The following is a 71,964-nucleotide window of genomic DNA, read 5'->3' on the forward strand; positions in this document are numbered from 1 at the left end:
ATGGAGGGATGGATGGATGGAAAATCTACCTGTCTAACTCGTTTACAGATATCCTTTACACAGTGTTAGTGTAAATTTCCCCCTTCTCCGTTTGGTTAGGTCTCTGTGTTATAACAATGTGCTATCTGTAGCTTTTATAGTTTTCAGGTAAGTGGAGATCAACACAAGATTTGTATGAGCTACTTAGAGCTATAATTAGTAATGTCTGATTAAAGACAATTTGTATAGATAGAAAAAACTATTTCTAGAATAGTCCAAAGCTGACTGCCAGTGTCTTCTGACACCAGTGACCCAGAGTTAGGCAAAACCGTACAGGTTAAAGGCACAGTCCTCCATAAGACTACCCTCACTTAAGACTCCAGCCACAAATTTGGAGGCTCGCAGGGCCACCCTCACTTCTGACCCTCAATTCAAGTGCTCCCACTATACTCTCAAGTTTAGGATTTGCTAGAACGACTCACAGAACTCACTGGAAGCTCTATACCTACAATTACAATTTTATTATAGCAAAAGGATACATCTCAGAACTAGTCAAAGGGAGAAACACATATGGTGAGGTCTGCGAGGGTCCCACATGGGAAGCTTTCATGTCCCCAGGGATGCACCACCCTCCTGGCACATCCATGTACACAAAATACTGTCCATCAGGGAAGCTCCCCCAAGCCTCCATGTCCAGAGTACTTATTGAGGCTTCATTGCATAGGCATGATTGAATCATTACCCACATAACTGAACTCAACCTGCAGTTCCTCTTCCCTCTCCAAAGATTAGGCTGATATCCAGATCCTCAAAGCTCCAAATCTCTAATCACGTGGTTGATCTTTCTGGTGTGGCCAGCTCCCACCCTATTCATCTCATTAACATAAACTGTCCTCAGGTGTGGTCCCAGGGGCTCACCATGAATGATAAAGAAACCCCAATCACTTGGAAAATTTCAAGGGTTTTAGAGACTGCCTTTTTTCAATGCCTCGCATGCATGCAAAAGTTGAACAATAAATAAGGAAGACCAAAGAAGAATTGATACGTTTGAACTATGGTGTTGGTGGAGAACATGGAATATACCATGGACTGCCAGCAGAATGAACACATCTGTCTTGGAGGAAGTACAGCCAGAATGCTCCTTAGAAGAGATGATGGCAAGACTTCGTCTTACATATTTTAGACATGTTATCAGGAGTGAACAGTCCCTGGAGAAGGACATCATGCTTGGTAAAGCAGCAGGTCAGCAAAAAAGAGGAAGACCCTCAACAAAACGGATTGACACAGTGGCTGCAACAATGGACTCAAGCACAAAAATGATTGTGGAGATAGCACAGGACCAGGCAGTGTTTCGTTCTGTTGTACATAGGGCCGCTATGAGTTGAAACCAACCTCACCTAACAACAACAGAGACTATCTTCCTGGAACCAGGGACAAAGTGCAGTCAAATTCTTTATTAGACACTGACCTAAAAAAACTTTCGGGAAATACATTCCAAGAAATTGTTTCTCTTAAATCGAGCAAAATCTGTCCTGTGCAGGAAGTAAACAATAAAATAATCATTTCTACATCCCTGAAGTTTAACTCTTGTTCTTAATTAAGTGCCATCAAGTTGGCTCCTATGTACAACAGAACGAAACACTGCCTGGTCCTGTGCTATCTTCAAGATCATTGTTATGTTTGAGCCCATTGTTGCAGTCACTGTGTCAGTCCATCCTGTTGAGGGTCTTCCTCTTTTTAATTGATCCCCTACTTTACCAAGCATGATATCATTCTCCAGGGACTGATCCCTCCAGATAACATGTCCAAAGTAAGTGAGACAAAGTCTTGCCATCCTTGCTTCTAAGGAACATTTTAGCCGTACTTCTTCCAAGTGAGATGTGTTCATTCTTTTGGCAGTCCATGGTACATTCAATATCCTTCTCCTAATTCAAAGGCGTCAATTCTTCAGTCTTCCTTATTCGTTGCCCAGCTTTCATATGCATACGAGGTGATTGAAAATACTATAGCTTGAGTCAGGCTAACCTTAGTCTTTAAAGTGAAGGAACCGATACTATCTGTACCCTCCATAAGGGGCAAAAAGGACCAACAAAAAAACCCAGGGAAGTAACCCTTGTTGAATGTTTAACATGGATCAAGCACTGTGTCAGATGCTTTTTATGTGTCCAATTCTACGTAATTCTTGAAAGTTCCTATTAAATCAGAATTATCCATCCCATTTTGCAGGTGAGGAAACAGACTCAGAGATGACTTCTGAGTTAACGAGTAGCTTGTCAAAACCACACATCGACTGCATGGCAGAGCTGATTCAAGCTCAGAGTCCCTAAAGAAGATAATAAAGATTAAAATTCTGTACTTTAATTCCTAAAAGTGATATTAAAAAAAAAAAAAAAACAGTTGCCATGAAGTCAGACTCCTGGGGACCCTATATGTGTCAGGGTAGAACAGTGCTCCATAGGGCTTTCAATGGCTGATTGTTTGGAAGTAGATCACTAGGTGTTTCTTTTGAGGCACCTCGGGGTGGACTCCAGCCTCCAACCTTTTGCAGATCCTATTACCCATTGCACCACACAGGAATTCCAAAGGTTACATAACAAGATAAAATTCAGTACCACTTCCTCCTTTCCCCTAACAAATTTGTAATATAAATGAAAATACATAGATATCCACTCAGCAGTTTAAGAACGACCATGCAGGGTAGCCTGCTTATTTTTAAGAGCTATTGGATTGTTGTGGAGGACAGCAGCCCAGTACCACCCTACTGATGATAGCATCTTAGTTATGAATGAACAAGCAACCCTTTCTGGAAACCCTTGGCATGTGCAAATGTGTTAGGATACTTGGCACATGTCTCCAGGCTTTTGTTTCCTCATTTGATACAAAGGAACCCTTTCTCCCCTTCCCAGGTTTGCATTGATAAGACATGCATGGGTGGAAGGCAAAGGAATTACCTCAGTGGTAATACCTCTGCGGGAGGTCAAGGCTGGGCTGATGCTGTCCTCAATAAAAGTCATTGTAATTATGGCCCAAAGTATGGCTGGAAATTTTTTATTTGTTTGATTTCATATTTTGTTGATAGACAGCAGGAGTCCCAACAGTGGTTTTGTGCTAAACCTCAGGAAGAATGAAAGCCCAGGACTTCCCCTCTGGCACCAGATTCCATTTCAACTTGGGGAAAGAGTAAAATCTGCCCAAAGGTAGTGGTTTAGGAACTTCCTGTTGGTTCAGATTTCAAACAGAGCTTGTACTTAATCCTCACCCTGGCACCCAGAGTACAGAGTGAGCAGGGGTGAGTCCAGGAAACCCAGGGGCCAGGCACTTTCCTAAGAACCGAACCAGCAGTCGTCTGGCTTCCAGTAAGTACTGTTTAGCGTGGCCGGTTTGGGTTCTCAAGGTGGTGGCGATCTTTTGCTTAATTGAGCAAAACTGTGTTAGGGGAGCTTTCTTCATGAGCTTTTTAGGCAGTAGAGCAAGGGGAAATGGGACTCTTGGACACACACTCATCAAATTCCAAATGACATTACAATAAACAGGTTAGGCGATGACCGTGGGTGGATTCTTTTGAATGAAATCAAAGAGCTACATCTGAAAGGAGCTTTTTTTTTTTTTTTTTTTTTGGCGGGGGTAGGGGAGAGCAATGACAAGAAAGGCAAGCAGAACTATGAAAAGATTTCATTCTTCTTTCTTAGATAGGAGGAAGAGCAAAGTGTTTAAGACACCGACTCTCAAGTCAGACTGCCTGGGTTAGAATTCTGGGTCTGCTGCTTTTTAATTATGTGATGAGAGGCAAACTACTTAATCTCTGTGTGAACAGTTTCCTCATCAGTAAAATGGGTATTGTATCGCTGTAGAAATGGTATAAGCTTTATAGTATTGTTACTGATGATCAAGGAAGATTATATATGTATATGAAATTACATTAAATATATGTATATGAAATCTATCTTATATGGATACTTGGAATGTATTAGTATTCAATAAATGTCAGCCTCTATCAAACAATCATAGAATGTCTGCTCTGGAAAAGACCTTACAACTAGCATTTATTGAGCTCTTATTATATACTGAGTGCTGTTTGCCAGATTATCTCCATTGATGCTCATGGCAATCCTATGAGGTTGGTAATACTATCACCTCCATTTTACAGACAAAGAGATGGAGGTATAGGAGAGGTATTATATAATGTGTCCAAGATCAAGTAGTTCATAATGATGGAATTCTTATTGTTGTTAGGTGAGGTTGAGTTAGTTCTGACTCACATAAGATGGAGATGAAATTTAAACCCAGATTCCAGAATTTAAACCGTGACAATTTATTGTCTCATTTGTCATCTTGTTTTATGGTGAGATGGCAAAACTGGGAAGAGGAAGCCCTACACATGTCTTCGGGGTCTTTCACAGACACTGGAAGGACAGAGATGTCCCCCAAAGTACACTCTGCAATCCTCACCTTGCAGAGAGCACAATGTTGTTGTGAGCATCCGTGAGCACCAGTGTGGTGGTGTGGGACTCTACCAGGGGACCAAGCGCAAGTTCAGTGGGCAAGTCCCTCTTCCTGTCTCAAATATAGCATTTCATTTGTAAAATGAACTATCTCATAGACACAGAAGTACCGCATAGATTCAAGGCATGAAAGACATGATGTATGTGAACTCATTTTATAAGTTGTAAATTTTTTATAAATTATATTATTATATAAATGATTATATAACAATAAGTAAATAAGTAATTGAAGCCCTGGTGGCACAGTGATTAAGCGCTCGGCTACTAACCAAAAGATCAACAGCTTGAATCTACCAAGTGCTTCTGGGAAACCCTATGGGCCAGCTCTATCCTGTCCAATAGGGTCACTATGGGTCAGGATTGACTCAACAGCAACGGGTTTGATTTTTTGTTTTATAAATAATTAGTATTTTATCAAGAAAAAATGATTTTTGGCTTCTCAACAAAAAGCAGCCAAAAATAACTTGCAGTAAACACGCTGACCTTAAAATCTATCATCCATGGTTAATCCCTCCTGTACAGCCCTCCAACATGATCCTTGAGTGCCATTACTCACTAGGCTAAATGCCACATGGGAGGGGTAGCCAAGTCCCACAATGGATGGTTGGAGGTGAGGGTGATGGGCTGAAAACCCCTTGTTCCAATTCTGCTTCAGGCAATGAAATCTCTGAAATTGGAAAGAAACTCATGGATTTGATACAATATCATAGGGATAATTTTGTTAAACTTGTCTACAGTAGGTAGGTTATTTTCCTCTTCCTTGTACAGAATTGCTCTCCTAGTGAACAAAGAGCTTCAGCCTCAGTGGCCTGGCACCCAGGCATTATGGCTTATTGCTTAAAGCTGAGTGTGCCCATTACTCTCATTCAGAGCTAAGGACATTAGTTCTTCAACATATGTCTTAAGACCTCCTGGAAAGGTTACAATTTGTTCACATAATCACTATTGCATAAAGGGATACCTCACCAGAGAAAACCTTTCTTAAGTCAGGGAAGGTGTGATTTCAGGGTCCAGGAAAGCTCCCGCTGGTCTTGCAGTAGCTCCTGTGCGCTTCTCACAAGCCACAAAAGTATACTGTGAGATCTTGTGGTGGTCTTAATGTTAAGATTTTGATCTCTGTTAAAAAATATATATGAAGAAACAGTACACTGCTGTGAATCATTTACATCCTAGGGGCAATGAATGAGTTTATGCTGAAGAAAGGGAGAACACAGGAGGGGGGAATCCCACCATGCAGATTGGGTTGGTAAAGGGCCCTTTGTCTCCTCTCCATTTTACCTGTTCAATGCTTCCTTCTATTTCGAGAGTCTTACTAAAGGATCCCTAGTGGGACAATGATTAAGTCTAGAAAAGATTACAGCCTAGGAAACCCTATAGGGCAGTTCTACTTTGTCTTAAAGAGCTGCTATAAGTCAGCCAACTTGCTCTTAGGTCCAGTATTGGTCCTGGGATACCCAGCTGACTTGCCCAGGAGAGACCTTCACCTCTCAGGTTCAGCTCCAGCCTGTCAGCCTCAGCCCCCAGACTTGGGCAGCCTTGGGTGACTGCCCTCATCCTTGCTCTGAAGATTCCCACTAGAGAAAGAGTGTTCCTGGGATGGAGAAGGGCTTATCTTGTGCTTCCTCTTGGCCAGAAAGATTTTCTAAGCTGATTGGATCCCTGTCCTTATCTGTCCTCCTCAGTGTCACCATCCCCCAGGGGCTCTCTTGTCACAGCCACTTAGAAGCAAGGACAGAGAAAGTCCCTCGAAGACTACACCTCCAATCACTTTTGCAATACTTCCACGTAACTGCCCATTTGGTGACCAGAAGCTGCGTGGACCTGTCTCGTTACCGTATCTACCATCAGGCCAGGAAAAAAAATATTAAAGAAAGAATGGAAAAAGGGAGGCTGGTAATCCTTCTCACCAACATTCCTGAGCACCATCCCAGTATTCAATTATTCAGTGGCTTATCAGTGAATCGGTCTTTGGGGGAGTAACTAACATTTAACCTTTTTTTTCAACAGGTGAGAACAGCCAGCCATAATGGAATCCAAACCTCAGAAGAGTCCAGGTACCCAAGGGGCATAATCTCAGAAAAACCTTTTTATCAAAAATGACAATTTCCATATAGTCAACCAGAGCACAGAAGATGGTTTAATGGGGTTAATGGTGGCATTCAGGCTAATGATTCCTGGTCTGAAGAATGTAGCAGAGGCTATTGGGTTCAGTTGATTATTTTATAAGGACTTGCCTGTTTAGAAATTTAACATTTTCTGATTTTAATGGGTCATATGTTTCATTTGTTGCTTAGAGGCAGTGCTAATAACAAACTATGGCCCAGGAGAGGCTGGGGAATGTTTCCTTCACTTTATATGAAATTCTTACTTGGAAAAACTGCTAAATTGTTGTCAGGGTTTATTATGAAGGTGGTTGTTGTTGTTGTTGTGTACTGCCAATTTCGACTCATAGTGACCCTACATGAAAGAGTAGAATTACTCCATAGGGTTTCCTAGGCTGTGATCTTTACAGGAGCTGATCACCAGGCCTTTACTCCCATGGAGTCTGGAGGATTCAAACCACTGACCTTTTGTTTAGCAGCCAAGTGCTTAATCATTGTGCCACAAGGGCTCCTTATTGTGAGGATAGTTCAAGGAATATTTTCCAAATGCTCTGCTTATGTCCACATAGCTCATAGTAGGTGAGTGGTTAGAAGGGTCAGAGTTTAGGATGAAGCAATTCACAAGTCAAATTATCTGATTCAACTAGAAAATATTTACAAAGCATCTCTTATGTGTAAGTTGCTGTGCTACACATATTACAGAGAATACACAGATAAGTATGTAAGAGTCATTGTCCCCAAGGAGTTCATAATCTCACTGGGGAGTGAAAATAAATACACACAGCTAGCTGTGTTGGGAAATTAAGATAAACACATACAATCAGGTTGTCATAGGAATCATGAAATAAGTGCAAAATGCTGTAAAGTCTGGAGAAGAAAAAGCATACAAGTAGTTGTGGGAATCCAGAGAGGCTGTACGGAGAAGGCATTTGAGCTAGGACCTAAAGGATGTATAGTTTTTTGACAGAGACAGGAAAAGAGACAACATCTCATCAGAAGGAATGGCATGAACAAAAGCAATGAGGTGGTCTAGAGGCAAAGTGTGTCAGAAAAGAATTGTGGATATAAGGTAGGATAGGGGAGAATAGAAAATGAAGCTATAAAAAGGCTGCTCCATGTGAAGATCAAAGACTACAGCCTTCGAGTAGAGATAACATCTCAACAAAACCTCAACAGAAAACAAAAATCCTCACAACTGGACCAGTAAGCAACACCACGATAAACGGTGAAAAGATTGAAGTTGTCAAGGATTTCATTTTGCTTGGATTCACGGAATCAGTGCCCACAGAAGCAGCAGTCAGGAAATCAAATGACACATTGCATTGGACAAATCTGCTGCAAAAAATCTCTTTGAAGTGTTAAAAAGCAAAGATGTCACTTTAAGGACTAAGGTGTGTCTGACCCAAGACTTGATGTTTTCAATCACCTCATATGCATGTAAAAGCTGGACGATGAATAAGGCAGACTGAAGAACTGATGCCTTTGAATTAAGGTGTTGGTGAAGAATATTGAACATTCCACAGACTGCCAGAAGAATGAACAAATCTGTCTTGGAAGAAGTACAGCCAGGATGCTCCTTAGAAGCAAGGATGGTGAGACTTCATCTCACATATTTTGGACATGTTATCAGGAGAGTAGACAGTCAGCAAAAAAGAAGAAGAGCCTCAACGAGATGGATTGACACAACAACGGGCTCAAACATGGTAATGATTGTGAGGTTGGCGCAGGAAGGGGCAGTGTTTCCTTCTGCTGTACATAGGGTCGCTATGAGTCTGAATCGACTTGATGGCATCCAACAACAACAATATTGTGTCATGCCTTGAACTCCATATGACAGGTTACTCTTGAAGCATTTTGAGCACAGAAGTGGCATGGCCAGATTTTCTTTTCAGATTGGACAGATTTTTAAAATAGCTTTACTGTTGTATAATTCACATACAAAAACTAAAATCAAACCCATTGCCATGAGTCGATGTAGACAGAAACCCTACTGGACAGAGTAGAGCTGCCCCATAGGGTTTCCAAGGAGCACTTGGTGGATTTGAACTACCAGACTTTTAGTTAGCAGCCATAGCTCTTAACCACTATGCCACCAGTACATACAGTAAACTGCATATATTTAAAGTGTACAATTCAGTAAGTGTTGACATATGAATACACCTGGGAAACCATCACCACAAGCAAGATAGTGAACATATCCTTCACTCCCAAAAGTTTTCTTGAGCCCCTTTGCAATTCCTCCCTCCAGCACCCAGGCCCACACCCCACTGTCACTATAAACTGGTTTGCATTTACTAGGGTTTTACATAAACAGAATCATACAGTATGCACTCTTTTTCCTGGCTTCTTTCATTCAGCATAATTACTTTGGCGTTCATCCACATTGTTATGTGTATCAATAGTTTGTTCCTTTTATTGCTGAGTAGTATTACATTTTATAGATGTATTACAATTTGTTGATCCATTTACCTGTTGATGAAAGTCTGATTTCATCCAGTCTTTGGCTATTACAAATAAAGCTGCTATGAACATTCTTGTATAAATCTTCACATGGTCATATATTCCTTTACCTAAGAGTGGAATGTCTTCTTACGAGACTACCAAACTGTTTTCTAAAGTAGTTGTACCATTTTACATTCCTACCAGCTGGGCATGAAAGTTCTAGTTCTTCCTCATTTCTTGTCAACACTTACTGTGGTCAGTCTTTTTAATTTTAGTCATACTAATAGGTATGTAGTAGTATCATATTATGGTTTTATCTTGCATTTCCCTAATCACTAATGATGTTGAGAGCATTTTTTCATGTGCTTCCTTGCTATCTGTATATCTTCTTTAGCGAATAGTATGTTCATATCTTTGGCCCATTTCTTAAATCGGGCTTTTTACTTTCTTATTTTTGAGTTTTGAGTGTTCTTTATTCTGAATAACTCATTGCCTTCGAGTCAGTTTCGACTTATAGCAACCTTATAGGAGAGAGTAGAACTGCCACGTTGTGTTACCAAGGCTGTAAATCTTTATGGAAGCCAACCGCTATACCATTCTCCCATGGAGCAGCTAGTGGTTTTGAACCATGGAACTTTTAGTTAGCAGCTGAGTGCTTAACCACTGTGCAACCACGGCTCTATTTTATTCTGGATAAACCTGAAAACCAAACCCATTGCTGTCAAGTTGATTCCAACTCATAGCGACCTTATAGCACAGAGTAGAACTGTCCTGTCTTAGTTATCTCATGCTCCTATAATAGAAATACCACAAAGTGGATGTTTTTAACAAACAGAAATTTACTCTCTCACAATCTAGGAGGCTAGAAGTCCAAATTCAGAGTGCCAGCTCCAGGGGAAGACTTTCTCTCTCTGTCAGCTCTGAGGAAAGGTCCTTGTCATCAATCTTCCCCTGGTCTAGAAGTTTGTCAGTGCAGGGACCTGAGGTTCAAAGGACACACTCTGCTCCTAGCTCTTCTTTCTTGGTAGTAGGAGGTTCCTCTCCTCTCTGTTTGATTCCCTCTTTTATATTTCAAAAGAGATCGACTCAAAATACAACCCAATCCTGTAGACTCTGTCCTGCCTCATTAACATAACTGTCCCTAATCTTGCCTCATTAGCATCATCCGTCACGGTCAGTTGCTGTGGAGTCGATTCCAAGTCATAGATGGGGTGATGATTTCCATCACATAGGATAATCACATCGTATCACAAAATGGTGGACAACCACTCTATACTGGGAATTATGGCCCATCCAACTTAATACATGTACATAATATGCCCCCTAGGGTTTCCAAGGCTATAATCTTTACAGAAGCATATTGCCACAGCTTTCTCCCACAGGGTGACTGGTGAGTTCGAACTGCCAACCTTTCAGGGAGCAGCTGACTGCTTAACCACTGCACCACCAGGGCTCCTTATTCTAGTTACAAGTCCTTTTTAGATATATGATTGGCAATATTTATTTCCCGGTATATGGCTTGTCTTTTCATTCTCTTAACAATGTGTTTTGAAGATGAGCATTTTTAAATTTTTGATGAAGTCCAGTTTATCAAGTTGTTCTTTTACAGATTGTGCTTTTGTTGTTGTATCCATCTTTACCTAACTCAAGGTCACTGATTTTTCTTTTAGAAATTTTATAGTCTTAGGTTTTACTAGGCCTATGGTCCATTTTTGGAGCCCTGATGGCATAGTGGTTGAGAGTTCAGCTGATAACCAAAAGGTCGGCAGTTCGAACCCACCAGCCACTCTGTGGAAACCTTATGGAGCAGTTCTACTCTGTCCTATAGAGTCACTATGAGTCAGAATTGACTCGATGGCAGTGGGTTTGGGTTTTATGGTCCATTTCGAGTTAATTTTTGTATATAGTGTGAGGGGTGGATCCAAGTTCTTTTTTTTTTTTTCCATATGAATATCGAATTGTCCAAGCACCACTTGTGGAACTGGATCTTCTTTCTCCATTGCATTGCCTTTGCTCCTTTGTCAAAAAGCTGTTGCCCATACATGCATGGATTTATTTACAGACTCTAATTGTTCCAAGGAAACCCTGGTGGCGTAGTGGTTAAGTGCTATGGCTGATAACCAAAGGGTTGGCAGTTTGAATCCGCCAGGCGCTCCTTGGAAACCCTATGGGGCAGTTCTACTCTGTCCTATAGCTGTGAGTCGGAATCGACTCGACTGCACTGGGTTTGGTTTGGTTTTTATTTGTTCCATTGATCTGTTTATTTTTATGTCAATATTTTGTTGTTTTGATTCCTACAGCTTTATAATAACTCTTAAATCAGATTCTATTGGCCCTTCAAATTTGTTCTTAAAGAGTTGTTTTGGCTATTCTAGGCACTTTCCATTTTCATATGAGTTTTAGAATTAGCCTATTTCTTAAAAAAAAAAAAAAAAGGCTTCTGAGGTTTTGATTGAAATTTTAGGATTGTATGGATCTATAGATGAATTTGGAAGAATTACCATTTTAACAGTATTGAGTCTTCCAATCCATGAACAAGGTATATCTCTCCATTTATTTAGCCTAAAACCTAAATAATTAATTTCTCTCATTTTGTAATTTTTAGTGCACATGTCCTTCATATCTTTTGTTGGATTTACCCCCAAGTATTTCATAATTTTGATGCTACTGTAGATGGTATCGTTTTGAAATTTTTCTTTCTGGTTGTTTGTTGCTAGTATATAAAAATACAATTGAGTATTGTATATTGGTCATGCCTCCTGCAACATTCCTAAATTTATGCCCTGGTGGCGCAGTGGTTAAGTGCTGGGCTGCTAACCAAAAGGTCAGCAGTTTGAACCCACTACCAGCTCCATAGGAGAAAGATGTGGCAATCTGCTTCCATAAAGATTTACAGCCTTGGAAACCCTATGGGGCAGTTCTTTTCTGTCCTACAGGGTCACTATGAGTCAGAATTGACTTGATGGCAATGATAACAGGTAGAAGCTGTTTTGTAGTTCCTTTGGATTTTCTACATAGGTGATCATGCCATCTGTGAATAAAGACTGTTATACTTCTTTTTTTCTAATTTAGACTTACCATGGATTGAATTATGTTCCCCCAAAATATGTGTTGTAAATCTTAAACTGTATGCTTGTGGTTATATGCATTTGAGAATGAGTTGCCTTTGTTATGTTAAAAAGGCGAGATTAATGTAGGGTGTATCTTGAGTCAATCTCTTTTGAGATATAAAAGAGGTTAAACAAGTCAGCAGAGCAGAGATGGGGGAAGAGAGATGCCGGACACACAGAGGTCTCCAAGGAACCAGGAAGCAGAAACTGAAGAGACAAGGACCTTCTTCCAGAACTGACAAAAAGAGAAAAACTTTTCTTAGAGCCAGGACTCTGAATTCAGACTCCTAGCTTCCTAAACTGTGAGAAAATGCATTTCTGTTGGTTAAATTCATCCTCTTGTAGTCTTTCTGTTATAGCAGTACCAGATAAATAAAACAGGGACTCTTTTTATTTCTTTTTCTTGCCTGATTACACTGGCTGGAACCTTCGGTACATTGTTAAAGAGAAGAGGTGAGAACAGACATTTCTGTCTTGTTCCTGATCTTGGGGGAAAGCAATCAATCTCTCATTAAGTAAGGAGTTAGCTATAGGCTTTTCACAGATGTTCTTTATCAGGGTGCGGAAGTTGCTTTCTATTCCTAGTTTGCTGAGAGTTTTTATCAGGAAAAGTAATGCTATAGAATGAGTTGGCAAGTATTCCCTTCTTTTCAATTTCTTTTGTGTACAATTGGTATCATTTTGTCCTTAAATGCTTCGTAGAACTTAACAGTGAAGCCACCTGGGCCTGAAGTTTTCTTGTGTGAAGATTTTTAACTACAATTTCTATTTCTCTAATAGATAGAAGGCTATTCAGGCTCTGTCTTCTTTGTTAGCTTCTGTGTTAGTTTGTGTCTTTCAAGGAATTTTTCCATTTCATCTAAGTTGTCAAATTTATTGTAATAAAGTTGCTCATAATATTTCTCACTTTTTTAAATTGTGCTTCAGGTGAAACATTACAGAGCAAATTAGTTTCTCTTTCAATAATTTATACACAAATTGTTTTGTGATATTGGCTGCTATCCCCACAATGTGTCCACATTCTCCCCTTCCACACTCCAATTCTCCGTTTCCATTCATCCATTTTTCCTGTCCCTTCCTCCTGTCTCGTCATTGCTTTTGAGCAGGTGTTGCCCTTTTAGTCTCGTATACATGACTGAATATTCCTCACATATTTTTTTATGTTATTGTTTGTTTTATAGACTTGTCTAATCTTTGGCTGAAAAGTGAATTTCAGTTCTGAGTTAATAGGTTTAATAGAGTGTCCAGGGGCCGTAGTCTTGGGGTTTTTTCTAGTCTCTGTCAGACCAGTCTTTTTTTTTTTTTACTGTGAATTTGAATTTTGTTCTACATTTTTCTCCCACTCTGTCTGGCACTCTTTGTTGTGATCCCTGTCAGAGCAGTTGGTGGTGGTAGCCAGGCATCATCTAGTTCTTCTGGGCTCAGGCTGGTAGAAGCTCTGGTACTTATAATCCATTAGTCCTTTGGACTAACATTTCCCTTGCATCTTTGATTTTCTTCATTCTCCTTTCCTCTGGATGGGATGGGACCAGTAGATGTATCTTAGATGGCCACTCACAAGCTTTTAAGACCCCAGACACTACTCACCAAAGTTGGATGTAGAACATATTCTTTATGAACTTTGTTATGCCAATTGACTTAGATGACCCACAGGACCATGGTCCCCAGTCCACCATCCCAGTAACTCAGTCCCTCATGGTGTTTGTATGTGTTTGTGAAACGTCTATGACTGCCTTGGTCAAGTTGTGCTGACCTCCTCTATACTGTACACTGTCTTTCCCTTCATGAAAGTTAACACTTATCTGCTATCTAGTTAATGATTTCCCCTCCTCATAACCATCAAAGATTGTTTCTATGTGTAAACCTTTTCTTGAATTTTTATAATAGTGGTCTCATACAATATTTGTCCTTTTGTTATTGACTTACTTCACTCAGCATAATGCCCACCAGATTCATCCATGTTGTGAGATATTTCACAGATTCATCATTGTTCTTTATCGTAGCATAGCATTCCATTGTGTGTACGTACCATAATTTGTTCATTCATCTGTTGATGGGCACTTAGGTTGTTTCCATCTTTTTTATTGTAAATAATGCTGCAATGAACATGGGTGCGTACATGTCTATTCATGTGACGGTTCTTATTTGTCTAGGATATATTCCTAGGAGTCGGATTGCTAGATAGTATGGTATTTCTATTTCTAGCTTTTTAAGGAGGCACCATATTGTTTTCCATAGTGGTTGTACCATTTTACATTCCACCAGCAGTGCATAAGAGTTCCAATCTCCCTGCAACCTCTCCAACACCTCTCATTTTCTTCTTTTTTGATTAGTGCCATTAATGTCAGGGTGAGATGGTATCTCAATGTAGTTTTGATTTGCATTTCTCTAACGGCTAATTGGTAACCCTGGTGGCGTAGTGGTTAAGTGCTACTGCTGCTAACCGAAAGGTCAGCAGTTCGAATCCACCAGGCGCTCCTTAGAAACTCTACCGGGCAGTTCTACTCTGTCCTATAGGGTCGCTATGACTCGGAATCGACTCGACGGTAGTGGGTTTGGTTTTGGTAATGGCTAATTGGAGCCCTGGTGGTGCCAGTGGTTAAGCGTTCGACTGCTATCCAAAAGGTTGGCAGTTCAAATCTACCAGCCGCTCCTCGGAAACCCTATGGGGCAGTTCTACTCTGACCTAGAGGGTCGCTATGAGTTGGAATCAACTCAACGGCTACAGTTTGGTTTTTGGTTTTCATTAATGGCTAACGATTGTGAGCATTTCCTCACGTGTCTGTTAGCCATCTGAATGTCTTCTCTGGTGAAGCGTCTGTTCATATCCTTTGCCCATTTTTTAATTGGATTATTTGTCTTTTTGTTGTTGAGGTGTTATAGTATCTTGTAGATTTTAGAGATTACACCCTGGTTGGATATGTTGTAGCCAAAAATTTTTTCCCAGTCCGTAGGTTTTCCTCTTGATCTTTTGGTGAAGTCTTTTGATGAGCATTGTGTGTTTAATTTTTAGGAGCTCCCAGTCATCTAGTTTATCTTCTGGTGCTTGTGCATTGTTAGTTATGGTTTGTATCCTATTTATGCCCTATATTAGGGCCCCAACATTACCCCCGTTTTTTCTTCCATGATCTTTATAGTTCGGTCTTTGATTCATTTTGAATTAGTTTTTGGGTATGGTGTGAGGTATGGGTCCTGTTTCATTTTTTTACAGACGGACATCAGTTTTGCCAGACCCATTTGTTAAAAGAGACTGTCTTTTCCCCATTTAATGGACTTTGGGCCTTTGTCAAAGATCAGTGACCATAGATGGATGGATTTACCCATGGTTCTCAATTCTGTTCCATTGGTCTATGTGTCTGTCATTCTACTAGTAACAGGCTGTTTTGACTTCTGTGGCTGTATCGCAGGCTCTGAAATTAGGTACTGTGAGGCCTCCTAACTTATTCTTCTTTTTCAGTTAAGATTTACTTATCTGGGACCTCTTTCTTTTCTGTATAAAGTTGGTGATTAGTTTTCCACCTCATTAAAGAATACTGTTGGTATTTGGATCGGGATTGCATTATATCTGTAGATCACTTTGGGTAGAGCTGACATTTTCACAATGGTGAGTCTTCCAATCCATCAACATGGTATGTTTTTCCATTTATGTAGGTCTCTTTTGGTTTCTTGCAATACTGTTTTGTGGTTTTATTTGTATACGTCTTTTACCTCCCTGGCCATCATGTCCCCCTTTTTTATATGTTTTGATATTGTCTGCTGTCTCTGAGACAGTAAGGTATTATTTTCTTTATTGATTGTATGTTTGTTTCATCCTTTTTGTTTGTTTATTTTGTTTTGATATGTCAGGGCAGGTGAGACAAGAGTGCTTTGCTACTTGCTTATCTATGGGCACAATAGTTCTCACCACCTTGTCCACATGGGCAGGGCAGCAACAGACAGGGCAAGCCTGCTTCACTCTACACTAATTTGCTGAGTGCTGAGGGCGAACTAGGTGGGCGCTGTCTGTTTCCTAATGTTGGTCCTGTGGTGTGGGAGCCTTCCTAGCCCCTTGCCAGATAGGCAGGGGTGTTCAGTGAGGAGTGGTGCAGGCTTGCTCCCAGTGTTCAGCAGCTGGTCAAGTGGCAGGAGGAGGGGGCAGTGCAAGCCTGGTGTGGCAGCTGGCTTGAGTAGCAAGGGTGCTGTAGTTGTGGCAGCACTCGGGGGTTGGTGAGAATAGGGGGTAGCATACAGGGGTAGTTGTGGGTGGGGGGAAGAAAAGAGAGAGAGATTTTTTAGAAGTAGCCAGCAGGTGGGGGCTGGGCTGATCTGAGGACTGGCAGGAAAGGGGGGAAGGTGGTGTACAAGGCTAGGTGGGAGGTAAAAAGAAAAGGAAGAAAGTAAAAGAAAAAAAACGTGGTGGCGCAGTGGGAGTGGGGTGGGCCTGGGTCCAGTGGCAGGGGAGGAGGTGATGTACAGGGGTAGGTCTGAGGTAGAAGGAAAAGGAAAAGAGAGAGAATAAATAATAATAACAATAAAAAATGAAAATTAAAAAAAGAAATGGCAGCACAGCGGGGACTGGCGTTTGGTGGTGGAGTGGACCGAGGGCAGCTGTGGGCCAATGGCTCTCTAGTGGAGGCAGTGAGATGTGGCCTGGTAGGACGGGGTAGATGTGGTGTACAGGGCTGGGTGAGAGGAAGAAAGAAACCGAAGAAAGGAAAAGAGAGAAAAGAAAGAAAGAAAGAAAAAAAAAGACCATATGGCAGGAGCTAGCAGGTAAAAGCAGGTAGGGGTGGGGAAAACATGGGGAAGCCATGTACTGGTGACTCTCTAGCCAACTGGTATGGTATGGCCCATTGAGAAGGGGTGCAGGTGGCACACAGTGCTAGGTAGGTGAGAGAAAGAAAAAAAAAAGGAAGGGAAAGAGAAGAGTAAAAATACATGGTGCTAAGGGAACTGGCTGTCGGGGGCAGGATGGAACCAGGGTGGCAGTGAGCTGCTGTCTCTGTTGCCAGGTGGCTCATCGGGAAGAGGCAGAGGCAGTGCATGGAGCTAGGTGGAGGGATAATGAAAAGGAGGAAAAGGAAATAGAGAAAAAAGAATAGCGAGGAGGGAACTGGCCATTGGGGGTGGGGCCGACTGGGGATGGCAGCCAGCCGGTGTCTCTCTCACTGAGCATCGTGGTGCGGCCTGCCAGGAAACGCAGAGGCAGTGCATGGGGCTAGGTGGGAGGGGGAAAGAAAAGGAAAAAAGAGAGGAAAAAAAAAAAAAACGCTCCGCAAGAGCTGGTGGTGGATGGGGGTGGGACATACCAAAAGATCAGTTGTAAGGGAGGGGAGGTGATGTGGGGAGCTAGGTGGGAGGTAGGGAGAAAGAAAAGAGAGAAACAACAGCAAGAAAAAAAATGGCGGCATGGTGGGAGCTGGTGAGTGGAGGTGAGGCGGACTGTGGGTGGTGGCTAGCCGATGTCTCTCCAGCCAAACGGCATGGCACAGCCCATCAAGAAGGAGCAGAGGTGGCACATGGGGCTAGGTGGGAGGGAAAAAGAAAAGGAAGGTAGGGTAAGAGAAAAAAAAAATGCCTCAGTGGGAGTGGGCTTGTGGGAACAAAGAGGACCTGGGGTGGTGGTGAACTGGTATCTCTCCAGCTGAGCAGCCTCAGTCCATTGGGAAGTAGAGGCAGCGTACAGGACAGAAGGGTGAGGGATGGGAAAGCGTGTTTCTCTGGTTATTGGGTGCTCTGTCTCCTGTTGGGAGCTCCGTGAAGTTGCCGTCTCATACTCCCTGTCCCGGGTCGCTGCTGGCTGTGGTCCAAGATGGTGAAGCTTGGCAGGGAACCTCCACCCTTTAGCTCTCCTCATTCTCTGTCAGTTTCTTCTTCCATTTGGTGCTTGATCTATTTCTTTATCCCTTCATCTGATGCTTAGGGTTCCATGATTGATGTTTGTATCTGTTTTACTTAATATTTTGGGTCTTTGCTGCCGAGGGATGGTGTTTTAGTCATCTAGTACTGTTATAACAGAAATACCACAAGTGGATGGCTTTAACAAAGAGAAATTTATTTCCTTACAGTAAAGTAGGCTAAAAGTCCAAATTCAGGCCGTCAGCTCCAGGGAAGCCTTTCTCTCTCTGTTGGCCTGGAGAAAGATTCCTTGTCATCAGTTTTCCCCTGGTCTAGGAGCTTCTCAGGTGCAGAGACCCCAGGTGCAGAGACCCCAGGTTCAAAGGACGCGCTCTGCTCCCGGTGCTGCTTTCTTGGTAGTATGAGGTCTCTAACTCTCTGCTCACTTCTTTTTCCTTTTATTTCTTGAGATATAAAAGGTGTGCAGGCCACAAACAGATATATGCACACCCATGTTTATTGCAGCTCTGTTTACAATAGCAAAAAGCTGGAAGCAACAAAGGTGTCCATCAACGGATGAATGGATAAATAAATTGTGGTATATTCACACAACGGAATACTACGCATCGATAAAGAACAGCGACGAATCTGTGAAACATTTCATAACATGGAGGAACCTGGAAGGCATTATGCTGAGCGAAATTAGTCAGAGGCAAATATTGTATAAGACCACTATTATAAGATCTTGAGAAATAGTATAAACTGAGAAGAACACATACTTTTGTGGTTATGAGGGGGGGAGGAAGGGAGGGTGGGAGAGGGTTTTTTACTGATTAGTTAGTAGATAAGAACTGCTTTAGGTGAAGGGAAGGATAATACTCAGTACATGGAAGGTCAGCTCAACTGGACCGGACCAAAAGCAAAGAAGTTTCCGGGATAAACTGAATGCTTCAAAGGTCAGCGGAGCAAGGGCGGGGGTTTGGGGACCATGGTTTAAGGGGACTTCTAAGTCAATTGGCAAAATAATTCTATTATGAAAACATTCTGCATCCCACTTTGAAATGTGGCGTCTGGGTCTTAAATGCTAACAAGCGGCCATCTAAGATGCATCAATTGGTCTCAACCCACCTGGATCAAAGGAGAATGAAGAACACCAAGGTCACACGATAACTAAGAGCCCAAGAGACAGAAAGGGCCACATGAACCAGAGACCTACATCATCCTGAGACCAGAAGAGCTAGTTGGTGCCTGGCCACAACCGATGACTGCCCTGACAGGGAGCAAAACAGAGAACCCCTGAGGGAGCAGGAGATCAGTGGGATGCAGACCCCAAATTCTCACAAAAAGACCATACTTAATGGTCTGACTGAGACTAGAGGAATCCTGGTGGTCATGGTCCCCAAACCTTCTGTTGGCCCAGGACAGGAGCCATTCCTGAAGACAACTCATCAGACACGAAACGGACTGGACAATGGGTAGGAGAGAGATGCTGATGAAGAGTGAGCTCTTTGTATCAGGTGGACACTTGAGACTGTGTTGGCATCTCCTGTCTGGAGGGGGGATGGGAGGATAGAGAGGGTTGGAAGCTGGCAAAATTGTCACGAAAGGAGAGACTGGAAGGGCTGACTCATTAGGGGGAGAGCAAGTGGGAGTACGGAGTAAGTTGTATATAAACTTATATGTGACAGTTTGACTTGATTTGTAAACGTTCACTTGAAGCTCAATAAAAGTTAATAAAAAAAAAAAAAAAAAGGTGTGCAGGCCACACCCCAGGGAAACTCCCTTTACATTGGATCAGGGATGTGACCTGGTAAGGGTGTTACAATCCCACCCTAATCCTCTTTAACATAAAATTACAATCACAAAAAGGAGGACAACCGCAGAACACTGGGAATCATGACCTAACCAAGTTAATACACACATTTTTGGGGGAATGTAATTCAATCCATGGCCGACGGCATGGAGCTTCTGTCTACAGTGCCATATTGGCTCTGCCTCCCATAATATTTCTTTGTTATCCTTTTACTATTAGTAGAATTTGTAGTGATGTTACATCCCTGATTACTGATTTTGATAATTTCTCTTCTTTTTCCTCTCTATTTTTCCTGATCAGTCTGTTGAGAAAGAGGTTTATTGCTTTTATTTATCTTTTTAAAGGGTCATCTTTTAGTTTCATTGATTTTTATCTATTGTTTTTCTCTCTTCTATTTCATGGATTTCTACCTTGGTCTTTATTATTTCCTTTCCTTTCCTTACTTTGGAGCCCTGTTGGCGCAGTGGTTAAGGGCTCCTTACTTTAGGTTTAATTTGCTCTTCTTTTCCAGTTTTTTAAGCAGAGATCATTAATTTGAGACCTTTCTTCTTCTCTAATATAGGTATTTAGTGCTATCTATTTCCCTCTAAGTGCTGCTTTAGTGGCATCTCACAAATTCTGATATGTTGTGTTTTCATTTTCATCCAGTTCGTAAAACCTTCTAATTAACCTTTGGGTTTCATCTTTGATCCGTGGATTATTTATTTTGAGTTTTTTTTTTTTTTTTTTTCCAGAGATCTTTCTGTTACTGATTTCTAATTTAATTCCATTGTGGTCTGAAACCATGCTTTGAATAACTTGAATCCTTTTAAATTTACTGAAACTTGTTTTATGGCCCAGAATATGGTCTATCTCGGTAAATGTTGCATGTGCCTTTGAGAAGGATGTGTATTCTGCTGTTGTTCAGTGAATATTGATTGCTTCATAAACTCAGATTAATATGGTCAGTTGTCCTCTGGGTTATCTTCCTCATTACAATGTCTGGGGAAACTTAGTGGTCAACAAGTACTATCAGAGCTTTCGTTATCTGGGAGCTGGTAACCAATTTGAATACTGGAGACGCTGTAGAAGTCTTGATAACGTTCACAGACATTTCCTTTACTTAATATTATGCTAATTTACCAAAATGTCATCTGAGACTTCTGAGCCTAAATTTTCATAAAATATCTACATCTGGTAAACTCTAATAGCACCAAGGAACACCTATGTAAATAAGCAGACTGAAGACCTCTTTATTCTCCAAGTGACAAAGGCTGACGTTTTCCCTATCATTAGTAAGAATGGCTAATCTTCATTGAGTCCTACTGTGTGCAGGCCCAGTACTGAGAATTTACCACGCATTAACTCCTTGGATCCTCAGCATAAATCTATAAGGTCAGTGCTCTTGTCCTCATTTTACAGATGAGGAAGCCAAGGCACATTTAATGACTCAAGGTGCTCTATATATATTTGTTAAGTAAAGAAACGTATGCACTTGTCCAGGGCTACACAGCTATTAAGTAAAAAAATAATAATAATAAAGGAGCTGGGAATTGAAGCCATACTCCCATGATTAACCTTTGTTCTATATTGCTTCCTTTGTCTTCCTTTTCTTTGTTTCTTTTTCTTTTTTGGCAAGTGCATTTGCTGTTGGGGGAGAGGAGAAGTGGGCAGCTGCCTCAGAATTACTGGATGTTAGCAAAATGGCCCCAACAGCGGTATTACTGGTTGCTGAGAATCAGCTCTGACTCGTGGTGACTCCATGTATGTCAGAGTAGACCTGAGCTCCATAACGTTTTCAGTACCTGATTTTTTAGAAGTAGATTGCAAGACCTTTCTTCTGAGGCCCCACTGGGTTAGCAGTTGAGCACATTAAGTGTTTGTGCCACCCAGGGACCTAATCCTTATTCTGTTTTCACTTGATAAAGAAGCTCTAATTCTTTAGCATTAGTAAAAACTGAGTTTTCCAAAACCAAGGACAGAATAGAACTATAGACTGTGAAAGCAAAACCAAGGTTCTTTAAAAAAAAAAAAAATTAAGCATTATTGTGTTTTTCTAAATAATGAAAGTACTACATAATTCTTGTAGACTTTTTTTTAATATAGAAAAAAATCAAAACTGCTTAGCAGGTTGTTTCATTTTTATTTGATAAGCCAAAGAGAAAGCAGAATTATCTTGTTCCTGCGGCTGGTATTGCAACAGGAACTGAGACAAACTTTGCTCACTTTTAGAGAGCCCATGGAATGTTCCAGAAATAAGGGAGCCTGAAGGGATGTGAGATGAATTAAAGTGCTTCTCTGTGTGCTCTGAATGAAGGCCCCAGCTGTGGATGGACAAGAATCACACACTTGGTCCTTTGTTTCCCCAGGCATAATTTTTTCCCCACAACTGAGTATTCTGAAGACCTTTCCAGAGATAAACAGTGTTTTCCAATTGAAGCAGTTCTTTTTCAGAAATTTACTGGTAAAAAAACTGAGTCCTGTTCACTTTCTTTTATTAGGCAAACAATTTACATTTTATTATGAAAACGAAGTCTGCAAACAAGATTACTTTATCAAATCACCACCTCCTCAGCTTTTCTTTGCCATGGTGAGCATTCACTAAAATTAAACGGGCCTCCCACCACCTTCATGAACAGTTTTCCTTTCTCTTCCGCTAACATTTAACTGAAATGCAAAACTTTTTCATTTTTCAGGGCTCTTGGAAAAGGCGGTTTTTCATCCTGTCAAAGAGTAGGGAAACCAGCTTTAGCCTTTCCTATTACAAAGACCGTCATCAACGAGGATCCATTGAAATTGACCAGTGGGTATCCAAACCAAGAACACTTTCACAACAGCAAATAGGAACAAGTCAAATAGGAACAATTTGAATGCAAATTGAAATTTAGATCATTGGTGGAAGAAATCAAAGTCTTCAAACTTGTTGCAATACCGGTTACTTCTACTCCAAGCGACCCTACAGGGCAGAGTAGAACTGCCCCACAGGGTTTCCAAGGAGCGGATGGTAGGTTCGAACCAAGTTTTTGGTTAGCAGTCATAGCTCTTAACCCTGCCACCAGAGTTCCAATATGTTACTAAAAGGGAACTAAATTTGCAAGCAATTAGAAAAGATGACAGATAAATTCTTATTTCATATTCCGTATTATAGTTGATAAATTTTTAATTAATAAGCATTCTGTTAGGAAGGACTTGATTCACTCAATTTGTTTTCAGTTTTCCAACTACTTAAACAGTGTGCATAAGAGACAGCAGATGAAATTATTATTTCATAAAGTCAACATGGATTTTTAAAAAATACTTAATTTTTTTCTCTTTAATTATGAACCAGACAAATTGAAAGACATAATAATTTGTGGAACCAAGAATTAAACTAAAAGAGGAATGTTTGAATTAAACTTCAGGCTAAACAAAGTATTTTCAGTCAGTGACTGAACCAGAGTCAAACTTATTTTCTAAAAATATAATACTTATCGAGTATCTCTAATGTTTCGTTCAGTTTGGATCCTCTTATAAAACATTAGGTCCATTTCCTTCCTAATGTTGTATTTACTTCTGATTGCTACTTTATGTCTATATCAAACAGAAATTCCAGTGTGGAAGTTGGCATAAGTAGCCCTGAAAAAATGCAATTTGTACAGAAGATGTTTAAATGCCACCCTGAGGAGGTGATGTCCATCAGAACCACTAACAGGGAGTACTTTCTCATTGGCCATGACAGGTGAGTAGTAAGAGGACAGACTGTCCTCTGTGTGCAATATACATAAAAAAAAAAAAAATTTTTTTTTTTTTTTTTTACATATATATAATAAATACTTTAAATGAATGAATAGTAAGCATGCTCTTAACAAAAACCCATGGCCGCAACCTTAAGATGCCATCTTGGCAAATTTCATTATTTGTTAAAATACCCTGAAAAGTCGCTATCATCCTAGATGCATTCCATGTAAAAGAACCCAAGATCTCTACCTCCCAGAGCAATAAAAATAACTTTTCTCAACCAAAAAAAAAGAACCCAAGACACAACATCTATACAAGTGACATATATTAGGGAAGGTTTACGCTCATCCCAGGAGGAGGCTCCAGCTTATAAGAGAGGCTCCTTCCACCAGCAAAGGTGCCTAGTGAATTCTTCACAGTGATTGTCTGCTTCACAGAGAAGCCGAGGTGCAGGGGAGGTGGCTGTGCAGAGGCTGCAGGGAATGGCAGAGCCAAAGTATGAAGCAGCTCGAGCTGTTCAGATCACTCAAAACACAAAAAGCTTCCTTTACGCTGTCACATGAGTCAAACGGGGGGGAGGGGGAGTGTGATTTATATGAATTCAGTTCAAGGCATGCATTACCCAAGAGGTGGCACAAGCGACACCGAAATGGCACTGACAGGTTAGGGGGCTTACTTAAGAACACAAAAGAAATCAGTGTCAAAGCCAAAAGGCCCCAAAGCCCGTGATTACGTCCTACTATTATTTTCTACTTTTCTTCCTGTCTCTCTGTACTTCCTCACACAGGTGGCAAGAGAGGTAATTCTAGTCTGCAAGTGTGGAGGTGGTGAGGATGGTGGGTCATTTAAGCTACTCGGGGGAAAAAAAATCCTTATTTCCCTGGTACCTGCTCCCCCGCCTGTCCAAACCTCAGTAAAAGAATCCTTCTGTGGTTCAAAAAGAGCACAGGCACTATTGTTGCCACGTGCCGGCTGAAAGTTCACTCCTGTCAACAGGGAGAAGATTAAAGACTGGGTCTCCTTCATGTCATCATCTTGCCGGGATATAAAAGCAGCACATCAGATCACAGAGGTGATGCGACAATGCTAACCAAATAACGGGGTACCTGATAACAGCCCCCTTTCACAGGGAAACAATGGTAGCTTTTTCCCCCCCTTAGCTACAAGGAATAAGTAAGTGAGAAAATGTGCGTACTTGTTATTTTTATGATGAGCAATAGGAAGAAATACATACTTTCGTGTTTGAGAGAGAACTAAAATACGGACACTTTAGATTTTTATGTGGTAGGGAGAGTGAAAGTTTTAACTGTAGCATTTTTTAATAGGAGCTGAAACTATGCTATTTTCCATCACTGTAATTTAAGGTGTAAATAAGACTTACGATTAAGTCTAAGGTGATTTCTGTAAAAACGTTTTGCACCAATCTTACATTTTTCATATATCTCTATAATGTAAATGATAGTAGCTTTAAGTTTGTAATTTACTTCATAAGGGCCTTTGCTGATTTACATGCAGTCAGATTTTTATAAATGGAACTTTGACCTCTAGGTGTGGTTTTTACTACATTATCTAGATTGTTCTATGCTTACAACAGAAACGTAAGTTAAAGAAAAGGAGAATGCAAGTCACGGTAACAAGTAGAATCGAATGGAGCACAGGAGATGGGTGTAGAAGGAAAAATGATTAAAAAGACAGATTGAGGGCAAAATCAGGGGGCTCTGCAGGCCACGCTGAGAGACCTCAAGGGTTTGGGAACAGGAGAAAGATAAGATCAGCTCTTGCCTTGGTGAGAGACAGGGAGCAGGGAGCCCAGTGGGGAGAGAGAACAAAGCTTCATTTCAGAAAGTAGATCAACTGACTGCACTATTCCTTTTTCATAACCAGGAGAGTCTCTCACTGGGTGATAAACGGCGCACTTCAGACCCCAGCCCTTTCCTCGTTCCTTCCGGTATACCAAAGGCCGTTAGCTCCACCTTATCAAGAACCAGTCTTCCAAACATGGTAATTGGGGTCACCTCATTCTCTCTCAGGATACCATGCCAAGGAGTCAACTAATGCTTCAAAGTCTTGGCAATTAGCAGTTGAATTTGACACTTTGCCCACCTTCCTCAAAGCCTAAGCTACTATATGAATGCATCTCAGCCCTAACATTTTTCCTATATTTAGTCCGTTTCCCATATCACAGGCGAGCCTTCCTGCTTCTCCCTACCGACATCTAAATGCATCCATTCATTTTGGACGCTCCTTGACATGCATCTGGGTATACTGGACTGAGAGTTCTTTGGCTAAACAAAAGCCTGGCTGGCAACCTTTTCCTTCCTTCACACATAGGGCACACATTTCCTCTGTAAAAAGATTCTTGAAACACCAGTTGACTTCCTGCCACACCATCTGTACTTCTCAGGCAAAGGCAGAGCTTCTTATGAATTTCCTTCGTTTACTCTCCTCAGTCTGCTTCTCCGAGGTATATATGGAGAAGTGAAGTCCATTTAGGGTAGTAAATTCAATACACTGCCCCTCGGAAGTAATTTGTATTGTACCCTCAGCTTTCTTGGATTTGCTCTCTCTCTAACTTTGGATATTATTGATATTTGGGCTGAGGTTTGTGTGTTTTTTCCTCCTGCATAGATGTTATTTCATCCCTTAGAGACATAATGATTGACTTTCCCATTTCCCTGGGTACCTTTATGTGACATAGCCTCCTATTTTATCTAGTTGGCAGCTCTCCAACTATTTTAAAAGCTTTTTGTAGCATATCAAATTCACCAGGCCAAACACCTCATCTCAGTTATTCACTTACTGAGTATCAAAGGTGGTATGAAATTGGGTTGGGAAGGCTAGCCCTTTTCAGCAAATGCCTCTTGTTTTTCACTCACGATATTCCTTCCCACCCCCCTGCCCACCCCCACCAGATAACACTACTGGCCTTCTTACCTTTTCATGCTATGTATTCAGATCCAGTAATTTTCAACCAGCTTGAGTTAAGAGTATAGGTTGTCTTGCTGGGTCTTTGTTGTTTGTTTGTTGTTGTTGGAATTAAATGGTAACCTTTCTTCACCCCCAGCTCAACATGGCTTGGTTCCATGAGATTGGAGCTAGAAAAAAAATTTTTTTAAATAACATTCTTTCAAGGACTTCCTAGAGAATATTCAAGATCTTTAAAAAAAAAAAAAAAACCCTGCTCTAAGACATTGTTCTTGGAAGAATTAAATTGTACTTATAACAATTTTCCTGCCATGCAAAACAGCTACATTAATACAGTATCTTATATCAGTTGGGGGAGGGAAGGCAGTAATTGGTTGAAAGTAGATCACCTTGAAGCCTATAATTCATGCTGTCATATGAGCAGCACTACCAAATTGTATTGCTATGGAAACAATAGAAGTAGGTGAGCAGAACACAAAGAGGAATATTGAGCAGGAAAAGGAAAGGTGCATTGGCATAAATCTGGACTAATTACTTTCTCAGGTGGCACTGGATGATAGCTGGAACAAGATGGGGTGTTGGGGTGGGGACTCTATGTCAGAACTTAGTGACTTAGAATACCACCCATGAGAGAAAACCACTTGTTCTGGGTTATGGTTCCCAATGGTAGAGAACCAGGTGCTTATATTTTTATGACATCAGTGGTGACCCAGGACAGGAGGCAAGTTCAAGTTGTGTGGGCTTCTGGATGTAACCTTGGAAGATACTCTGATCTTCTGAACCCAATTAATCTACTACAGCTTCTCCAGGAAGCATATGGCTTAATTCTGTCTCTTGCAAAGAAAAAGCAAAGCATGGATTCTGTCTTCATCTCTTTTATTTAGCATTTCATGGAAAAAAGTTCTCCAGGATTCAGGCAATCTTATCTCCCACAAGATTTCTCTTCAGAGACCACTCAGGATAAAGAAGAAGAGAATTATTATATCAGCCCCCGGAGTATTCTTTTAGAGGTAACTCTTTCCATCCACTAACCATTCAGTCTTTCAGCAAGTATGTACTGAGCCCCTGCCATGTGCTATTCCTGAGACACTAGGTTGAGTTCAGTGGGGACTCAAAGGTGAGCCGGGCACAGATGAAGTACTCACAGCGCTGACACTTGAATAGGAGACAACCATAGCACAAGACAGAAAAGGGCTCCATGCTGAAGAAAGAAGCTCACAAAATTGCACGGGGTTGCATGAGGGATGCAGGAGAGGAAGCTGGCTTCCAGCCAAGAAGACCGGGGAAGACAGGGAAGGAGGTGCCATTTGACTTTATTTGAATAATGGATAGAATTTGGGCTTGGGAGTTGATAGAAGACATTCTGGGCAGAAAGAATAACATGGACAAAAGTTCTTGAGTGATAAATTTTATGGTACCCATCAGTCAGTCTATTAAGTAACCGGAAGCCCTCACTGAGTGCCTTCTGTGTGCCAGGAACTGTACTGTACTAAGGGTGGCGGCTGCAGTAATGAACCTGGCATCGCTCCTGCCTTCAGAACCCGCAGCCTTATCAGTTACCACGTGATCATGCTACACAAGAGGCATGGTCAAAGTTCTCTGAAGCAATAGAAAGAGGATACGTTTCCTCTCTCCATGGGAGTCGGGGAAGGCTTCAGAGGAGAAATGGCATTTGAAATGTGCATGGTGCATAGCTCACTTGAGCTGGGACCTAGAGTGACTGGATGGCCAAAATGGGAAATAAAACCGAGAAAAGAGCCAGGCCATGATGGGTCTTGAATCACAAATTGACTTCATTTTGTAACAACACAGAGGCAGTGAATTATCTTCAAGTACTATTAGCCCAAGGAGCCCCAGTGGTATGGTGGTTAGTACTCGGTTACTGACTGAAAGGTCAGTGGTTCAAGCTCACCAGTTGCTCTTTGAGAAAAAGACGTGGCAGTCTGCTTTCATTAAGATTTAAAGCCTAGGAAACCCTATGGGGCAGTTCTACTCTGTCCTAAACAGGCTGCTATGAGTTGGAATTGACTCGATAACAATGGGTAGTATTAGCCCAGTAGCTGTATTTGAGGTAGACTTTTGAGAGAAGAGAATGAAAGTGGGAAGTAGGAAGACCAAAATGGAGGGAGGTGAGTGTCTGTAGAATATCCTAAACTGCAGGTTTTCTACAAGATAGTAACATGTGTTCCCACGAAAGAAAGGTCCTAGGGTTAAATAAGTTTTAGAGACACCAAGGGAAACTAAGTTATACAGGCTTCTGAACTGCAGACTTCTCTGAGCCTTTAGTATGCAATGGTGAATTATACATAGCCAAACAGGTTACAACACATAGCATATTCTAGTCTCCTTTGACCATAGGACCCTGCTTTCTCCAAAAATATTTCTCACACTGGTGTTCCGTGGGACACAGCGATGGTAACTAGTCCTTTGTGATAGTTCAACCAATCTGGTGTGTGCTGAGTATCAGTTATATGACTGGCATTTGTTAGGTACTTTATGGGATACTAGTAAGGTAAGGTACTAATACTAAGCTAAGAGTAAACAAATAAACAAGAGCAAAATGTGCAATAGAAGCTCAGAGAAGGGATAAGTCAGCAGCAGCTGAAGTGGTCAGAGGAGGCTGAGGGACTTCATCTAAACCTAAACACAATTTCAATAGGCAGAAGAGAAAAGGGGCATCCCAGGTGAAGGAAACAGCGTGAATATGGATGCTAGAATAGCAGTTTGTCAGAAATAATGAGAAGATTAGGTTGGCTGGAATGAAGTGTTCCAGTTGCAGGTTAATGATGAATTTGTTATGGTAGGTAAGAAGAAAGCCTTCAGGGTTTTTGAGCAACCCTTGCCCCAAATGACTGTCTTAGATCTAAGGGGCTATCTGAGGGCTTCCCAAGGGCAGTATTTTCTAGTACCCTCACAGCCTCCTGAAGCAACTCAGACTGCCCATGAGCACAACAGCCTAGGCCACATCTGCATTGTGTCTGAATCTGTGATCCATCCAGGCTACATGATTTTGCAGTAGAACTGATGGGGGAAAAGAGTTCCTGCCAGTAAGTGCCTAGGGATGAAGCAGAAAGGTAAATAGAAATTTAGTCCAATAGAAAACTTGTACCAGAAACATGGGGATCCAGGAGAAGAAAATGGCCTTTGGGTCTGCCAGAAACTTTGGTGATTCCAGTAGGTGAGGTTGGTTGAAATTCCAGAATTAGCACCACTATTCACCTAGTGGAGGATGTTCTTACTATTTCAGGGCCCAAAGTCATAATGTAACAGATAGTGAATGGAATAAAAACGTATCTGACTTATTGGTAGACTGTATCCTTAAGTCTATTCTTCTTGTCTATAGTTGGGTAATATTGATTCCAATGATTCTGGTGAATCCATTGAACCTGATAGTCCAGACAAGGTCTTCAAAAGAACTGAGCTTCCTTATGTGTCAATGAAATCCTTGTAAGTAAAGCTCATATATATTATTAATCAATCTAGTGTGATAGAACAACTACGGCCAGTTCATTTAAATAGTTGATATACTGATGCAGAAACGTTACTACACACCAAGTTTAACAGATTTCTTTAGTAAGTATTCCCAAAATAAGAAAATGTGGCAATGGTTTCCCCATCCACAGAAAAGCATTGGTAATATTCTCAGGACATGTTCTGTCTCCTGGGGAATCTGTTTTCTATTTTGCATTTATATCTCTCACACTCTTACTTCTGTCCCCAAACCCTGCCCATGTAAAGGAGTTATTTTTATTCCAAATCCAAACTTTATTGGATTTGATTTTGCTGTGGCCATGATTTTGATGGTTGGACATATTTCAAGAACGTGTTAGCTTTCATATAGTTGTTAGCTACTTAATTCTGATTCACAGGGAGGGGTGGTGGGGGGACTGTAAATGGATATGCTAAAAAGGTTTGTTTTAACTTTTTATATGCCAGTGTTTTCAAAGAGACACCTGACCAGTCTGCTGAGAGCAAAGAGGAATCCCAGGCCCTTCCCAAAACCCAAGATGAGGGGCTTCACCTGCAAGAACAAGGCTCAGAAAATGACTCGGGTCTTTCACCTGCCAATTCAGAAGCACAGACCACGAATGACAAAAAGGGGTCGGCCTCACTAACTGTTGTGCAATTGTCTATATTAATCAAGTAAAGCTCTAATTTTTAAAACTTTATGGGCCCCAAGAGCAAGGCATCCTTCCTTTTTTACTGAGTATTCACGTTTTAAAGCCATCCCTAAAAATCTCCAAGTTGGCCAAGAATATGACCAGCTTCTCCCTTTTGCTGAGGTTGTTGCCAAGGACAGTGAACAACAGAGCTGGAAGCAAATTGGTCCCTTGGGATGTGGGTGGCATTTTCAACGATTTAAAAAAATTCTCCTTTGGTTAGTCTTTCAGGCTCTAGAACTTTGAATCCAAACTAATCTGAGTAGCATGTCACCCAGATTTTCCTGTGAGCATAATTTATAGGCATGAAAGTCACATAAGGTTTGGTTATAGACCAGAAGGGAATGTGTAAGGTTTTAGGTGGTACCAAGAGCATGTGATAAAACTGTTCTCAATTTTATTACTTCTTAGTGTCTTCCACAAAATCATTTCCAGAAGAGAAATATGTAAACTGACCTGACGTTATATAGTCAATTTAGTCCATTTTTGCCTCCTTTCCCATTGTCTGCCATCCACTACCACATCCTAAGGAGGGAGGACACTGATGAGTACTTTTTGGTAACTTAAATTCACATTTTCTATAAATGTTTAGGCCAATATTATAACCTGAAAATATAACCTCAGATGTAAGAGGCCAAAAGTTTATTCAGAATCCAGCCATGCAACTTTTGGGTATATACCCAAAAGAATTGAAAGCAGGGACTCAATCAAACAGATGCTTGTATACCAATGTTCATTGCAGTATATTCACAGCCAAAAGGTGGAAACAAACCAAGTGTCCATCAACAAATGAATGGATAAACAAAATGTGCTATAAATGTACAATAGAATGTTATTTCGCCATAAAAAGGAATGAAGTTTTAATACATGCTATGCATCAGTAGGGTGGCTATGAGTCGGGATCGACTTGACGACACTGGGGTTTTTTTTTTTTTTTTTTGGTTTTTATGCATCAATGAACTTTGAAAACATTATGCTGAGTGAAATAAGCCAGACATGAAAGGACAGAGATTATATGATCCCATTTATGTGAAATATCTAGAATAGACAAATACATACAGCCACAAAGTAGATTAGCGGTTACCATGGGATGGGGGAGTGGGGAGCTGTTGATTAACGGCACAGACTTTCTGCTTGGGGTGATGAAAAAGCTTTGGAAACAAATAGTGGTGACGGTTGCACAACATTGTGAGTGTGACTAAAGCCACTGGACTGTACACTTGGAAATCATTAATATGGCAAATTTTGTGTTGTATATTATATATTTTTATATATATATATATTTTTTTAACACAATTTAAGAAAAAAAAGAACTCTATTCAGAAAGTACAGTTCAGACCCAGGTCCAGTTGCCTGATATGACTTCTACAAATGTCTTATCTCATAGTAACATCCCTGATGAATGCCAAGTGGAGAAACTGGACGTGTTCCTTTCTCCTTCTGACATCATAAATTACCTTGCTCTCATAGAAGCTGCAGGACGGATATGGTAGGTCAGAGATTTGACTACTATTGGTTATAAATGGGGTTGAAAGATATGAATTATATCTCGAACGCTGTATTTAATGGCATGGACTATTGTGTTGCTGTTGTCACAAAGGGCGTTCCATTGATGCTGGCAAAAACAAGAATATTGTTGTGAGGGAGGGTCAGCTAGGAAGTGGGTGAGTATAAGAGGACCCGAAAGTCCAGGAAGCGGCAAATTTCTGATTTTTCAAAGTAGGTAGAGTGGACAGGAAGTACGTATGGTTGAAGGAAATTATTTCCAATCAATGCACAATGAGTATTTGATGAATGAATGAAGCCAGTGAATGCAACAAAAATCGAAAGTCAAAAGGGAGAAGGCATATCAGAGCTTAAGACTTCCAAAAACCAGCTAAAATCCTCCTGATCAGAGACTAAGATACAAAAGATTGTGTGGCAGAGGATATTCTTAATCATTGTCTACTTGATTCTATGTTCTCTTAAAGAGTTGGCAATTTATTTTGGTGGAAGATCACATTTTTAAAGGGGAGTAAACCATTTAATGTAAAGTAACAGTATGTTACATTATACACCTGCTATAACATAAATACCGCAAGTGGGTGGCTTTAAGCAACAGAGATTCACTTTCTCACTGTTTAAGAGGCTAGAAATCCGGATTCAGGGTGCCAGCTCTAGAGGACGGCTCTCTCTCTCTGTCAGCTCTGGAGGAAGGTCCTTGACTTTCTGAGCTTTTGCTCCTGGGTGATCTTCATGTGGCTTGGTATCTCTTCCCCATCTCTGATTGCTAGCTTTATATCTCAAAATACACCCTAACACTAATCCTGCCTCATTAAACATAACAAAGACAACCCATTCCCAACTGGGATTATAACCACAGGCATAGAGGTTTGGATTTACAACACATATTTTCAGCGGACATAATTCAACCCATAACATCACCAATTGTCTTGTAAGTCCTAAGAGGACAAGAAGCACAACTTTCCACTTTTCCAAATTTTCTACAATCTAAGGCTCAGTAGGAAACCCTGGTAGTGTAGTGGCTAAGTGCTACAGCTGCTAACCAAAAGGTTGGCAGTTCAGATCCACCAGGCACTCCTCGGAAACTCTATGGGGCAGTTCTACTCTGTCCTATAGGGTCACTATGAGTCAGAATTGACTTGATGGCAGCGGGTTTGGTTTGGTATTTCAGGCTCAATAAATACTTAACTGAACCATGAACTTCTCTGTGCCTGAACTTGCTCATTTACTAGTTCATTTATTTGTTTATTAAATATTCATTGTGTAATCATTATGTGCTCACTCCCACCAAATACTTATTGGGCACAATTGTTTACTTGGAGCTATGGGGTTGTAAAGATTAAAAAAAAAGAAAGAAAAAAGAGGTGGCACTGCACTTCCAGGGTCTCATGGCCTATGGAAAAGATGACCACATAAACAAGTAAATATAAAACATATAATATTTGAAAGTACTTACATGAGGCACTCACATAGTGCAATAGAAGGACAGGGGCAGAGGAGATTAATTACGGCAGAGAAAGTGGTTGGTAGGAGGGTTTTGTAAGGTGGTATGATTTGAGCTGAGCTTTTTTTTTTTTTTGGAGGAAGAACCAGGCTCCAAAAGGAGTGGTAGAGGAAAGGATATTCCAGATGGAAAAAAGAGGCAGTCTACTTCAGACGGGGTTCAGCTTAGCTAAGGAAGCTGGTGATAGCAGCAACAATGGGATAGATAGAGGAACCTGCACGTCCCATCCATGCCCTATGGTCTTACACTTGTGCTGGGTATTGTATCCCATTGCAGTGTGGCCCAGTGGGTAGGCCCCCCTCGCCTGGGGTGCTTATTTTGCCATGGAGATCACCTTTTGGCTGTGAATGATCTGAGGCCCCAGAGCTTGGAGGAGGTCTCCTTGTTTCTCAGCCGGTCCATCCAAAAGGAGGTGAGTTCCTGCCTACCAGCCCTGGCCAAGGCAAGTCAGGACCAGAAGGAGCAAAATCAAGGTCTTAGATGGAATCTAAGCAGAATTCTGAATACATATGGGCCCCTTCCTCAACCACCAAGTATAAAAAACAGAATGTTTTCATAGACCTCTTTCAAAATTCCTTCATATAAAGTAGTATTTGGAAAGCCACTGGGCAGGGAGACAGAACACCTGGTTTGATGACTTTGGAAGCAGTGTGATGTGGCAAAAAGATCTTGCAGGGGAATCCAATGGGCTCAGGCTGAATCCCAGCTCCTTAAAAATTTGGGCCTCAGTGTCTTCTCTTCTGTAAAATTAGAGATTATGATAGTACCTCACAGAATTGTTGGGGCATTAAATGAGACAATATATGTAACGTGCTTACGACAGTGGCAGGCACATATTAGGTGATTGCTATAGATACTTGCAGCCCTGGTGGCCCAAGTAAGTCGTTAAGAGCTTGCCAGCTACCCATAAGGTTGGCAGTTTGAATCCATCTTGGGAAAATCACTTCCCTCCTCTGAGCTTCAGTTTCTTCTTTCTAAAGTGAAAGAATTGGTTTACAAACTGTACTTCTTCAGCCCCTGGGACAGGGGGATATACAGGATCCAGGACTTCAACTACAGCAGTCCACATTTATCATTTGTCTTTTATACAGTGGGATTTCCCATTAGCTTTCTTTGAAGAAACGGTTCCTTGGCTTAAAATTTCTGAAAATCACTGTACTAGATAATCTCCCAATTTCCTTCTGGCTCTGAGAATTTATGATTTTATATGTCTTATCTCTTTTGCAAGAAGCCCTGGTGGCGCTGTAGTTATAGCGCTCGGCTGCTAACCAAAAGGTCAGTGGTTTGAACCCACCAGCTGTTCCATGGGAGAAAGATGGAACATACAGCCTTGGAGCCCTATGGGGAAGTTCTTACTTGTCTTATATGGTCACTATCAGTTGGAATCAGTGGCAACAGGTTTGGGTTTTGGTATTTCTTTTGCATCACATAATACCTCGTTGGTTAGACAAATTGTACTATTGCTATTACGCAAATGGGGAAACCCAATAAAGATGAGTGAGCTGTTTAAGACGTTCTACTAGTTAGTGGCAGAGCAAGGACTAAAACTAGGTATCATCCACTCACCATTTATTGAACATCTACTCTATGCTGGATACCATAGAAGGTTCTAGAGTTACAAATATGGCCTCAGCCTAAGCTCAAGGAGCTCACAGATTAGTGGGTTCAAGAGCCATGTTAAATGCTAGTTACAATACAGCCCATCTTCTACACAAGTCACCACAGGCTTCCTCTTCTCATATATTGTAGTTTATTAAAGGATGTTTTTCAAAAACAGCTCCAGAGAGTGCGAATGAGGACAGACTAAGAATAAACACTCAACGGATAATCTTTCATCATTTTATTTTCTTTTTCTTGTTTTAGAAAGTAAAACTCACCATCGGCCGGATTCCAAATTCAAAGAAATTCCATGCTATCACCTGTGTGTGCCCATTAAAATACCAGGATGATGCACCTTTTCATCTGGACAACCCTGGACCAGAGAGGGCACCAAAGAGGAGTCCAGCCATTAGAAGGGGCCAGGAGAAAAGAAGTGGAGAGTAACATGCCAAGGACCCATCACAGCTGAGCAAGGATGGAGACCTCAACCCTGTACCAGGCTCTGCATCTCACTGCTGTATGACATAGGCACACCTCTCTGAATCTCTGGGCAACTCCATCCTGACAGTGGGTTCACCATTCCCTCTCTGGCTCTTGTGTTAGGGAGGTTGAAAGGGTTAAGTGGGATATTGACTATAGAATAGAGTGATGTAAGGCCTTATTATCTCAGACATTGTCCCAAACACCACAAACATAAATTGGGTAAATCCCTCATCTAAAATGCATAGTGTGTTCTGTTGAGGTCGTGGTCCACACAATCCCTTCTTTGTTAGAGAATCTACAGTTGAAAATACTCGTTCCAGAAAGACAGATTCCCAAGAGAGATGTGATACCGTATGGCCCTTCCCAAGCACCTTCTACCCCATCATCCCCATGTCCACAAAGCTGAGACCGAGTGGGCTCTTGAATTCAGTATTTATCTTGTTTTTTCTTAAGGACCCAGTAACTAGAAGTCAAAGCAGTTCGAGTCACATCCAGCAAAGATTTGCTTGTTCTACAAGTAATGAGGGAACTACTTAGCACTTCTAAGTTTGATAGTTCTTTAAATGCATTAACTAATTGATCCTGAAAGGCTAAGAGAATAAAACGTTTTCCTCATAAATAGGAAAAATAAGGTAGAGAGCTAAAGCACTAATTATATCAGGGAATGTAAGAGCAAAAGCAGGAAATCATATTTTAACATGTCCTCATTTTTCACGGGAAGAAATTAAGGCCTTGAAAAATGGATGATAAGGCTTACTTTGTGGCTCCAACTTTCATAGCTATTTTGTGGCAGAACCAAGAATCTGAAACCAACTCTGAGAAACAGATGTCTTGATCCTCACTTTGTATTTGGGTTTAGGTTTTGAAAGATCTTCAGATTTAGAAGAGACATTCAAATATACCTCATTTTCTGTTATCCAGAAAATGCTTAAGAGAATTATGAGGACTTCATATAATTGAACACTCTGAAGATGTTATGTTCTATATGTACAGTTATAAAAAGATGTTCGTAATATATTAAAGGTGAAAGAAGTAAATTGCAGGGTCAAATCAAAAAACCAAACCCGTTGTGTTGAGTCGATTTTGACTCACAACCAACCCTATAGGACAGAGGAAAACCACCTTATAGGGTTTCCAAGGAATGGCCAGTGGATTCAAACTGCTGACCTTCTGGTTAGAAGCTGAGCTCTTAGCCACTACAGTGTAGTAGGTAAAATATCGTCCTTGTTTTTTTAATTTTACTGTGCTTTAAGTGAAACTTTACAATCAAGTCAGTCTCTCATATAAAAACTTATATACACCTTGCATTTTTTTTTTTATATACTCCTAGTTGCTCTCCCCCAATGAGACAGCACACTCCTTCCCTCCATCCTATATTCCCGTGTAAAAAAAAAAAATTGTTTTTGTTTTGTTTTTTTTTTTTACTCAGCCAGCTTCTGTCCCCCGCTCTGCCTTATCTCCCCTCTGGACAGGAGCTGACCACATAGTCTCAGGTGTTACTTCAGCCAAGAAGTTCACTCCTCACCAGTATCATTTTCTATCTTATAGTCCAGTCCAATCCCTGTCTGAAGAGCTGGCTTTGGGAATCGTTCCAGTCGTGGGCTAACAGAAGGTCTGGGGACCATGACCTCCGGGGTCCTTCTAGTCTCAGTCAGACCATTAAGTCTGGTCTTTTTACGAGAACTTGAGGTCTGCATTCCACTGCTGTCCTGCTCCATCAGGGATTCTCTGTTGTGTTCCCTGTCAGGGCAGTCACAGGTTGTAGCCAGGCACCATCTAGTTCTTCTGGTCTCAGGCTGATGTAGTCTGATTTATGTCACCCTTTCTGTCTTTTGGGTTCATAATTACCTTGAGTCTTTGGAGTTCTTTATTCTCCTTTGCTCCAGGTGGGTTGAGACCAATTGATGCATCTTAGATGGCTGCTTGCTAGCGTTTAAGATCCCAGACGCCACTCTCCGAAGTGGGATGCAGAATGGATGCTTAATAGATTTTATTATACCAATTGACTTAGACATCCCCTAAAACCATGGTTCCCAGACCCCTGCCCCTGCTACTCTGGCCTTCAAAGTGTTCGGTTTATTCAGGAAACTTCTTTGCTTTTGGTTAATCCAGCTGACCTCTCCTGTCTTTCCCTTTACCTAAAATAGTTCTTGTCTACTATCTAATTAGTGAATACCCTTCTCCCTCCTTCCCTCCCCACTCTGGTAACCATCAAAGAATATTTTCTTTTCTGATTACACTATTTCTTGAGTTCTTATAATAATGGTCTCACACAGTATTTGTCATTTTGCAACTGACTAATTTCACTCAGCATAATGCCTTCTAGATTCCTCCATGTTATGAAATGTTTCACAGATTCATCACTGTTTTTTATCTATGTGTAATATTCCATTGTGTGAATATACCATAATTTATTTATCCATTCATCTGTTGATTGACACCTTGGTTGTTTCCATCTTTTTGCTATTGTAAGCAGTGCTGCAATAAACATGGGTGTACACATATCTGTTCGTGTAAAGGCTCTTATTTCTCTAGGATATATTCCAAGCAGTGGGATTGCTGGATTGTATGGTAGTTCTATTTCTAGCTTTTTAAGGAAGTGCCAAATCGACTTCCAAAGTGGTTGTACCATTTTACATTCTCACCGGCAGTGTACAAGTGTTCCAGTCTCTCCATAACGTCTCCAACATTTATTATTTTGTGTTTTTTGGATTAATGCCAGCCTTGTTGGTGTGAGATGGAATCTCATCGTAGTTTTGCTTTGCATTTCTCTAATGGCTAATGATCCTGAGGATTTCCTCATGTTATCTTTTAGCTACCTGACTGTCTTCTTTAGTGACGTGCCTGTTCATATCCTTTGCCGATTTTTTAATTGGGTTATTTGTCTTTTTGTTGTTGAGTTTTTGCAGTATCATATAGATTTTAGAGATTGGATGCTGATCAGAAATGTCATCATAAAAACTTTTTCCCAGTCTGTAGGTAGTCTTTTTACTCTTTTGGTGAAGTCTTTGGATGAGCATAGGTGTTTGATTTTTAGGAGCTTCCAGTTATCTAGTTTCTCTTCCGGTATTTGTGTGTCGTTAGTAATGTTTCGTATGCTCTTTATGCCATGTATTAGGGCTCCTAGTGTTGTCCCTATTTTTTCTTCCATGATCTTTATCGTTTTAGATTTTATATTTAGGTCTTTGATCCATTTTGAGTTAGTTTTTGTGCATAGTGTGAGGTATGGGTCTCTTTTTTTTTTTGCAGATGGCTATTTTTTTTTTTTTTTTAATCCAGTTATGCCAGCACCATTTGTTAAAGAGACTGTCTTTTCCCCTATTTAACTGGCTTTGGGCCTTTGTCAAACATCAGCTGCTCATAAAAAAAAGCTCATAGGTGGATGGATTTATGTCTGGATTCTCAATTCTGTTCCATTGGCCTATGTATCTGTCATTGTATCAGTACCAGGCTATTTTGACTACTGTGGCAGTATAATAGGTTCTAAAATGAGGTAGTGTGAGACCTCCCACTTTGTTCTTCTTTTTCAGTAATGTTTACTTATCTGGGGCTTCTTTCCCTTCCATATGAACTTGGTGATTTGTTCCTCCATCTCATTAAAAAATGTTGTTGGAATTTGGATTGGAATTGCATTGTATCTACAGATTGCTTTTGGTAGAATAGACATTTTTACAATGTTGAGTCTTCCTATCCATGAGCAAGGTATGTTTTTCCACTTATGTAGGTCTCTTTTGGTTTCCTGCAGTAGCGTCTTGTAGTTTTCTTTGTATGGGTCTTTTATGTTTCTGGTTAGATTTATTCCTAAGTATTTTATCTTCCTGGGGGCTTCTGTAAATGGTACTGATTCGGTGATTTCCTCTTCAATGTTCTGTTTGTTGGTGTGGAGGAATCCAACAGATTTTTGTATGTTTATCTTGTATCCTGATAATCTCTGCTGAACTCTTCTATTAGTTTCAGTAGTTTTCTTGACGATTCTTTAGCGTTTTCTGTGTATAAGATCATATCATCTGCAAATACAGATGCTTTTACATCTTCCTTACCAATCTGGATGCCCTTTATTTCTTTATCTAGCCTAACTGCTCTGGCTAGGACCTCCAGCACAATGTTGAATAAGAGTGGTGATAAAGGGCATCCTTGTCTGGTTCCCATTCTCAAGGGGAGTGTTTTCAGACTCTCTCCATTTAGGATGATGTTGGCCGTTGGCTTTGTATAAGTGCCCTTTATTATGTTGAGGAATTTCTCTTCTATTACTTTTTTGCTGAGAGTTTTTATCATGGATGAGTGTTGGACTTTGTCAAATGCCTTTTCTGCATCAATTGATAGGATGATGTGGTTCTTGTCTTTTGTTTTATTTATATGATGGGTTACATTGATTGTTTTTCTAATGTTGAACCATCCCTGCATACCTGGTATGAATCCCACTTGGTCATGGTGAAAATTTTTTTGATATGTTATTGAATTCTATTGGCTAGAATTTTGTTGAGGATTTTTGCATCCAAGTTTGTGAGAGATATATAGGTCTGTAATTTCCTTTTTTTGTGGTGTCTTTACCTGGTTTTGTTATCAGGGTTATGCTGGCTTCATACAATGACTTTGGGAGTATTCCATCCTTTTCTATGTTCTGAAATACCTTTAGTAGTAGTGGTGTTAACTGTTCTCTGAAAATTTGGTAGAACTCTGCACTGAAGCTGTCCGGGCTAGGCCTTTTTTTTGTTGGGAGTTTTTGATTACCTTTTCAATCTCTTCTTTTGTTATGGGTTTATTTAGTTGTTCTACCTCTGTTTGTGTTAGTTTAGGTAGGTAGTGTGTTTCTAGAAATTCACCCATTTCTTCTAGGTTTTCAAATTTGTTAAGAGTACAATTTTTTGTAGTAATCTGATATGATTCTTTAAATTTCAGTTGGCTTTGTTGTGATATCACCCTTCTCTTTTCTTATTCGGGTTATTCGCTTCCTCTCTTTGTTTTTCTTTTGTCAGTTTGGCCAATGGTTTATCAATTTCATTAATTTTTTCAAAGAACCAGCTTTTGGTGTTGTTAAGTCTTTCAATTGTTTTTCTGTTCTCTATTTCATTTAATTCTGCTCTAATTTTTATCATTTACTTTCTCCTGGTGCCTGAGGTTTTCTTTCTGCTCTCTTTCTATTTGTCCCAGTTGTAGGGATGATTCTTTGATTTTTGGCCCTTTCTTCTTTTTGTATGTTTGCATTTATTGATATAAATTGACCTCTGAGCACTGCTTTAACTGTGTCCCAAGGATTCTGATAAGAAGTGTTCTCATTCTCATTTCTTTATTCCCTCCTTAATTTCTTCTATAACCCAATAGTTTTTGAGCAGGGTATTATTCAGTCTCCAAGTGTTTGATTTCTTTTCCCTGCTTTTTCTGTTATTGATTTCTACTTTTATGGCCTCATGGTCAGAGAAGATGCTTTGTAATATTTCGAGGTTTTGGATTCTGCTAAGGCTTGCTTTATGACCTAATATGTGGTCTATTCTAGAGAATATTCCATGTGCACTGGAAAAGAAAGCATACTTGGCTGCTGTTGGGTGGAGTGTTCTGTATATCTCTGTGAAGTCAAGTTGGTTGATTGTGGCATTTAGATCTTCTGTGTCTTTATTGAGCTTCTTTCTAGATGTCCCGTCCTTCACCGAAAGTGGCATGTTGAAGTCTCCCACAATTCGTGGAGCTGTCTATCTCACTTTTCAATGGTGTCAGAGTTTGTTTTATCTATCTTGGAGCCCTGTCGTTGGATGCATAAATATTTTATATGGTTATATCCTCCTGGTATATTGTCCCTTTAATCATTATATAGTGTCCTTATCCTTTGTGGTAGATTTAACTTTAAAGTCTATTTTGTCAGAAATTAATATTGCCACTCCTGCTCTTTTTTGATTGTTGTTCGCTTGATATATTTTTTTCCATCCTTTGAGTGTTAGTTTGTTTGTGTCTATAAGTCTAAGGCATGCCTCTTGTAGGCAATACATAGACAGATCGTGTTTTTTTAATCCATTCTGCCACTCTCTGTCTCTTTACTGGTGCATTTAGCCCATTTACATTCAGTGTAATTATGGATATATATGAGTTTTGTGCTGTCATTTTGATGTCTTTTTTTGTGTGTTGTTGACAGTTTCTTTTTTCCCACTTAATGTTTTGTGCTGAGTAGTTTATATATTGTCTTTCTTCTCATTCATTGTTGTTGATTTTGTTTTTGCTGAGTCTTTTTTATTTTTTCTTGTATTTTATTTTGATGAGTAGGATTGTTAGTCTCCTTTGTGGTTACCTTAATATTTACCTCTATTTTTCTAAGTTTAACCCTAACTTTTATTTCTTTATATCACCTTGACTTCCTCTCCATACGGAAGATCTATGACTACATTTTTTTATTCCCTCTTTGTTGTTTTAACATTGTCTTCTTTTACAAAATGACATCACTTTTTCCCTGTTTTGAGCTTTTTTTTTTTTTTTTTTTAACCTTGATTTATTTTTGTGATTTCCTTATCTGGGTTGACATCTGGTTGCTCTGTCCTGTGTTCTAGCCTTGGGTTGATACCTGATATTATTGATTTTCTAACCAGAGAATTTGCTTTAGTATTTCTTGTAGTTTTGATTTAGTTTCTATGAATTCCCTAAAATTCTGTTTTTCTGGAAATGTCCTAATTCTGCCTTCCTATTTGAGAGAGATAGTTTTGCTGGATGTATGATTCTTGGCTTGCAATTTTTTTCCTTCAGCACTTTATATAAGTCATCCCATTGCCTTCTTGCCTTCATGGTTTCTGCTGAGTAGTCCAAGCTTATTCTTATTGACTCTCCTTTGTAGGTGACTTTTCTTTTATCCGTAGCCACTCTTAAAATTCTCTCTTTACCTTTGGTTTTAGCAAGTTTGATTATCATATGTCTTGGCAACTTTCTTTTGAGATCTACCTTATGTGGAGTTCAGTGAGCATCTTGGATAGATATCTTCTCATCTTTCACAATATCAGGGAAGTTTTCTGCCTACAAATCTTCAACAATACTCTCTGTATTTTCTGTTATCCTTCCCTGTTCTGGTACTCCAATTGCTCATAGGTTATTTCTCATGATAGAGTCTCACGTGATTCTTAGGGTTTCTTCATTTTTTTTTAATTCTTTTATCTGATTTTTCTTCAACTACATTGGTGCCTAGTGTTTTTTCATCACTCTTACTCATTCTGCCTTCCATTTCCTCAATTCTGCTCCTCTGACTTTCTACTGAGTTGTCTAATTCTGTATTTTATTGTTAATCTTCTGAATTTCTGATTGCTGTCTCTCTATGGATTCTTGCAGCCTATTAAATTTTTCATTATGTTCTTGAATAACCTTTTTAATTTCTTCAACTGCTTTATCATTGTGTTTCTTGGCTTGTTCTGCATTTTGCCTCATCTCATTCCTGATGTCTTGAAGAGTTCTGTGTATTAATCTTTTGTATTCTACATCTGGTAATTCCAGGAAAACACCTTCATCCACAAGATTCCTTGATTCTTTGTTTTGAGAGCTTGTTGAAGCAATCATTGTCTGCTTATTTATGTGACTTGATATTGACTGTTATCTTCGAGCCATGTATAAGTTATTGTATTAACTTATTCTGTGTTTGCTCACTGTATCCTAGCTTCTTGCTTTTTGTTTTGTTTTGATAAGACCAAATAGGTTGCTTGAGTGAGCTAGGTTGATTATTCTTGCCTTTGAAGTTCTAACATCCTGTCACCAGTTGGCTAGAGCTGTTACTAGGTATATGAACCTAGGAGTCCATTCACTTTTCTTGTATAGATTCAGCTCAGGTGTCCAGGTAGTTGGTCATCAAGTGTGTGGTACAGACTCTGTCCTACAGTCTTAGAGGGGCAGGGGTAATTGGTACAGACACAGGTATCCGGTTGCATCAGAGAGTCATGCTCTAAAGAAGGCAGGGGGGCTGGAAACTGTCTCCTGAGTGTCTGTAAGGAAAGCACGTCCCTGTTCCCTAGAGCACACAGGTGCGTTGGTTCTGCAGCTGGACCATGGGCACCCAATGCTTTTGGTTGTAAGGACTGTGAGGTATTGCTTATCCTTAGGCCCCTATTGCAGGTGTCTATGTGACATCAGTGGAGCCACCAGTCCTTAGGCCCCTGATGTGGGCAGGTAAGGACCCTGTTTAACAGGCAAAGCAGTGTCAAACATTAAACGCCCACCTCTCCACCACACATCTGAAACAGTCGCCGTCTGCCCACAAGGGCCTATTCTCCTGAAATGGGCATAAACAGGTCCACGCATAGGTGAAAGTTATTCAAAGTCCATGGATCGTTTGTGTCTGGACAGGAGCTGCTTCTGTTCTGAGCCCCCCAGCTTAGTGGAGCTGGCAGATTATCTTTTCCCCCAATTGTGAATTTATTCCTTCTCCAAGGCCAGAAGAATGGCTCAGGGTGCACAGCAAGGCATATCTCAGGCCCAGGAAAATTATCAGCCACTAAAGCTGGCTTGGGGGCTGGGGGCACAGTAAAATAAAGGCAAGTACTTAGCTTTTGCTGAGAGCGCTGTTCTTCTCTGGTTCCAGAGGTGTGAGTAGGCTGTGTGGCTCACTGTCTCTCCCTAAGGAAACCACGTCTGGAATGCTACCGCCAGCCCTGCTGCGGTTGCTCCAGGGGATCATGCCTGAGAGTTCCCACCAAGTCAGGTCCGGAAATTCCTCACCACTTCTGAACTGTCTCTCCCTCACCCTGCCACTCAGTCTGTTTTCTAACTTTGCGTTTGATGTTCAGGACTCCTAGTTTGTCTTATATAACTGTTTCACTTATTTTTTGGGGGGGTTGTAAGAGGCATCATTGGAAGTGTCTGACTACTCTGCCATCTTGACACCACCTCCCACATCCTGTATTTGTCAAAGGAAATTATTGGTGTTTGTGTATATATGTGTGTAAAAGGTCAGCAGTTCAAATCCACTGGCTGCTCCTTGGAAACTATGGGGCAGTTCTACTCTGTCCTATACCTTATAGAATTGTTGTGAGATTTAAATGGATGATGTATGTTCAGCATTTAGCACATTGCCTGTTATGTAATAAAAAACTAAAACCTGTTGCTGTTGAGTCAATTCCAACTCATAGCAACCCTACAGGACAGAGCAGAACTTCCTCATAGGGTTCCCAGGGAGCAGCTTGTGGATTTGAACGTCTACCTTTTGGTTAGCAGCCGGAGCTCTTAATAAGCACTCAATAAACAGTAGCTATTCTCCTGCTGCAGCAGAAGATGCTTTTTATTTTTTTTATTTTTAAGTCTATAAGAACATATATCAAATTGTTAATAGGAATCATCTCTGAGACATAGGATTGAAGTTGATCATGGAGGGAGAGAGACATTTCTATAATGTTTCCTTTTTTTTTTTTTTTGCAGTGAGCATATGTCACTTATATAAAGAAAAATAAAATACAAGTCTGGAAAATAAACAAAGTTGTTTTTGTTTTGTTTTGTTTTTTCTTAAAACTTCACAATTTAGGAACCAAGCCACTTCAGTGAAGGAAATAAAAAATCATCAAGGTAAAACCATCTGGCAACCAACAATGCACACAGATACACTACTCTGAGGCCCAAAGATCTTTGGCCCATTTTGCCCAGAAGGCTGCACTGTAATGTCAGTAAAGAAACGAAGAATGAGAGAGATGGCAAAGCTGAGCCTCCAGGTCCTACAAGCCCCTCATTGTACTGAAGAAGAACCTGACACCTGAGGAGTTAAATCATTCACATGGCATAGCAGGGCTAGGACTAGAACACAGGACTCCTGGCTCCTAATTCCATGCTCTTTCCAGTACAGCACAACGCAAGCATAGAACCTGTTCCTGGCCCTCTCTTAATGTCAGAACTTTCTGCCTGCAGCAGAATCATCTAGGGTCCTTGTTATGAGAGCCCTGCTCTAGGGACCTCTCCCACATAAGGGTTTATTCCCAAAACGAAGTCTTGGCAGATTCCAAGGTCTTCTTAACCTAAAGAGTCTGATTCAATGGGTCTGGTGTGGGGCCCTGGGATCTTCATTCTAATGACTCCCCCCACCCCAGGTGATTCTAATGCAGGTGGACCAGGCAACACATTGCAAAGCATTATCTAGGGATTGCATGGAAAGGCACATGAGTCTTCTGAAAGACTGAAGAGCATGGAATTTGTACATGGGTGTTTTTGAGGGAAGAGGGTCCATGGTTTTCAGCAGACTCTAAACGAGCCAATTTCTATCATCCCCCCTCCCCCCAAATAGAATCGTGTTCCTGAGGGGAGGAGTCTGGTGTTCAGTCATTGCTCTCTGCAGCTTCTGAGAGTGCGATAACCAGTGACAAGAACACTTCTGACTGGATGCCACCATGGCCATTAGGCAGTAGAGGTGCACGAAGTGTTTGGGTGGAGTGAGAAATTGGGTGTCTTCAGCTTCAGACAGAGACATTTCTGCAGGCCACACCACATCACCTGTTTCATTCCTCTGTGCTTCACCTTTTCTAGAGCTGGAGCTGCGAGGCCACACTTTTCCAGGATTCCAATCCAAAGGCTGGTCTCCTAATAATGGTAGTAGCCCCAAGGAAAGCTAGGAAATGAGCTGGCCCAGAAGGCTAGTAATCATGGCATTTATCCCAGACCCCAGCTTTTGGGGTCCTCTCCTCTTACATAGCTAAGGCAGCTATAAGATAGCCTGCTGAGAGGTGAGGGTAGTCACCACCCCCCACTAGGGCTAATGAAAAGATTGTGCCTCATACATGAGTAATTTCACCACAGCCAAGAGGAAGGAAAGGACCCTCCTCACCCTCTGCCCATCCATAACCACATTGACACTCACCCACAGCACATAATGCCATTTGTGACCTTTCCCCTTCCAGAACTGCCCTTGATGTTCATTTCAGCCTGATTCTTGTGGATGAACATAGATGTGAGGAGGTGAAGGTGGGGAAGGGGAGTGCAGAATGATCGGCTCAGTTATCACTGCGAGTATGACCCTACTCATAACGAGAATGGGTTAGAGCCATTCTTGGCCATCTCATCCTAGGCCTGAAGCTGGTGTAGCTCTTCAGTTTTGCTAGGGAAGAAGCTGCAGCCCAGCTTCTCTAGCCCCATGTCTGTCTGGCTCCCAGGCCAACTCCTTTTCCACACTTGAACTTTTCAGCGGTGAATCAGAGGTGCCGCCTCTCCAGCCTGCTCCCTGTTCCTACTTGTTATTCTACACCTCCAGAACAGGCCTCGCAGGGAGTCTATACATTCCCACTTTATTCTCTCTGCTGAAGACCCAGATTATTCAGAATGACATCTAAATTGCAGCTGGTAAGATATGTAATGAATGCACAGGCCTAAATATGTCCATTCCTACTTGAAACTGTTGACATGTTACTGTGGTTTCCAGGAGGCATTCATCTTTATGTAAACAGAGAGGGAACCACTGTACATTTACACGTATATATATATACGTGTGCATAGGTGTAGATGTAGATATATATATATGACACAGAGGGGAGCAACAATAGTTTTTTAATAAGCTGAAGTGCCACAATGTCCTCCCCCATTCTCTTCAGCTTTTGTGCCAAGTGACTTTCCCTTGGGATGATAAGGAGAATTCGAAATATCATAAACAGGCCTAAAGAGAGAGGGCTTTCAGAACTCGGATTAACTCAGAGTTCTTCAGTAAAGCTGGACTTGTGAATATGCAAGAAATGTGTTTTATTTTAAAAGCTGTTTAAAATGCCTGAGTTAATAAAGTCTTTGCGTAATGATTAAGGATCTGGCAGGATCTTGGGGCCATTTTCAATAACAACTCTGGCTAGATTATTCCTGAAAAACAAAAGTTTTAAGTGAAACGTGCACTCATCACACTAGATTCTAGAGCTGTGCTATCCAATACAGAAGCCACTAGCCACCCGAGGCTATTTAAATTTAAAGTCATTAAAATTAAATAAAGTTTAAAACTTAGTTTCTCCATTGCAATGGCCACGTTTGAAATGTTCAATAGCCCCATGTGGTTAGTGCTACCATATTGGACTTGGATGGTGCAGATACAGAGTATTTCCATCATTCAGAAAGTTCTATTGGACCATGCTGTTGGAGAATGTTAAACCCATCAGCGTAACAACTCACACCGCCTTGTTCACCACCATATCCCTGGCACAGAAATGCCATTCTTGGCTCATAACAAGTGCCTGATAATATACAATGAAAGAATGAACCACTAAATTTCATGTTAAACACTAATTAATATGATGGTTGCACAACATGGTGAATGTAATTAATGTCACTGAATTATATGCTTAAAAATGGCTAAAATGACAAGTGTTTTGTTATATATATTTTTATCACAATAAATAATTTTAAAATACTAATTCATAAACATCATCGTATTATGATAATGTTTTCAAATATTAATAGTCATATTAATGGCTTTGGTAACTTATATTGTTTTGTATGAAGGTCAGAGCCAATTATCTTGAAAACCAAGCTATGGGCCTTTTCAATGTAAGCATTTTTCATAGCAATTAACAGATTGTTATGAAGTAGTTGACACTGACTTGAAAGGTGTTATAGGGACACTGAAGCAGAAGATCAAAGAAGAAGCATAACACAGGGTGAGGAAGAGAAAATGAAGCATCTCTTATTTATCTTGTTTGTCTCTTAGTTAGCCCTGGTTTATCTGTTGCCATTTGGGAAGATTCTAGTCTATAGAATTTTAATTTAAAAAATATTTTAATCATAATCTTTTTAAAAGTTGTAAACACTTTTCTACCTTCTTAAATTCCTCTTACTCAGGGACATTGTTATGGGCATTATTTTACCACATGGTAAGTATTTCCTAAAGACTATTGCAATGTGGAGGAACTCTTTTCCTCTAAACCAAATGATCCTGGACTACTTTGGTTTATGCCGTAGGCCGGGAGAGCAGATGATGCAGCATGTTCTAACTATACATACACTAAGAGTAATGGACTAGAAGTGTGGGTCTAAATGGCTTATGAGTAAAGTTCATAAGCTTTAATATCGTGGCACTGATCTTGAGATTTCAGTTACCTTGGTGATCGCACTGGTGTCTTGGCTTGCCTCATAGTTCTCAAGTGTGTTCTGGATAGGTGAGACTGCCAAAAAGTGATTTTGGGCCACGTACAATTACAAGAAAAGATCAGTGAACAACTACCAGATTGAGTGGTGACTGGGGATTTCAGAAAAGAAGGAGAATGTGGTGGAATGGAGTGGTAGTCATGACTAACAGTCACTGAGCTCCTTTCTATGTGCCAGGCACTATTTCAAACACTCTACTGAATCCCTATAACAGTACTGTCGGCTAGGACTATTATTATCCCCATTTTTCAGATGGGGAAACTAAAGCAAAAAGAAGTTAAATAACTTGCTCAAGGCCATGGTTAGAACATGACAGAGCCAAAATTTAAACCCAGAAAGACTGGCTTTGAAGACCACTAACTTAGCTCTATACCGCACTGAAACCCTCCTGAAAGAAGGAGCAATTTGTGAGGCCTGGAAGACAATAAATAATTAAAAAAGGAGTGGTGGTGCAGACAGGAACCCGCATGGAATGGATTTTCCAAGTGAAAACAAGGAACTTGTGGGATGACTCAGCTTCTTCACACATCTCTAATTTCAGTAACATTCATTCATTGTCTAGGCTCCAAGCCTAGGAAAACCACAAACGTCCACACCTATGGACCAGGCAACAGGGGAATTCTATGGAGGCTCCTGTTGTGACTGGCTAGCTTGTTTTACATCTCTTTTTTCAGATGGTCATGTGGCTCCATATTACATTCACGTTAACAAGAAATTCATGGACACCTCCAATGACGAAGGCATTAGTCTGGTCCTCTGGAAAGGAGAGGAGCAATGTAGAGTCCTTGATGTTGCAAACCTTACTATCAAATGGAGTAAAACAAACATCTACATAGACAACTTCAGAACAAGTCGGATTACAGTAAATCATTTGGTGAAGTAAAATCAGTGTTACATGCACAAAAGACTTAGAGACTGGTCCAAACTAGTTGGTTTGAGAAAAGCTCCATGGGAGGAGTGATTATTGGGTGTGTGTAGGGGGTTACACATTTTAAAGAATGAGAAGAATTGCAATCTGTCAAGGCAATAATTGAATCTTTGTTGCCTAAACAAGCCTCTTGTCCTGAGTGTTTTCTAGAACACCTAGTAGCCAATCCAGGAAATCTTTGCCTAATTTTAAAGAGCAGACCAACCACCCATTGCACAGCTTTCAGAATGCAACTGGTAGAGCCAAAGAAGCTCTTAAGTTTCCTTTAGAATTCCTTAATCCTTATGCAATTTCAGCCCTTTGAATTTTCTCCATCAATGCCTTTTGAACATCTCCTGGGTTCAGAGCACTGTGCTAAGCAGTGATGATATTGAAAAGAATAAAATGTGTTGCCTATCCTCAGGGAGGTAATAGCCTAATTAAGGATATGGGTATAAAAACTGCTAAGGGACAAGAACTTCCCTCATAGAATTGAAATATATGTCCAAATAAAAACTTGTACACAAATGTTCATAGCAGCATATGTTATTAATATCCAAAAGGTATAAACAAGTCAAATATCCATTAATTGATGAACACATAAACAAAATGTAGTATATTCATACAATGGAATATTATTGAGGCATAAAAATAATGAAGTGCCAATACATGCTGCACCATGGATTAACCTTGAAAACAGGCTAAGTGAAAGAAACCAGACACAAAAGACTACATACTGTATGATCCCATTTTTATGAAAAGTCAAGACTAGGCAAATCCATAGAGACAGAAAGTAGGTTAGTGGTTGCCAGGGGCAGGGGGAGGGGGAGATGGGGATCGACTGCTAGTGGATAAAGCGTTTCTTTCTGGGGTGGTAAAGATGTTCTGAAATTAGATAGCAGTAATGGTTGCACAACTGTGAATACATTAAAAATCACTGAATTGTATGTTTTAAAAGGGTGGATTTTATGGTATTAGAATTATACCTCAATAAAAAAATTAAAAAAGAAAATTTTCCCTCAAACTGGCTTGGTAAAATTGGGTATTAAGGCAACTCCCACAACACTGGAAACAGGCTTCCTTAATAGTTCATGAAGAACAAAAGCAGAAGCAGCCTTCCCCGTGGACTGATTAAGCAACCTTCTCTATAACACCATTTCACGTGAAGCTGGCAAAACTAGTCCGATATAAGAAACAGTTGACCACCTGATCAACAAAAACTTTTAACTCCTTTGTAGGGGGTAATTTCTTTTTTTTTTTGTCTTCTTAATATTTTATTGTGTTTTCTATCATAGTTTACACAGTAGTTTAGGTTTGCCATTCAATAATTTCTATACAAGTTGTTCAGTGACATTGGTTACATTCTTCACAATGCATGAACATTCTTATTATTTCCATTCTGGTTGTTCCATTTCCATTAATCTAATTTCCCTCTCCCCTTACATTCTCATCTTTGTTTTAAAGTCATTGTTGACTGTTCTGTCTCATACAGATGATTTTTGAAAGGAGCACAGTACTTACTGGTGATATTCATTATTTTCTGAACCTATTATTTAGCTACGAGTTGACCTCAGGGTTAGTTTTGGTTCAAGGTTTGAAGTGTGGATAGTAATTCTTATTACCATCAAATCTTAAAATAAAAGTACTCTAAGGATAACATGGCCCACTTAAAAGATCATTTATACTAAGATGTAAACGACTAAGTCTATACTTAATGGAGAAGAATGATAAGAAGACAAGAAGGCACTCAGAGTCTGTAATATACACTGCTAAAAACCAAACCAAACCTGTTACCATCAAGTCGATTCCAACTCATATTGGCCCTATAGGACAGAGTAGAACTGCCTCATAGGGTTTCCAAGCAGCACCTGGTGGACTTGAACTGCTGACCTTCTCGTTAGCAGCCACAGCTCTTAACCACTATGCCACCAAGGTTTCCATATACAGTGCTAGACTACAGAAAAAGAGGAGATACCAAGAAAGTGCCTACGAGAAATAGCACGTTTCTCAATTTATCACTAACTACTCCTGGCTAATATATCCCAGAAATTATATTCTCTCCTCCAAAGCCTTCTTCCAGGAACCCTGAGAAAACATAATTACTATTTTTTCTCACTCACATGCAGGACTGGCAGGATTTTCCTGGGCTCCAAAGAAAAGTAATTCCCTTAATGCTTTTTGCCTTATATGTTACCCAACCCTGACTTCTCATAAGCTATCTTGCAATCCCATTATTTTGCCACACAAAATTTGACCCTACTGTAAAGAAGGTCTTTGCAAGGCCTGAATAATGACTGAATTTTGAGTTCGATAGCTAGGAGATAAGAAGCTCTAGCAATGAGCTAAGGGGAGGAGAGGGTAGGGCTCGACCTCATGAAGAGGGAGATACAGGAAGAAATTGGTCTCAATCAATTACAGATGGCTAGCAAGATGCTCCCAGTTCAAGCCAGCCTGGATGCTGTAGACTAGCTTTCCTTTAATTAATATCTCATGCTTCCAAACAAAGTGGGTGAATCTGCAAAGCGCTCTGCCAGGATTCCTCCCAGCTTATGCAAACCAAACTGGAGCTGGGCTTTGGATTTATTAGGCAGTTCTGTGAACATTCTTAATGCAGTATTTATTTACTGAGCTATATAAATAGACTTGATACCAGTGTCACCATCGGTTTAGGAAAGATGCCCCCCTTCAAATGATCTTACGGTGCCTGTTAGGCGTTTGCAAATTATTCATTATCTTCAAAGCATTTCATGTCCACACTTTGCCCCCACCCCCAACCTTCTCTCCTAATTTGCTGAATCTGAGAGTATAGATGACCAATTCAGATAACTCCAACTACTTCAGAATTGCCTGACTGACTTTATATGGTATAGGAATTAAAGGAAAAAGTGAGGGTAAAGCAAAGCACAGTGCTTTGAATACTTTTCATATAGCATTTATCTGTATACTTGATCCACAAGGTCCAGCTCAAGAGTCACCCTTCTCTACAGTGTCTTTGCTATCCTTTTCCCTGGCAGAATTCATTGTCCCTATCTGTGCTTTCACATTACTTTGCACCCATTTCCTCTGTAGCATGTAAATCTATTAAGGTTATTTGTCAATATATCAGTTATCCCACACAAGTCTGTTGGTTCTTTGAGGGCAAAGCCAGGTCTTGGTCACTTTTATACTGCTAGGGTCTTTAAGAGTGGTCATAATAATAATAACGATAAACGTGTGTCAAATTAAAATGAAATACGAGGCTACAATTCCACAAAGCAGAATTTTCACCGTGTAGCTTCGGTGCCCACAGTACACCAATCTCTGCTGGTTTTGGTTATGTAGATGAGTTCTTAGGGCTGTGTGGTCCAGAGACTCTAGGGATGATAGAGTCTAACAGAGATCCTCCACTTTGCTCTTGAGTCAGTAAAGTAACTATTTAGTCAGTGCTCTTAATTTTTTTCTTAATACAGGGTTGAGGCATAGAAGCTATATAAGATACCACCTTTATTTTTAAAGATGTAGAAAGGAATGAAAAAGTGTCAAATATTTTTTGAGCATGTACTTGAAAACTCTAGACACTGCACTAGGAGCTTTATATACATCATTCCATTTAATTTTCTCAATAACTCTTCAAGGTAAATATTTATCAACCTCATTTTACAGGCGAGGAAAGTGAAGCCCAGAGAGCTGTCCCAAAGTCACAGATTCAAAACTCTTTTGGCTTGGCTTCGAAGTTCAAAACGCAGCCTTTGTAGTCCTGTGGGCCTGGTACTTAGTTGCCATTTGACTTGGGGCCTGGGACATTCACTTGACCTCTGTAGACCTCAGTTGCTCTAACTGTAAAATGGGAATAATGCTACTTTTTTTTTTTTTTTTACAAAAGACAAAGTAATCTTTTAAAGAGCCCTTCTAACCCTAAAGCCAACTGGGGAGATGTGAGTAATAATCACAAAACAAGTATTCTGTAACATGAGGAAGCATGCCTTTAAGCACTAAAATCCACCATAAGCGATACAGGAATTGATAGGAAGAGAACATGAATAAAGGGTAATGTAGTCAGAGAAGTCCCCTTGGAATAGGTTGGGCCTGAAAAGATGAATAGCATTTAGAAAAACAAGGGAGAGAGTAGACTGAGGAAAAAGAGAGAGAGGAAAAAAAAAAAAAAAAAAAAGACCCTGAAATAAGCATGATAATGAAGAGGTTACTGTAATAAACAGTGACAAAGCTACCACTGATTGAGTGCCTATTATACAACAGGAGGTGTGCTAGGGCACTTTGTAAGCATTATTTTATTTAACCCTCACAACAACCTTATAATGTTAGGAGTTTGATTTGTTGTATTTTACTGATGGGGAAGTTAAGGATCTCAGAGGTTAAGAGATTTGCCCAGGGTTGCAATTATTAACTTGTAGAACCAGGATTCTGACTCCATGCTCTTGACTAATCAGGAAAGATGGTACATGTTGGAGAAAGGTTATGGAGAGGAATGTGGAAAACCAGTAAGCTTCTATAGTTACTGGGATCAACCCCGAGAGGTGCAATACCTCAAAGATGCCTCCCCCAAATTCTTAAATCTCATCCTACCCTTTGCTGGAACAACAAACCCAGCTCAGTTTTATTTGACCTTTTCTGGGTATTCACCATATCATTTCATTTTTGCCAATATCAATAGGCTTCTTTTTCTGTTTGCTATATCCTGATGTCAACATAAAATCAAGGTGGTTTCCAGCCAGTACCTACTTTTCTTCCTTTTTGAAAATTATCCTTTCTTCCCCTTTTATAAGTTAATGTCTAATATCCTTTTTCACTTAATGTGTCCATTATTTCCTGTTAAAAAAAAAAAAAACAAACAGCAATGAGAAATGGGCTGGGCAATGAGTAAACAGATTTATGTCTTCAGTTCCATGTGAGAGACGACAGCCACATGAAGTATTTTATAAAGACATATTTCCCAAGGATTCTTTAGAGGGACATAGTTCTTTGAGGCCTTTCTTTTGTAGCCTAAATTTCTTTTAATTTCATTATGCTTAACCAAGAGTTCAGAATTTTATCATCATTGTCATCATTTCTATCATTGTAATTTCAGACATAATTTTCTCACATGTCTATTGATATTTTCTTCCCTCTATCTCTTTCTCCCAGGCTTTTAAACTTTTCATCTCTTTGAGTACTTTTACTAATATAACTCTGTCTATATGTCATCATATCAGAGAGTTTCTAGACTGGAGACTTTGGTTCTATCATATATCCAAGCAATTAAAGAACATAAGCTAGACCTCCAATATAGAAATGGCATGATCTGTGAAGTCAGTGGCCTCTGCAGAAAGGAACATCCAAGTACTGTGACTATGTTGCTTCAGTAGTCTGAAAATGATTTGGCTTTAAACTAAGGACTTTGGTCATTGGATCCTTTAAGGTGCAGAAAGAACTATTCTTTTGACAACCACTAGTATGTGGAATATCCACATCTTTTACCCATCTACAACTGCAAAGAACCAGTCAACCTGCCACTCAACTTTTTATGGCATAAGTGCTGGGCCCCCTAGGTTGGAGCGGGCAGCACTTGGAGGGTTTGTGCCTAGTCTATGGTAAAAGCGAATCATTTAAAGACTCAGTGACCGTCAGGAGGAGCTGCTACTGTTACACACTGCATTAGCTTTTCTAGGATGTTAATTGTTAAAGACCAAAATGAAAACTTAGCAAAAGCGCAGGGCTTTTCAGTTGGGAAAATTCTGGATCCCATGACTCTAGACGTGAAAATTCCATTTGGAAAGGAAGTAAAGTGTGTTGAAAATTGGCATTTAATAATAACCGCTACGCTTAACTCTGAGCAATATGTACCCTTAGAGAAGGTGTAAAGAAGAGGTGGGGAGTATGCTCGTTATACTCTCTCCTTGAGCGCCCAACTCCCCCTGGTGTCCTCAAGTGAAAATTCAGCCACAAATCTCCCTAACTGTGTGATGTGAGTCCTGGTTAGGCGGAGGCAGTATACAGCAAGCTTAGTCAGCTGGTGTCAACCTACCTGGCCTTTGAAGAAGCCTCACACTGAAATGCTTACTAACCAAAGTATTTCAATACAATATAAATCCGTGGTAAAACCATTTGGAAGATTATGTGGATAGCGATTTCTTTGAAAATGACTGGCAGGTGGAGAAGAATTGGGTAGCATTTTCCCATATGTTAACTTGCGTTCAGTCCTTATGTCGATTCTTTCCCACCTTAACATTTTCCAAGAAAAATAGAACACTACACTGAAAACTTAAGTTGCGTAGTCCAATGCTACTGTATAAACATGTGCTGAATTCCTACTATGTGCAAGACACCCTGATAATGTGAACATAGATTAGTTAAAGCCTTCCCTCCTACTGCTATCTCTGGCACTCAAATTGTTAAAATGAGTGCCTGACTGCATATCTATGTGCTGAAGGTTTAGAAAATGCAAATTCATGTCAAAGCCAAAATCCTTTTCTTACCCCAAATTGAGGACCAACCTCAACCTGAAAGTGGGAATAAGATCTAAGCATTAAATGCCCTTTAACCTTGGTAAGGAAGAACCCTGATGGTACAGTGGTTAAAGCGCTTGTCTGCTAACCCAAAGGTTACTCTGGGAAAAACATGTGGCAGTCAACTTCCATAAAGATCACAGCCTTGGAAACTACAGCCTTGGAAACCCTTGATGGTAATGGGTTTGGGTTTTTTTTTGTTTAACTTGGTAAATTCTACAAATTTTTAGTCCGAGCTACTTGCTAGGCAACTTGTATCCACTTAAGAAAATCATTTTTTCAACGAATATTTTTAGCCCTTGTTACATGCCAGGTGCTGCTCAAGGCCCTGGAACTATAAACCCTGTTGCCGTCGAGTCGATTCCAACTCATAGCGACCCTATTAGATAGAGTAGAACCGCCCCATACTGTTTCCAGGGAGCACCTTGGATTCGAACTGTTAACCTTTTGGCTAGCAGCCATAGTTCTTAACCAGCACACCACCAGGGTTTCCACTGGAACTACAGCAATGGATAAAAGGTAAAAATTGTTGCCCTAATGAAGATTTTTTTTTTTTTTGGTATCACAATCACCCCAAGCATAGCAATTATACTTGATCTTAGCCATTCAAGCATAGGAATTATAATAATCTGCTTTCCATACAAACCTGATTGAGTCTGTATATTTTCTGCCAATTTTCTCTTAGGAGAAATTTTTATTGACTGACATCAAGTTGAAAATAAACTGTTCTAAATAATATTCATACTGGTTACTATTTAAGTTAATTATACCCTTAACCTAAAAATGAATAGAGTACTTATACTAAAATTAAGTATAACTTTACCATTAATCAAGTATATATCTTTAAATTAATCATTTAAATTTTTGGAAAATATACTTAATATGCTGACAACATCGAAAATCTTTCTGTGTATTTTCTGTTATTCCAAAGATCTTGAGTCTTGCTGGGTGGTGGTTCTGATGCCAGCACAATCTTGGCTTTCCCTTTCTGACAAATTAGTCTCTCGCATAACTTGTTTTTGTCCTGAGAAATAGCAATCCCACATGTGTGCCCTTGTGAAGGCCCCAAATATTTTTCACTTCATAACTTTGCTGCATTTATGCGAGGTGGTTGGAATGGGTCAGACATTTCCTAGCAACATCTTTTGGCTATAAAGAACTTGGGAATTTAATAGTCCAGTGATAAACTGCACCAGTTAGAAAAAGCAAGAAAATTTTAAAAACCCGCAGAGGCTTGCATCAAAAGAATTAAAAAGAGGTTAAAGGCACTTGTGTCCTCCCAAAATATGTGCTATAAATCCTAACCTTTATGCCTATGGTTATAATCCCACTTGGGAATGGGTTGTCATTGTTAGGTTAATGAGGCAGGATTAATGTAGGGTGTATCTTGAGTCAATCTCTTTTAAGATATAAAAGAGATTAAACTAGCAAGCTAGGAAGCAGAGTCAGGGAAAGAGAGACGCCAAGCCACATGAAGATCACCCAGGAGCAGAAGCCCAAAGAGACAAGGACATTCCTCCAAAGCTGATAGAGAAAGAGAGCCTTCCCCTAGAGCCAGCACTCTTAATTCCGACTTCTAGCCTCCTAAACTGTGAGAAAATAAATTTTTCTGTTTGTTAAAGTCACCAGTTTATGGTAGTTTTGTTACAGTAGCAGTAGATAACTAAGACAGCACCAGTGAACTCAAAAGTGGGCTTCCAGGGCAGGGGAGTGCTGGCGAACAGCAAAAAATCTGGATTTGGTCTGACCTTAACCACAGACTCACTGTACCTTAGGTAAGCGACACGTTCTCTACTTCCTCACCCCTTCTCCATTTTAAACCTCCCAACAATCTGAAGAGGTTTAAATCAAGTAGACTGGATCTCAGTTAGCAGAAAATAGAACCAGATTGAAAATCATTTTAGTGATAATAGTCTGATTGATACCGACAGTAATCCCAGGAATTTAGAGCTGTTTACTTTTCAGTTCTAAAGAGCACAGCAATAATTTTTAACAGCAATTAAAAAGCACATTATCCTCCCTAGATCTGTTTTAAATGATCAGAATTGGAGTCTTGGCTAAATCCACGTTTATAATATTGTGAAATTCACAGGACTATAATTTAATCCTCTAGATAAAATGAGGTCAAAGCACTGGGATAGTGAATTGTTTTCAAATTATTCCAAGATCACATCTCTCTATTTTTCTAACTTCATTCTTCAGCTGTGAAAATAAATCATTGCACAATATTTTCAAACCTTAAATCAGGTTGAAATCAGGCAATGAGACTAAAAACAACAGAATGTACTCTGCCTCTTTTTCACATTTTGGAAGAACAATATCTACTTGGAAATCTTTTTAATTTGGTGAAAATTTTAGATTCTATCTTGTTAGGGGATGGGTTAGATTATATTTGTATAATTTTTTTTTTTTCCAATAGAAATTTTCTTTGAGGCTAATAGTGACAATTCTCCACCAGACTGGGAAGATATTCCTTACTGAGATTCTGAAATTCTTGTGTATTCTTAAATTTTAAAAGCTAAGAGAAGGTCTGAAGGTCCAAAGATATCAGGGGGATTGTTTGTTTTCTAGAAAGCTCACACAAGTTAAGGACAACTTGCCACAGCTGTAGTTTCCACCCCCCTCCCCCCAGTGTCATGGAGCCTAGCAGTCCGGAGGGGTTAAGGCCACTGAGGTGCATGCAGGTAATGATGGAAGGCCCTGAGATTCTGCCCCAGCAAGATGCAAAGCATCCCAGTGATACCAAGGGTCTGTGAGAATAAGCACTTCATGTTTTCACTTGGGCTGTTGAAGGCTGCGGGCTGCTTCTCAACCTGCAGGCCCACAGACTATCTTCCGGGAACACAGGAAATCAGTGTTTACTGATTGTGATACATACTCTTGGGATCATTTGTTAAATTCAATTCCATGAAAATCAAACCTTTATCCCCGTTCATCTGTAATTTATGAAAAACTTTTGAGTCAGAATCTACTTGACAGCAAAGGGTGTTATATATGATTAGGAACCCTGGTGGCACAGTGGTTTTATGAGCTCGGCCGCTAACCAAAAGTCAGCAGTTTGAATCCACCAGTCAGTCTATGGAAACCCTCTGGGGCAGTTCTACTCTGTCCTATAGGGTCACTATGAGTTGGAATTAACTCGACGGCAATGGGTTTTCGTTTTTTTCTTTATACATGATTTGTGTGTGTGTGTGTGTGTGTGTGTGTGTGTGTTTACAGCTTATATTATTTCCTCCTGCAAATTTTCAGTTTTCCTCATGACTGAACAGAAATCCAATCTCAAATAAATTGCTGTTTCAATCCACCTGCTTAAAGTAAGAAAGCCTCTGATTTCTTGGTCTAACGTGGAGCTCTTGTGGTAAAGGAATGTTATGTTTACAAGAACGTTGATATGAAATGCAAGCCTACTTCTTTCTGAATTATACATTTTTCATAACTCACTTTATTTTTAGTATTCGTTTATAACTTAGCTTATAATATGAAATGCGATAAAAAAAAAAATAACTCTGACTTATTTTAGGCTGAATTCCTGTTTAGTCATGAGAAAAATCCTGAAAGCTTGCAGAGAAAATAATTTATTTCAATTTTTCTTAATCCATAATAATCATATAGAGTTGAAATGAGTTATGGTAAGGGTATGAAATGAATTGGAGAAATGGTCGAGATATGACAAAATTGAATGTAGGTTTTTCACAGTGACAGTAACCTTCCTATTAACCGTGCTGGTGAGATTTTATTGCTTAGGCCAGTGGTTCTCCACTCCAGCCACATATTAGAATCCTCCGGTAAACTTTTCAGAAAGTACCAATACCTAACCCTCCCCAGACCAAAATGAATCAGAATCTCTGCGGGCTGGGCTTGGGTAGCGATACTTTCGAAAACACCCCAGGTGATTCTAATGTGCAGCCAGCGTTGAGAATCATTGATTCAGGTGTAGGAATGTCTAGCGGCTGATGTCCTGGAAGATGCCATTGCAGAGCTTCTACCAGTAGGTAGCAGTAGAGGGAAAGAAAAACCCAGGGCAGACGCCAGCCCTGGTTGAGCAGCCAGCTCAATGCCCGCTGTGCTCCAAAGGGCATCTGTAAAGGTTGAAAAATTTCTTCAAAATTATTAGCAAGGTTGTGTTTTCTGGAAATTGCTGAAATTTATACTTGGGGCCTGATATTTGGAAAGTTCAATACACACAACCAAGGCAAGTATATGAAAGCCTGATCAATGGAAGAGGGATGAAGAGGAAAGAAAAAAAAATTACAGAAAAAAAAATTTTTTCTTTCTCAAGGACTTCTTTGCCTCAAAAATGGAAAGTTGTTGGGGGAAATCTATAACTGTATCTGTATCTGTTTATATTTCAAACCATCAGGACTTTGGAGCGAATGATTGAATTTAAAGATAAAGGTGACAGAATCCTGATGTCATGACAATATGATCTTGAGCAAGCCAAACTCTCCAAGCCTCAGTTTCCTCACTTGTAAAATGGGGTTTAGATGGAAAAACAAGGGAAATCAAACCATTAAAAAAAATTTCCAAGTGCTCAAGTGTTCGTTATTTTCTCTATATAAAGTTGGCTTTAGGGTATATTGGAATTTCAAGGTTAATTCCTCAGCAGTCATTTTTTGAGGGCCCAGCATGTGTGCAGCCCAATATTAATCAGGACCCTGTCTACATGGGATAAGGGATGAAACATGGCTAAGAACTCTCTCCAAAAATGTAGCCATTGTTCTAAATATCTGTACGTGCCTTGACTTTTTCTTGGTGTCCCAAGAACTAACTAAAAAAGGAGCTGAATGTTTAATTAAAACCAAACCTGTTGCCATCAAGTTGATTTTGACTCACAGCGACCCTACAGACCCTATAGACCCATGGAGTTTCCAAGGAGCACCTGGTGGATTTGAACTGCCAACCTTTTGGTTAGCAGCTGTAGCTCTTAACTACTACGCCACCAGGGTTTCCGAATATTTAATTTAAGTGACTTAAATACGACTAAAAATACGACACTATCCTCTCAGCAACTCGAAAGAGAGTTGCTCCATCTGAGATGCTGACTTCTGGAGAACAGCTGAGTTTTAAAATGTTTATATCCCCAGGTCCTCATGTCCCAAAAGGCTTAATAAAGATTCTGGTTGGAATTAAATTTACAATACGGTGACTGGACATCTCATTTTTACTGAGATGCAGTCTAATCCGCATGAAGTATTATATTTCATCTATGTAAATATCTACAGTTTGCAGATTGTCTGTCCCTATTCCAACAAATTGCAAAAGGCTGCTGATGATATTTGGCCTCCCAAGAGTTCACAGATTTGTTTACAAACTACGTTCGGTATTATTTTCAGGCTTTGCAATCAAAACTGTGAGCCTCAGCAGTCAGCTGCTTGGGAATTTCATAACACATAGCCTTGTATAGATAAAACAAGACTCTTGTTTGTGTGCCTTAACCCCCAACTACACCATAGTTCCTGCAGGGCGGGCACCAGGACTTCTGTTTCTTTCGGGTCCCTCTTTACAGCTTCCCATATGTCTCACTTATAGCAGACACTCAAAGATATTTCTTAATACGTAGAGTGCTGGGGTTGGAAGGAGTGTGGGAAGTCATCTGAGCTAACACTCTCATCTAGAGAGTGAGGGTGAAAGACCTCAGAAAAGTTGAAAGACTTGCCCAGGTTTTCTCAGTTACTGGCAAAATAAGAACTTGAACCTAAGACTCCTAACTCCCAGATTTGTTCGACGAATCAGTAAGAAACATTAAGAAGGCTTGATGACTTGAATGCAAATACTTGAAAGACTGTCATTGAGAGGAGGGGACAAAAGGTGTGGAGTCATTCTTCTCCCTACCTTCCCCCCCTTGCTCCCTGCAGGTCCCTATGATGGGGGGACACTAGGTTCCAAGCCTCAGGAGAAAACACAAAAGCAAAAGTAGTGGCATTTGAGAGGAATATCAAGTTATGGGGAGATAGTGTGAGGGTTCTTCTACCCCGACCTGCCTCCAGAAACTTTCTCAGCCAGACCAGATCTAGTTCTTAAAAAGGAAAAACTGATTTACCAAAAGTCTGAGTAAGGGCTCCCAGGATGTCTGCACATCTTGGTCTGGATTTGGGTAAGTGAGATAAGTGGGACAGGGATTTGCAAATAATGAAGCATTAGACAAGCAAGAGGGATATTACTTTTCATCATTTATTTTTAATCCAACCAAAGCTTGGCTTTCATTCATAGTGTTGGAATTTGGAGGCAGAACAAAACAGTACCAGGAACGCTACCGAATTCAATCTTGGCTTTGAAAATGCAGAATGGCCACACTTATTCACTTCATCACAGGAACAGCCAAGATTGATGTAAGTAATGTCCCTGCTATTTCCTCTTTCTAAGGTACATTGGGAAGCACATATCTAAGGTATGAGTAATATTCCAAAGGCCAGAACAGAAGGACAGCTTTGCAAATAATTCTTGAATAAGGTAGTGACTTTAGGCACTTTGAGGTTTACAAAGTTAAGTTTCACCTAAGTTGCTTGATTCATGATAAAAAGTCTCTGAAGTAGCAAAGACACTGAGACTATTAGACTTGTAATTCATTTCTCCTCTACCACAGGACCCAGCACTACATGCTGGCACAATGCCCAGCTTGAGGAGAGTCAGTGACACAGCTCGCATGGGATTTGTTCTTGGGGACCAGGGAAGATTCAGTGTCTCCAATTTGAGGACTGTAACTTATCCCCAATAATGGGTCTCAGGAGCCAAAATCTGATCATGCAAAACCCAAAGCTCAGGGACAGGGTGGAATAACCATCTAAAGCCAACATGTAAATTAGCTCAGGCCCATGGATTTAGTACTAAAAAAACATAATTCCATACCAGAAGAACTGGAAACTCGAGCAAAGAATAAATGGATGGTTCTCCTCTGGATAGAAAACTGCAAGTACTAGTACTTCTACGACAGATCTCTCAGGGATCTGTGGTAGAATTAGTCAGACTTTTACAAATGATCCAGAAGTGAGATCTCCCAAGTTTGTGGATCACAGTAAGTTTTTCCTAGAAGAGGAATGCCAAGCTAATAAAGAGAAAAGGCAGAAGAGCTCACTGAGTTCTGAGAGTGGCCAGAATGAAAATAGAAAAATTTCAACATAGGCAAGAGAACTAGGAAATCATGCTTGAATGTATGGGATCCAACCATCGAGTAGGCTACAGGAAAGTCGTCCTTGTGGAGTTTTCTGAAAGCATGAGCTCTAAGTACTACAACTAAAATTAAATACCAAGAAAATGCAAAGTTACTCAGAAGGGTATGCTAACTGAACTCTACAAACCCTAATGTACCCAGGGCCTTTTAGGCAGTTTCAGCTCCATGCCCAAGACCCCTGAGAGAGGGGTTGGAGCTGTACCTGAAGGCCTTGGGGGAGGAGAAGGCTGCCATATGGGGACAAACTAAATATACCAGGATTCCTCAAGATAAAAGCTCGGAGGGGGCTTTATGATGATGTTCTATAAAGTCAGAGCAGGGCTGGAGAGGACTACAGCAAACATTCTAGAATGCTGACTGCACCAGCTCTGTGTTAAGCATCTAGTACGTGCTTTCTCATTTAAAATTCACAACCAACCATGAATTGAGGACTGAAAATCAGCCCACTTTATAGAAGGAACTGAGGCTTAGAGAGGTTAAATAACTTTATAGTAAGGTAGAAGAATTGAAACCCGGGCTGTTTGACTACTGAGCCTCTGGCTGTGGTAAACTGCTTTTCAATAAGACTTTGATTCCCTTTCTCCCAAGAGGCCACACTATTGTAATCAGTGGCTCCCGTTTTGATTTGTGTCTAGGTATTGTCCCCTCCCCTGTGCCTCTCAGATCAACCTGTCTTCTAGTACAGAAGCCTAGTAGATTTTTTTTCTATCCAATTCATTTCTCCATAAAAATGTTAATTTAATCCACTCAGAGTGGATTATTGGCCATTAAAAAACTTTAATTCCAGACACTAAAAAAGCAAACAAAAATATTATTGACTGTTTTCTTCTTTGAATATTGTCTTTCATCTCAATTATTTATTTTAAATGATCATGTTTCTGATTGACTTGATTTGGTTTAAGTTTAAATAAAAACAAACCCAGTGCCGTCGAGTCGATTTTGACTCATAGTGACCCTATAGGACAGGGTAGAACTGCCCCACAAAGTTTCCAAGGAGTGCCTGGCGGATTCGAACTGCCGACCCTTTGGTTAGCAGCTATAGCACTTAACCACTACGCCACCAGGGTTCCCTAAGTTTAAATACATATGGGAATTTCTTCATTCTATCCTATCCATGAAAAATGAAGTTTAACAGGTGAGTCACTGAGGAATATGAAATGAAAAGCATAGGACTTGGTTGTGATTTTTGTTTTGTGTTTTTGTGGGGTTTTGCCCTGGGTTATTCCCAGATGTCCACTTCTCAGGTGCACTAGATGTTTGATCTTTCACCACACGGTTAGGTGATGATCCTCTCCCCATGACCCTCAATTCCCTCCCCTGCCCTCTGTGGGTCATTTATAATCACCTCCTGGGAGCTCCTACACATTGAGCTCACAGCAGAGAAGACCCAGCAGCATGGGTTTCCATTATGGGGATAATCCAGCCACCTGGCCAAGCACTAGATCCCAATGTTTTTCTGCCTCAGATTATAGTACCATTAAAAGTCAGCAGCATTTCCTGGGCCCACAACATTCAAACTGTGAGTAATGAGCTGTGTGTCTTCCACAAGGCAGTGACGAGTGCTTCCGGTGTGGAGACAAGGCAGCTTGTGCTACAAATTCACTATGATTCAATCGGCTACCACATCCCTAACAAAGCGACTTCCTTAGTCAAGCTTTGTTTTCAGGTGTGGTATTTAGTTATCTACATATACTTAATATTCTTAAACTACCAGTAGATAAGGTTCCCAACTCTTATTCTTCTAGTGACTCATTATACTGATACCTTTCATGATACCCGATTGTGCATCACAGCATGGAAGAAACTGATTTCTCTTTCCATATTTGTACACGTGTATTTTCTGTAATGTTTCAGGATGCAAAACAAAACCCACATTCTTGGTTGATGATTGAAGTGCTAAGAAGCTGCTAAATTTTCTTTTCATTCAAAGAGAAAAATAGAGCTCCGAATTTCATGGATTAAAGCAGCCATTTCCAAATTTTTACTGTCGTAAGACTCACATGGGGTCTGCTACCTTAAAAACAGTCAAAAAAACTGCAGATTGCAAATTCCCAGACCTCATTCCTGGAGATGCTGATTTAGACCCATGGACTCTTTTTTTTTTTAACTAAGGCCCCAAGTAATTCTGAGAAAAGCCCACAGATTAAGCTTTGAGAAACCCAGAATGAAGAAGAGCTGTTCTAGCTATTCTTACCCACTTATCAAGTTACCATCAGGGATGATTTGTCTGAGCTCACCCATTTACCAAGCTACTATCTTGGTTAATTTTTGTCTAAACTCAGAAAGAAACCCATGAGGAATTAAAAAATCCTATGAGTTAGCTGAACTTTCTGCAGTGGGAGAACAGATAAAGGCAAATGCTTTGTTTCAAATGATAGTCTCCTTTCATCATCTGGTTGCCTTCTTCTTTCTCTTCCTCTACTTCCTCTTCCTCCTCTTTCTTCTCTTCCTGCCCCCTCCTCCTGATTCTTCTTCTCTCCTTCCCCCTTCCTCTTTTCTTCTTTCCTCTCTCCTCCTCCTCCTTTCTCCTCCTTCTTCTCTTCCTTAACCTCTTTTTTCTTCTTCCCCTTCCTCTTCTCTCCCTCTTCCTCCTCTTTCCCCTTCTCCCTTGTCTTCTACTTTTATCGTTCATTTAGGTTCTATATTCTTTTCTCTTCTAATTATCCAATTTCCTTTTCTAGAGTTGATATGAATCTGCCAGGTAATTATTTTTAAGAAAATGCTAGCAGAGGTGAGATTCAAAACTTCAGAATGGCCAAGAGATCGCAATCTCCAGAGTCTTGGTGTTTGTTGGGAATAAATTACCTTTCCTACGTTTAAGATGGAGATGATAGACACGATGTAAAATGGAGAATTTCAGTAGTGTACCATTGCCCAGACCCTAGCAAGGAAGCATTCCTCCCCCTCTCTCTTCCCGCTCCACCCCCCATTACCAGGATACCAGGAACGGGCAAACATACAGCAGTCCCCAGGGCCACTGAGTCCCACCAAATTAAAGTCCGTCACATACAGAGACTAAGAGTCTGACACAGGACTCTTAGGCAGCCACAACAGAAACTTCTGGGAGCTGCTTGTCAAGATTAGTCACCAAGTTAACTCACAGTCTAGGAAGGGGGCAGAGTTTTTAAAGTATCAGTCAGGGAAGGTGAAGGTGTTGTTGTCAGGTGCCGCAGAGTTGGTTCCAACCCACGATGATCCTACGGAGAACAGAACGAAACACAGCCCAGTCCTGCTCCATCCTCACAATCATTGCTATGTTTGAGCCCATTATTCCATCTCTTAGAGGGTCTTACTCTTTTTCAATGACCCTCCACTTTACCAAGAATAATGTCTTTCTCCAGGACTGGTCCCTCCTGATAATATGTCTAAAGTCTGTGAGATGAAGTATTGCCATCTTCGCTTCCAAGGAGCGTTCTGGCTGTACTTCTTCCAAGACAGATTTGTTTGTTCTTCTGGCAATCCATGGTATAGTCAATATTCTTCGCCAACACCGTAATTCAAAGGCATCAATTCTTCTTTGGTCTTCTTTATTAATTGTCTAGGTTTCAAATGCATATGAGGCAATTGAAAATACCGTGGCTTGGGTCAGGGTAGCAAGACTAATTTAAGAGATTGTTTAATACAGACAGCTATTTACAAGCCAGCTCTTTCATTCTTTTATCTGTGAAGCAAACCAGCTGCCCTGTTAGTCCTGACACTATAATCTGAGCAGAGAGATGGCAGTTGGTTAACAACATCCTCTCTCACTAAGCCAGGAAATGATGAAAAATGTCTCCACGGACACTTTTAGGGATAAACAGAAGGAAATGCTCATTGTCTTTTCAATTTTGGCTGTTGGGATGGGAAGAAATTAACAGTAGCTTTTGAATCCTGGCTGTGTTTGTACCTATCCTCCTTACAGTGGAAGAGACTGTCCAGAGAGAATAATCACAGCAGTGGAACTTGACAAAGCATAGCTCTGTCTTCTTGTACTCTCATTAGGGGCCAGACCTCTCTTGCCTTGCTTTGCCTAGTAGGGAATTAACCCATGTTCTAGCTGGATACCCTAAGCCTAGAGAGGGAATCTTGAGTACATGGAAGGGAATGGGATGCAAAGGGAGGAAAGGGTCTCTATCGAGCAGGAAATGAGTAGTTCCTATGTAAGATCATTCAAGTTCTGTATGTTTCAATCCCCTGTTCTCTCCAAATACACCCTCTTTATTGATGCATCGTGGACCATCATTTTCCTATTCTATGTGCTGAGGAGGAGTGGATACTGTGGTGCAGTGTTAGCCAACAGGAATCACTAAAGAGGCTACATGGGCCTGTCAAAGCCTGTTAATTCATTGCACCACTAAATTGAATCTGGAAACCACAGTTCTGAATTTTAAGTCATTGTTTGACAATTGATGTAATACATAGGTCTTAGAATTATTTGTATGAACACATTTATCAGAATGAATAATCTGCATTTGCGGGTTTGTTCTGCTCCTGTGTATTCACTATACCCTAGGAATGCTGAAGAACAAATGTGCTATGTTCACTCTCTCTTTCATTCACTTACTGACCGGCTGTTCAGTTAAACTGGCTCCTGGCCTCACTTTATAATTAATACAACCGTTTTACATTTAATACCACTACAAGGGATTGAATCTTCCATTGCACTACCTCCAAAGTCCTCAACCTAAGCTGGAGGAAGTTCTGCTGTTTAGGTACAAGACAAATTAAATAAATAACACATCATAATAAGTAAAATAAACAAATTTGCTCAAAACATTTTCTCATCTGACATATTGAAAATTATATAACAAATCCATTGTGATAATTAGCTTAAACAATACTGTTATGGATTGAAATGTGTCCCCCAAAAATGTGTGTCAACTTGGCTAGGCCATGATTCCCAGTATTGTGTGGCTGCCCTCCATTTTGTGATCTGATGTAATTTTCCTCTGTGTTGTAAATTCTAATCTCTGTTTGGAAACCCTGGTGGCGTAGTGGTTAAGTGCGAAGGCTGCTAACCATAAAGGTTGGCAGTTCAAATCCACCAAGTGCTCCCTGGAAACTCTATGGGGCAGTTCTACTCTGTCCCATAGGGTCGCTATGAGTTGGAATGGTAATGGGCTTTTGGGCTGGACATGTGGTTAATGAGGCAAGATTAGGTCATGTTAAAGAGGATTAGGGTGGAATGCAAAGCCCTTCCTCAGGTCACAGCCCTGATCTGACATATGGGGAGTTGCCCTGGGGTGTGGCCTGCATCACCTTTTATCTTACAAGAAATAAAAGGAGAGAGAAGGGAGCAGGTAGAGAGGGACCTCATACCACTAAGAAAGAAGCACTGAGAGCAGAGTGTGTCCTTTGGACCTGGGGTCCCTGTGCTGACAAGCTCCTAGACCAGGGGAAGATTGATGACAAGGACCTTCCCCAGAGCCTACAGAGACAGAAAGCCTTCTCCTAGAGCTGGTGCTTCGAGTTCAGACTTCTTCCATCCTGAACTGTGAGCAAATCAATTTCTCTTTGTTAAAGCCATCCCCTTGTGGTATTTCTGTTATAGCAATACTAGATAACTAAGACAAATACCATGATGTTCAAACCCTGGAAAAGCTTGAAACATTCTGGAAAAGTAGCAAGTGAACTAACAGACTCAGGGAATGATAAAGGCATGACATCAGAGATCTATCAGCTCTCTTGCTCTAAAGGAGGAAACTAAGACTCAGGGAGGTGAAATAATTCCCCCAAGGTCACAAATTTAGTGGTAGAACCAAGCCTAAATTATGGTCTCTGGCTACTAAGAGCTTCCACTGCTATACCTGGTACCTAAGCAATATCTCGTTTCAAAGAGTCCTGAATTAATTACAAGTTGTGTGATGATCATACCAATGGCCTTTTTGCAGGGCTACATTTTTGTTTTTACACCTAGTACCCTAGGTTATCATGAAATGGTGCTAGTGTTCCTGGCTCATTTGACTAATTTCATCTTGTTCTATTGGAGAAGGGGAAAAATTCCCTCTTTGGTTGGTGGCCTTTTAAATCAAAAGGGTTTCATCATCTAAAGAGCCATGCTGTGGGTGGGGTGCTTCGCCCACTCATGTTCATCTTCATAGGGTCCTCAGAACCTGTCATCCATCACTCTTATCTGATCCTGTGTGGGCTGCTATGGCTGAGATCCCCACTACCCTGTGGGATGCTGTCACAGCTTCATCTCCAGGGCTTTCCAAGTGTGGGGTCTAACCTCATCGCATCTTCTCCCCCAAACCTCCCATTAGTATCATTCATTCACAGACTAACTGAATAGCTACTAGGTACCAGGTACCAAGCTCGGACCTGTATTTGCTATTGATTCTACAGCACATACATGTGCCTGCCACCCAGTACCAAACCAGCTGCCGTCAAGTCAGTTCCAACTCATGGCAACCCCATGCGTGTCAGAGTAGAACTGCACTCTACAGGGTTTTCAATGGCTGATTTTTCATAAGTAGATTGCCAGGTCTTTCTTCTGAGGCACCTCGAATGGACTCACTCTCTACCCAGAGTATGTTAGCAGCTGAGCACGTTCACCCTTTACCCCACCCAGGGGCTCCTGCTTGGTAAAATGGTTCTTCAGTGAGTGCTTTGATGGCAAAATATATGAAATATAATTAGAAACACTTTGTTTGAACATGGTACACTTTACCACAAAGCAGTCGTGCTCTTAATCTTCCTATGTAATCTGTCAAATCACTTATTGCTTTCAAGAATTACTTACAAAGAGAAATACATGAAATAAAAGATAGGAAAGATGGCAGAAAGAGGTTTCATTTTATTCAAGTAGAAGCAAGAAACAGGGCTGGCTAATTGTAAAGGAAGCATCACAATATTATGGCACTGTGATAAAAACAGGAATAATGGTTTGAAGGAGGAAAGAAGGGGGAAAGCTGTATTCTGGAAATAACCATGTGCTGAAGAATACTTTTAGCCAGGAAAGTGCACAATCTATATAAAAAAAAAAAAAAATTATCAATCCAAAATTCAGAATATGATGGCAGCATACTTTTTAATGTTACAAAACCTATTATCCCTTTCTTCATTTTTTTTTTTTCCCTTCTTCTTTGTATCTTTCCTCTAGGAAAAACGAAAAAGGCACACATGAAGTGTGTGGATAGAATCATACAGAAAAGCCAAGTATTTGGAGGACTGGTTTGTAGGAGACACCTTCTGAACCAGCACAAACAAGTCTCTGTCAGCTTACTGATTACAAGTGTGACCAAGTGGAAAAACCTCCCTGCTGCCAAACCATTCACTGGAACTTCGATAAGAAGGTGACAATTTAACAGTGGGTCAGTTCAGAGACTCATTAAAATTAAAGGAGGAAAAAAAGAAAAAAAAAAAAACAACTAAGGGGGAAAAGGTGTTAGATCACTTAATCAGTCTCTTTGACAAAATAAAATGATCCCCAGCCTCCAATTTCCCAGTGTAGTCTAAAAGTCCTCAGGTGATCATCACTAACAGCCTCTTTGTTTTAAATACATGTTTCTCAGAACTGACCTTAATGCTCTATTGGCAGCATTTCTCACCACTGATTGTCACTTCTTTTGTGACATCAGCTTGTCCCTCCCGCTTCTCTGCTCTTTTTCATGCTCCTTCGTGGGCTCCTGTCCTTCATTTCAGCATGGCTCAGGGGTTGTGTCCCATATTCTCCTCTCACCCTGTGTACTCTTCTAGAGAAATGTTATTCACTCTCTGACTAAAAGTAATATCTGTGTGCTGATGACTCTCAAACCTATCTCCAGACAAGATCTTCTGGACCTGGATATCCAAATGTTCACTGATACCGTCACTTAAGTGAGCACCAGGCATCTCTAACCTAACACATCCAAACTGAGCTCACTGGTCTCGGTCTACCCACCCTCCCCCCTCCAGTTCCTGCTCCTTGAAGGAGGCATCATTCACCCAGGTGCCCTAGTCAGACTTCTGAGCTTCATCCTTTGACCCTTTCCTCTTCATTAAATCACAAATCCTTACTGAGTGTCAACATACACCAGAAATTGTGCTAGGTAGGCCCCAGGGTGGAGTGGTAGGCAAGGTCACAATGGTCCTTGCCTTCGCGGAGTTTATAGTCTTGGGCACTCCCTCTCTCTCCCCAGCCTGCTTTATCTCTGTCCTATTGTTCTCTCTAACCCCATAGCTACTTTCCTACTTCAGAGATATCTATAAGTTCTTCCCTTGCTTGCCTGGACAGCTTCCTAATCTGTTTCTTTGATTCTAGGCTTGCCTTTCCAAATCGCTTCCACAACACAGAAAGAGAAATCTGCCTAAAGCCAGTCTTAGCACACAGCCCACTCTAACGCACTTCAATGGCTCTCACTGCTCTTAGGCTAAGGGTAAAGCTCCTCATTAGCTAGCTAACAGGAAGAGCTGGACCAAGGCCTGTTGGAACCCTCAGAAGGATGACAACATGCTCCTCAAACCAAAAGCCCTCAAATTTTAAATATGTATTCGACATTTGTTAATCAGGAAAAACTGATCCTATTAATAAAAGCTGAATATTCATTTACACCTAAAGTTAGGAATTTGCCACTTGCATCGAATATAACACATCCTTTTTATGCCTACACGCTTCGTATATAAAAAAAATGAGATCCTGCTCACATATTAACATGTCGTTATATAACCTACTCCATTCTTTTTCATATTGTACAGTTCTTTCCACGTCATTAAAATTTTCCTACTACATCATTTTAGTGACTGCATAGTATTTAATTGG

General features: G+C 40.4%; 1 protein-coding gene across 1 annotated transcript; it reads left to right on the forward strand.

Annotated features, from left to right (window-relative positions):
* Positions 1 to 3,265: 3,265 nt before the first annotated feature.
* PLEKHS1 (pleckstrin homology domain containing S1) lies at positions 3,266 to 35,675 on the forward strand. The gene is made up of 13 exons (XM_049854676.1): positions 3,266 to 3,335; positions 6,489 to 6,535; positions 22,246 to 22,334; positions 22,441 to 22,547; positions 23,328 to 23,462; positions 24,458 to 24,533; positions 25,346 to 25,462; positions 27,271 to 27,396; positions 29,730 to 29,833; positions 30,323 to 30,529; positions 31,934 to 32,035; positions 33,830 to 33,965; positions 35,417 to 35,675. Exons 2-13 carry the CDS (start codon positions 6,508 to 6,510, stop codon positions 35,594 to 35,596), a joined length of 1,407 nt encoding a protein of 468 aa, XP_049710633.1. The 5' UTR covers positions 3,266 to 3,335; positions 6,489 to 6,507; the 3' UTR covers positions 35,597 to 35,675.
* Positions 35,676 to 71,964: the final 36,289 nt, after the last annotated feature.

Source organism: Elephas maximus, chromosome 16, assembly GCF_024166365.1.
Source record: "Elephas maximus indicus isolate mEleMax1 chromosome 16, mEleMax1 primary haplotype, whole genome shotgun sequence".
NCBI lineage: Eukaryota > Metazoa > Chordata > Mammalia > Proboscidea > Elephantidae > Elephas > Elephas maximus.

Bases quoted from the DNA above. Each gene is read 5' to 3' on its own strand.
- PLEKHS1 (XM_049854676.1), top strand. From the start codon at position 6,508: ATGGAATCCAAACCTCAGAAGAGTCCAG. The intron at 22,548-23,327 runs GTGGGTATCCAA...TATATCAAACAG, and splicing joins GGATCCATTGAAATTGACCA to AAATTCCAGTGTGGAAGTTG. The intron at 25,463-27,270 runs GTAATTGGGGTC...TCTTTTATTTAG, and splicing joins GAACCAGTCTTCCAAACATG to CATTTCATGGAAAAAAGTTC.